Below are 72,089 nucleotides of genomic sequence, written 5' to 3'. Positions count from 1 at the left end.
ACATGTTCTTATCAAAAAGTATTTAAGTAGCCCTGCAACTTACTTAAGGCAACCATAAACATATTTGGAAATAGCTAACTACCAAGAAATTGTTTGCACATCCTAAACCACTATCATGGCATTAGGTACATTTCAAAGGCTTAAAACCATTTATAGCATTTTTTCAGGCTCTGCTGCAACACCCCTACCTGACACAGCACTAAGAATAACTTTGGCTCAGACTCGGTCCTTTTGACAATCATACAGAAACTCAATTTAACAAATTATTAAATCAACATATGATCTCATGAAATATTTACATCTACTTAAAGAACAAACAGCAAGAGCTACTGTGATCAACATGCTGATACTGAGGCTAGAATCATCATCTTCTTTCGGCTGTTCTCGTTAGGGGTTACCACAGCGGATCATCTGTTTCCATTTCTTCCTGTCCTCTGCATCTTGCTCTGTCACACCAACCACCTGCATGTCCTCTCTCACCACATCCATAAACCGTATCTTAGGCCTTCTTCTTTTCCTATTACCTGGTAGCTTCATCCTTAGCATATTTTTCCCAATATACTCAGCATCCCTCCTCAGCACATGTCCAAACCAACGTAACCTTGCCTCTCTGGCTTTGTCTCCAAACCTTCCAACCTGGGCTGACCCTCTAATATACTTATTCCTAATCCTGTCCACCCTCGTCACACCCAGTGCAAATCTTAACATCTTTAACTCTGCCAGATCCAGCTCTGACTCCTGCCTTTTCATCAATGCCACCATCTCCAACCCATATAACATAGCTGGTCTCACTACCCTCTTGTAGACCTTCCCTTTCTCTCTTACTGGTACCCGTCTGTCACAAATCACTCCTGACACTCTTCTCCACCCATTCCACCCTGCCTGTACTCTCTTCTTCATCTCTCTTCCACACTCACCATTACTCTGAACTATTGATCCCAAGTATTTAAACTCATACACCTTCGCCACCTCTACTCCCTGCATCCTCACCATTCCTCTATCCTCCCTCTCATTCACACACATATATTCTGTCTTAGTCCTGCTGACCTTCATTCCTCTTCTCTCTAGAGCATATCTCCATCTCCTCAGGGTCTCCTCCACCTGTTCCCTACTCTCACTACAGATCACAATGTCACTCTTCACTGCCACCCAGTGCCTGTCTTAACTCTTCCCTGAAATCCACCTCACAATTACCCCTTTTCAGTTTCCACCATTTGATCCTTGGTGCTGCCCTTACATTCCTCCTCCTCTTCTTGCTCACCAATGTCATCCTACAAACCACCATCCTATGCTGTCTAACTACACTTTCCCCGGTCAACAATTTACAGTCTCCAATCTCCTTCAAACTGGCCCTCCTACATAAGATATAATCCACCTCTGTGCATCTTTCTCCAATCTTGTATGTCACCCTATGCTCCTCCCTCTTGTTAAAATATGTATTCACCACAGCCACGTCCATCCTTTTTGCAAAATCCATTACCATCTGACCTTCTGCATTCCTTTGCTTAACACCATACCTACCCATCACTTCCTCATCCCCTCTGTTCCCTTCACCAGCATGCCCATTGAAATCTGCTCCAATCACCACTCTCTCACCCTTGGGTACAGTCATCACCACTTCATCCAACTCACTCCAAAATTTTTCTTTCTCATCCATCGCACATCCAACTTATGGAGCATATGCACTAACAACATTCATCATTACACCATCAATTTCCAGCTTCATAAACATCACTCTATCCGACACTCTTTTCACCTCCAAAACACTCTTAGCATACTGTTCCTTCAGGATAACTCCTACACCATTTCTCTTCCCATCCACACCATGATAAAACTATTTGAACCCACCTCAGATAAACCAAGCCTTACTCCCCTTCCATCTGATCTCTTGCACACACAATATACCAACCTTCCTTCTGTCCATCATATTGGCTAGCTCTCTCCCTATACCAGTCATACTGCCAACATTCAAAGTTCTGACCCTCACTACTACAGTCCTAGCCTTTCTCCTCTCTTCCAGCCTTCAGCCATGCCTTCCCCCTCTTCTCCTCCTTCGACCAACAATAGCCCAATTTCTGCCAGCACCCTGTTGGCTAACAGAACTGGTGGCAGTCGTTGTTAACCCGGGCTTCGACTGATCTGGTATGTAAATATTTACTGCTGTCCACATGAATGATTTGACAAAGCTTTATGCCGGATGCCCTTCCTGATGCAACCCTCCCCATGTATCAGGGCTTGGGACTGGCAAAAAGAAATGCACTGACTTGTGCATCCCCATTGGCTGGATTATACTGAGGCTAGAATATGGTTACTTTATTCCAGCACTGTTGCCAGCCCATAATACTTTCCTTTTTACAAGCCTCAGAAAATAGAATACTATAGATCATGTACCCTGCTAACAAGAGGAAGCATCACTACATAACACTGAGAAGAAAATGGTTTCAAGTTTCATAAAGGGCATCAGTACTTTTAAGCATTCTAACTGGTAAAATGCAAAATGGCAGCTACTTACCACATGTTATGAATTAACTCCTTGCCCTTAGACAAACATTCTGAGAAATACAGAAGGTATGCAGTTAGTCAATCAAACCACCATACAGAATTTCCATAAACTGAGAAGGCTTCTAAAAATAATACTGGCTACCTGGAGTACTATCCAACAAAATAGCTGTACAATCAGGGACCTAAACAGTTTCAAGAAAAATTGAGGCCACATCTGGAAATTGAGAACAATTGTAACCACTGTAGACATACAGACTAGCAAGGGTTATGAATACATTTTTTCAGGACATGATTATTATTATTTTTTTGTGTGTGTAGACTTATGATTGGTATAGCTGATAACAGAGGCATATCTGGCTGGGGCAAAGTGGCAGCCATCCAGGTATAAGAGTCAGGAGAAGCAATCGGCAGATATGGATTGGATAGTAGTGCATTTGTGGTCAGGACTGAAGAGCTTTAATGTTTCCCATGTTTGATAGTGGCAGTATCAGCATTCAGAAATGTATAATGCCAATATACTGCATTGCCATTTACGATTCCAGAAAAGCTAACTATGGCTCTGCCAGTTAATATGCACAAATATGCATATACACACACACACATATATATATATATATATATATATATATATATATATATATATATATATATATATATATATGTGTGTGTGTGTGTGTGTGTGTGTGTGTGTGTGTGTGTGTGTGTGTGTGTGCACGCACGTGTATCACTTCTTAGCCCCAGGATCATCACTTTAGCATTCTTAATAGAATACAAGTGGCAGGTATTAACCGTTGTATAGCAATCTGACTAGTTTGTATCTTTATATGAAAATGTTGTTTCAAGGGCACTTTGCTTTGTTATGTGGATATACAAACTGCACATACTATAGCAAGAGTCAGAATATGAATTCTGTATATAGATATTGCATAACTATGTGAAATGTGCTACATTACCAAACAGTAGAGTATAATAGTATTGTTGTTCATAGTTAATGTGAACTCCTATCATTGTGTCTGTTATGACAAAAGGAATATCAACTTCTTTTGCTGATGTTCTACTGTTTACTGAACAATATATATTGTATAAATGTACCTATCTTACCTGTTTTATATTGCCCTTCTGTGTTGTGGATAAAAAGGGTTATATAGCCAGTTTATTTACCAAGTTAATAAATAAATAATTTAAAAAGATGTTATGATTCTTGAGTACAATTTTCATTTGTTACCAGAAATGTGTTATCTGTGAATCTCCACATCTCTTTGACTGGATACTATTCCAAACAGAATTAAATATTCCCCCCAGCATGAGTATGAACATTTCTATTTTTGTCTGCCTATCTACCTGTCTGTCTATCTATCTATCTATCTATCTACCTATCTATCTATCTATCTATCTATCTATCTATCTATCTATCTATCTATCTATCTATCTATCATCTATCTGTCATCTCTCTGCATTTCCCTGTTAATAACTATTTTTGATAAGCATGTAAATAAACTATTTTAGATCTTTTTTAACCTTCCCCTTTGTCAGCAGAGCAAATATTACATACTCAGCATTGTGATATGATAATAAAGCATAAGCATCCCATAGTGAATATTAGGCATAAAAAAAACAATGAAACACAATCAGGTTCAGGAAATACTAGGAAAGTTAAGTAAAATTTTATAAAATGACAAGATGCATATATTTTCACACTGTGAATAGTACTTAGTCAGATGTTTAAAAAAATGTCTCTAGTATAACAGGCACTCTTGTAACAACATACTTACTGACTTGTTTGCCTCTCTTTCAGATTAATTTGACACATGCTGGGCACCAGTCTCTACTAACAACTACCATATTAGCTGCCACCCGTATGTAATCCTCTAATTCTAGCAGAACCCTCTAACAGATAAGATAATTGCAAGGCAAAAGATTTACAACCCTACATCTTTATACGTCTGTAACTTGGAGTTATCTGTGCTGTCAACACTAAATGTTTTTCAGACATATTTCTGGATTATCCATCTCCTGAACTCCTGACATCTTGCATCTCTGTACCTGTGAAGTTTCTAGAGAGGATTACTAATTCCTCATGGTTATTTTTCTTTGGAATCTTACAGCATCTAAAATCCAGTGATTACTTATTCAGTATTCTTTTGATTGTATCATTAGCTAATAGGCAGTGAATGGTGACCTTAGCTACATCTGTCTTTACAGTTCTCCAACAAGATATGTGTAACTGATTTACTGTCAGACCTCCTTACCAAACTCCAAATCACACATGAGCTATCTGTCACAAGTCAGGTAATATAGCTAGCTACAAATACAGTTTGAATGATTCAGCTAATTGCAACTGCACTACTTTCTTTTGTTTTGTGTAACCTACCTTTTGTTTCTGATAAGTGTCATTGGCTAACACAGCTGTAATCTCAAACCTTGCAAATGCCACGGTCACAGGAACTCACTGTAATCTTAAGTCATTCTTATTTTTGTAATTACTTTGTAACTGCAATGCCTTCTTCTTCTGCCCTTTTCTACAGATATTATTTTGGTTAATTCATTTCATAGCATCTGCAGTGCTCTCTCGTTTTACCCTATCATTTACATGACTAACCTTCAACATTCCAGTTACCCAAACATGTATGCCAAAGCAGACATTATCAACAGTATATCAGCCAATGTTATTCTTATGACCATTTTTAAGACCACATCCCTGTTATGCAGTTGCCTACTTTTCTCAGCTACCATTCTCGCACAACCACATAGAAGACTACCACACACATACATTGGAGATGACTGTACTCCCCTTACCATATCATCTCTTAACTTCAATAATCATAAATACTACCTCATGTTCCTTATCCATCAACAGCTAAAAATGCACATGCCACTTTTCTAAGCTAATCTGAGATGTCCATTAAGTTTTAAAAAAAATATTTAACAAAACTATCTATTAACTGTTGGCAACATATATCAGAAACTGGGCCCACAGTCAGAGCAATTCACCACTAAGACAAATCAGCAAGTGATGTCTTTGTGACATCATTCAAAACATTCCTCCCAGTGCATGCTGCTCTGCTAAACTAACAAGCAATGTAGGCATTCAACTGTATTCTGTTAAAGACCCAAACATTGCACCAATCATCATTTGCAGTATAAGCAGCAATTCGATTTTACTAGGTGACTGGACAATGCAAGAACAGCAATATATACAGATTATCTTAAAGACATGACTAAAGAACTAATTTTCCCATCTACCTACATTACAAAAAAATGTGCAGTATACGCTAATACCAGGCTTTGGCACCAGGGCAGGAAGTAGGCTAATGCTCTTTATAAATTACAATTCATGTCTTATACTAGACATCTCAGTAGTCATCACATACATTGATATGGCTCACAAAAGGAGCAAAGCCCATGTAAGTACTGACAGTCAGACACATTTACAAATCAGCACTACCTATACTCCCTCAGCCTCATTTATAACAAACTACAAATAATAATGAGATGTATCCCAATGGCATTCTTAAAAAGGCTATATTAATAGTCCTTTTCTACAACTTTTATCACAACGTGCTGAATAACTTCAGTTCTGATCCCAAAAGCAGTACTGGCATTCACTTCCTACCCGTACAAAAATGAATGCCAGTACAGAAATGAAATCCAGTATTGCACTACTGATGGATTGGAAATTGCCAGTCACATCCCCTAACAACTGCACCCAAGGCTAACCAGACCTGGCCCTAATAATAATAATATATATCAATTTGTTCTAGAGCTCATAGTAACTGATATTAGACAGATTTAAAACACAACACATACCCTATGGTAATACTCCTTGTGACTGCTGCCCTCTTATTACCACCTTGTACATCTAAGGGTGTAAACTGACAAAGGCGAAATGGCCTCATAACTCCATTGCCCTTTAGGTTCTATGATCTTGCTATTACTAATCTCTTCTACTGGCCACGTCTTATAAGCTTACCATTAGAAAATACACATATATTCTGAAACACTCTCTGAATACAGACTTTTTATTACTCAGACTAGTTTTGGAAATGCAGCTGGCAACAAAACACTTAGTAGAGTAGAACCGGCAGCCTGGGTTCACCTTCCATCTGGTATTGGAAACTAAAGTACTGCAAGTGGTTTTAAAACAAACCTGAAGCAACACCTAATCAATATTAACTCTTACTGCAGATACAATGGATTATACAAAAACATATTAAAATTATTCAACATAAATGAAATAAGTGCTTGCAATATTTGTTATACTAAGGCTAATCATTGTCATTTTTGTTTTTCTATATGCACTTATCAATTGATGACTGCTCTTCTATGTGTAGTTGCAATAAATTTGTGATAAATATGTTTGTGTGTGTGTGTGTGTGTGTGTGTGTGTGTGTGTGTGTGTGTGTGTGTGTGTGTGTCTCTGTATACATTTTTGTACATTTTTGTCTATGGTTTTATTATGCCAGGGGCATGGCTTAAATGGTTCAACTTGACTAGCCCAGCTACCTGCTTAACAAAATGAATAAATAAATACATACATACATAAATAAATGCATACATACATGCATAAGTAAATAAATAAATAAACAAAACACATCAACTTACACTTTGAAGAAGTTAAAACATTCATTGCTACCTCTCCTAAAGTATATAGCATTAACTTGGCATGCTAGTTTCAAAAGAATGGTTGCAGGAAGCTTGCAGCTAACATTTTTACAAGTACAGCTAACAAAATCACACTTAACATGTCTGTATGGTGGTAGTTCATCTAGCTTGTGGGTAACCTATCACGTTTGCATTTATTATTTCCTTTATTTATACTACTGATGAAATTACTGTACTTTGAATTACAAAACAGAAGCATAATATGAGAAGAACAGTGGGAGTGGCTGTACATCATTATCTAAATGGTGAATAACATTGGCTGTAGCTGTGCCGCTGAAATGGATAGATATTTCCCATGGCACAATATTCAAACCTTTGTTGTCTAGCAGATTACTGGCATTTAATAAAATACCTTTTTCATTTTAAAGGTGACAGAATACTGCTGTCTCCCACACCAAGCCAATAAACTACACATGATAGCCGTTGCAACCAATTTATTATAAAGTTCAAAGCAAGTCACATATCATAATAACATTGTGTGTAATACGTAAAGATTGCATGACATTAAATTCATTAAGACATTCATATATATTATGCTGGTTGACATTAACCCAACCATGCTGGCCCCCATCTGCTGTACAAGTGGTGCACATCATGCATGCTTGGATGTTTAAACTTCAGTCCCTACCAGAATCCCCAAATGAGACAGTCAAGTCCATAATGCCACAACATCTACCCCATTCTGGCCCTAGGAGGAGGACAATGAAGCCAAAAGTGGAGATGCAAGGGAGGAAAGGTGGCACAATGCAACCATCCACTAGTATGCCTCCACATGCTGTGCCCTGTCTCACTGGCCACTCATTATGAAACATCAGAGGGTCCCAAGATGGTTGCCAGCCAGTGAGCATGCATTCTGAGTAGCTCCTAACACAAATCTGCTGAACTAACCAATTTAAAAGACTATCAGTCCAAAAAATAGCATACATCAAAAGATTTGAAAAAGAAAAACAAAAGACAACTAACAGTTCATCCCATTTCTGCTCTGTTCCATGTAGTTTATACATAATGGGAGTGAGTCTGATTAGCTGGATTGCAACTCCGCCATGTGTCTCCAGGCCACAGTATTCCAAAGGTGTAATGGTAATTTATAGAAGTTTAAGGTGACTAAAAAAGTAATGCCGAATAAACGTGAACAAATGGAAGTGCAAACTTCTAAAACTAGACTATTTCAAATTGCCTCACCAGAAAAGGACATATGTACCAAAAGGCAAAAAACATCAAGACAACAACCTGGCTCCCAAAGGTTGTCCCAGAAACCCAAACCGGATCAACCTCACTCCATGGATGAGCTTAAATCAGCACTTTTACTGCTACAATCTGAAATTCAAAACTTTTCAATAAAACTATCGTCCTTTGGTAATAATCTGGATCAAATATTACCCAGAATGGAACAAAATGAAGCCAAAATACTAAGTAATGAGACCAAGATTAAAGAGATCCAGAAATCTGCTACTAACACTGCAAACTCTGTGAAGGAAATTCAACAGAAATTAATTGATCTGGAGGTCAGATCAAGATGAAACAATGTCCTGATTAGAGGTGTCCCAAAGAAGTATGACCAAACACAACTACCATCCATTATGATTAAGATGTACAAATCAAAATATGCACCTTTTCTTATATTACCATACTAAATGTCTATTGATATTTGACTCATTCTTTACTTTCAAATGGAGAATTATTAGTATACAAAAAGATATGTGGTTAGTAGAACTCAGGTAATCATAATATTTATAGGAGTGACATGCTAGGAAATGCGTCCTGTGAGTGAATGTTCGGTTGTAGTCTGTTGATACTTGGGATGTTATATTGAAGTTTTCTATAGTTTAGATAACAATTTTGTAATTAAGATTATATATATATATATATATATATATATATATATATATATATATATGTTATATTCAAAACCATTCCTTTTTACTTTTCTCTTTCAGACCAGAGGATTAAGTGGTTAGGCACAGGGGGAGCTCTGAAGCAGTCTGATTTCACCCTACTAGTTATAAATTTGTTAGTCAATCTCAATTTACCTACCAAGTTTAAAACACTACTTTATCAAATACTAACTGCTACTATTTAATAGTAAACTGAAGTATTCTAAATGATATGCATGGATTCGTGGAATATAAATGGCCTTCAAAACAAAAAAAAAAAAAAGAAAAATTTAATCAAGCAAAAGCAATGGTCATTTTCCTTCAAGAAACTCATATGGAAAAGGAACAATGGAACAATGACACAAATAAAATTTGGATACAACAAATCATAGTGGCAGGGGACAATGCAGTTTCAAAAGGTACTGCTATTATAGTTAAAAAATCCTTTCAAGGTACTATTCTGGACTGTAACACAGATCCAAATGGAAGATGGTGTTATTTCACCTGCTATTATCCTTCATACAATAAACCACTACTCTTACTTAATCTTTATGATCCATGTATGAATCAACACATCTTTATATATGATATTTACAACCTGCTAATGATTCCCAGAACACCTGCATATAGTAGGCGGAGACTGGAATATGTTAACTAACCCAAAAAAATGATAAATCCAACAAAAATAGCAAACAACCATCTCAAGTCACCTCAACCTTAGCAGAATTAATAGTAGACTTTAGCCTGATAGATCCTTATGACTTGCATCGAGCTGACAAAACAATTAGTAAATCTACATATTACTCAGCATACCATAAATCATTGTCAAGAATTGTTTTTTTTTTTTTTGTGTGTTTCTGAATGCCTAGCAAGATACAAAATCCTATATAATAGTGAACCCAGATCTATTTCTGACCCCTCAAAAATCTCCATTACAATAAATAAATGCATATCCAACTATGATAATCAAAATTTTTCAAAATGGTCCCTAAATCTCAATTTAATTGAAAAAAAAGAAGTTATACATGAGATTTCAAACACCCTCCCTCTCTCAGTTAGAAAAAAATCACAAAATCTAATATACCCTACGATATTCAATGGGAAGCAACAAAAGCCATGATTAGAGGCATATTGATTCAAAAGGCAGCACTATACAAAAAACAAAACAATGAAAAAATAAGAAATCTAGAAAATAAATTAAAGCTGGTGGAAGTGGAACTTCAATCAAAATATTCCATAGAATTAGAAAAATCCACGGTCAACTTACAGAAACAAATGTATTCACTACAAGCACAGTATTACTTAATTACTGATCTAAAATTATTGTATACATATGCAGAATGGACCCAAACATCCTCAAAAATCCTAGCAAGACTTATAAATGTAAAAAGTGCTCCCCACAAAAAAAGTGAAATAAAATACAAAGATAAAATTCTAAATTCAGATCTTGACATCATCAAGGGCTTTGAAGAGATCTACAAAAATCTGTATGGCCCACAAGAACAACTTCAATCAATATGATGTTCTACCAATTCTAAAGGAATTTGTGGTAAAATCTGAAGGGGAAATACCTTGGCATGTTAGGGCCTATGAAGAATTTAATTATCTTCTCTCAGTAAAATTATATGACCTGAAGTGAGCTTAAAAACATTTAAGGGGGGAGACTTCCATGGAAAGCCTGTGCAGTGCCATAGCTTAGTGCACAGGACAATGAAAATAAACTTCTGACTTGCCTAGACAAATTTCTGAATACAGAAAGTTTGATCAGCAAAGACTGAAGTGACTCACTAACCATAAAGGTGCCTGTGTATGACCATGAAAACAGGGGTACAACACTACAGAGGTATGGAAATCCTGGATATCTGCACTGCAAGCATCCTGGTACCCAAAGGAAATTAAACTGTGGACATCTTTGGTCTTAAACTACCCCTTTGAGATTGCCCAAGCCTTTTGCTACTCTGGAAACACCCAATGGTTAGTGACATCAGGAAGCTTAAGAGATTGTGTTTGCTAACCAAGCATGTCTATGTGAGTACAGATTGTACTGACAGCTTCATTTAATTGACATTTTTGAAGGGAAAATGTACACTAGTTGAAATGGACCAATGTCTGTCTTGTGCAGGCAATAGAAGATAAAATACTCTAAATGCAATGAGTGATGCAGAGTATGATTACCTGGTACTTGCAACTCTTGAGCTGAACAAAAGGCTGAATGCTAGCCCTCTACACTTAAGTAAATTTCTACTGGTCTACTGGCACTGGTGTAGTGAAATGTTGTGTTTCTGGGGACAGCTTTCAATATCTGGAAGTCTGAAAGTATGACAGACTGCCAGCAATGTCATTACATTTCTTTGGGATGTATCTGACTGGAAAAAGTTAAATTAATTTGCAAACTTAGCAAAACCAAAAGCCTCAAAACTGAATGAACACATTTGGAATGGGAAAACCACTTCAATAAAGCTTGGACATGATCTGATTGTCAGAACAGAAGATCACCTTGCTATTAGCAAAGTGCTCCCTCTACATCCCAGTCACAAACCAGATAGTGAAACCTCCAGAAGGTTATAACTCATCTTCTTTCCTCTTATCAGGCTGAAGGTCATGGTGCTGAAAACCACTGTCCTTAAAAATAGCTAAAGAAAGAGCAAACCAATCTTCCACAAATGCAAGTAGTTTAATGTTAAGCAAAGCTTTCAGACAAAACAGTCCTTCGTCAGGAAGACACTGATGAAGGACTGTTATGTCTGAAAGCTTTGCTCAACATTAAACCACTTGTGTTTGTGGAAGATTGGTCTGTTCTTTCTTTCGTTTTTGGACTTTTACCATTCTACACTTCACCAACGTGCTTGCCTTGGACTTGTTCTTAAAAATAGCTACCCATACATGGTCCTGCAGCTATTTCAGGAAATAATTGAAGAGACTCAGATGTTATCCAAGGGCTCTGCCAGAGGGCTACCACATTATTATTTACCAAAAAAAGCCTCCCATAAGCCAATATTATATATATTATATAATATTATAATATTATGGCTATGATCCACACCCCATAAGGCATGAATTTCACTTTCTTCAATATGTTCAAAAATGTTCTCATAGAAGTAATGCTGGGTGATATGGCTCAACAAGCAGAATTTAGGAAGCCATGTAATTGCATCACCTCATTAATTTTGATATTTTAGCTCTCAAAATCCTTTCAGCTTTAAGGTATTGTAACTTGTCCTAAGGCCACCTGAAGCCTATTGCTGGGGCATAAATGTCTAGACTCAAATTGGTAATAATCTGGCAGGGTCTTTCTACCTTGTCCATAGCCAAAGGAACATCCAGGTTATGGCATGAACTAATAAAAGTTTGCATTCTTCCTCTGGCCCCTATTCCTTTTCACCCACTATAATGTACTCATCCTGGTAATGCATTGCTACTTGCTTTGGGGATCTGCTCTATCAGAACCAATGGAACTCTGTACTAAAGGTTTTAAGAAATCACGGGCAAAAGAGCATCCCATAGTCATAGCGCTGTCAACGTAGTATTTCAAGTTCAAAAGAAAAATTCAAGAGGAACCAGTCTTGCTTCCTGATTGGAAAAAGCCTGTGAGCTGAATGAATATAAAGTTTGCAAGCAATGACTCAGAAAATTGCTTAATAACATGACCTAAACAGTCTAGGGAAGCATGGCATACTTGGGTATGCTCATTATCAATGAAGTCATTAATTGATGCTCCTGCTGCATGGGATAATTGATGAATAAGATGGAACTTACCTCTCTTTTTCATTGGAACCAACTCAATGGTAGAAATTTTAAAGGAATCCCAAGAAGGATAGACAAATGAGCCTGTCAATCTACTTTCAGCTACTTTGGCTTTAATGAGTTTCTTAATGTGTCCCTGCCTCCCTTTCACTAAGCATCAGTTATTAACCCCTTTAGAATCACCAGAGATGGAAAACCCAAAGGGAAATCCTAGTATAAAACCATGAGCTAAAAAAAGACCGTTTGCCTTTGTGGGTAGTATCTTACCACTTTGTGTGTGTGTGGTTGCCTATGAAAGAAACTACTCCCTTTTTGGCCATGAAACTAAAAAGGCAACTAAGAGGACTAGTTAAGTCCAACAAAGCCATATTCATGGTCAAGACATCCCCCAGGGAAGACAGCCACAAGGTCTTCTGCGACTATGTCCAAAAACTCAAAGTCAGCACACAACACTCTGCCAAAGTAGTGGTTAATGGTGCCACTTTCACTGATCTAAACAATATAGGTAACCAGCTGTATGAGAAATTCAAATCAAATTTTACCCCCATTCACCCCAAGCCAACCTACAAGAAATACCTACAAAGATAGCCCTCCTAACTATTAACAGGGAGCAGATCCTGGTGGTGCTCAGTAAGGCCAAAAGCACAGCATCAATGGACCCCAACAGTATCCCAGGATGTCTCCTGAGTAGTGTGAAGCATGACCTATCTGGGGTGCTGGAGTCACTATTTAACTATAATTTCAAAACAGGCTTGTGCCATGAGAATGGAAAAATGCAATGGTCATCCTTCTTCATACAGGTGGACTACAAACAGATCCCAGAAACTACATTGCATAGTCTTATATGCAAAGCCATTGAACAAGACATAATAGAAATGATCAACAAAGACATAGGTAACCTTCAGGCACTGGACCCAGCCCAGTTTGGCTTTGTCAATGGTAAGTCATGCCTAGTGCATACTAGAAAATAGTGTATACTACCTAAATTGACCTGGCTAAGGCATATGATACAATACTTCACTAGGATATTGTTAACAAATCCACTGAATTAGGCATAAACCCCTATATAACATGTTGGATTGCCAGGTGGCTCACAGATAGAACCAAGAAGTTAGGATAGGTGAGACCACCTCCAAAAGTGGTTGGTCACTATCAGAGTCCCTCAGGACTCAATGCTTCTCACAGCCCTCTGTGGCATTTACTTCTTGGAAGTCAAGGTTAAAGTCAAAGGCCTATGACTGACCAAGTTCACAGATGATGGCAAACTAGGACTAATTATAGATTCCACCCCAAAATAATAACATATTTAGGAGTGTTTAACTCAGACAAATAACTGGTGTCAAAGTTGTGGCTTAAAACTCAATGCCAAGAAATGCATAATAGTACCTTTTGAGAATACAGCCACTCAGGGAAATTAGGTCATTCACAAAACACACCTAAAAGTTGACCTGGTAGTCAGGGATTTCGGACCACATGTAGATATGCAGTATTCATAATCTCAGCCTATGCTCACAGCAGTGTTGTGATACTGAGGAAAAGAGTGCATTCAGACAGCAGTTGCAGGACTTTCTCAATAAAGCAGGACAACATGAATTGGAGGTAATAATGGGTGACTTGAATACAGATATGAGGACAGAGAGGGTTCACATGGGTGGGCCAACAGGAATAAAGGAGACACTATTCTAGACTTCTGTGTGGCAAATTGCTTGATAGTGGCCAACACATGGTTCAGAAAGAGAGATACAGTGACAGGATCACATACAAGAGTGGCCAACATGCAACTTAGGTAGACTTCCTCCTAGTAAGGAAATTATACTTTAGCAGAATCAATGATTGCAAAGTCATCCCCAGTGAAACAGTCAGCCCACAGCATAAACCATTGATTGCCAAAACCAGATGCAAGTAATGGTCTGAGAAGGATATAACGTCAACAGAAAGCATGCTGAAGACCTGGAAATTGACTGGAGGGAAAGCACAGCATTTCAAGGAATTACTCATAGCTCTGGCACCTCAAGAAGAAGAGGAGATATGTGAAGCTGAAAAAGAATGGCAGAGACGCAAAACAAAATATTTGAGGACTATAGAACAGACATGTAACTGACCTATGTAGGGAAATAAGGTGCATAAGGAAAGCTGGTGATGGAATGCAGAAGTCCTGGCAGTCATCAAAAGAAAAAGAGGAGTGCAGGGAAAAGTGTGTGATAGAAAAGATGGACCAGACAAGAAAGGAATCTTGGTTAGCTAACAAAGAAGCTAAGAAAGGAGTTGCAGTAGCAAAGAACAAGGCATCATATGCACTCTACTAGCTTCTAAAAAGTAAGTCAGTAGATGGCACAAATACACTATATCAGGTTGCAATGCAAAGAAAGAATGAAAGATAAAGAAGATGGTCAGACAACCTTTATAAGGGATGCCAGCAACAACCTGTTCACCATTACACAGTACATCAAAGCTACTGCCTCAGCTTCTGAATAAAAAAAACACAGAAACTATGCTCTCCAAGCGCAGCCTATGATGAAAGAAGAGGAGGAGCCCATCTTAGAAGAAGTAAGAACAGCACTAAGGAAAGTGAAGTCAAGTAAAGCAACAGACTCAGATTAGGTCACAGCAAATATGATAAAGATGCTGAATGACATAGGAGAGAAATGGCTCCTGAGGGTACTCATAGCAGTGTGGGGAAAAGATTAAACAAATGACTGGAGAAGGAGCATACTAGTGCCAGTGCTCAAGAACAAAGGGGACATTCACAACCATGAGCAGTACAGAGGTATGAGACTCCTGCCTGGAAGTTCTGGAAAGGGTGATGGATAAATACGAAGAGTAGTAGAAAGTAAGATAAGAGATGAGCAGTTCAGACTCAGATCAGAAAGAAACACAACTGACCCAGTGTTTGCAATAAAACAGATACTTGAGAAGAAGCTAGAGATGAGGAAAAAATCCAACTGGGCATTGTTAGACATGGGGAAAACATATGACAAGGTCTCAAGAAAGCTGATCTGGGCAGTCCTGTGGTGGTTTGACGTCCAAGAAACATTGGTAGAATTAGGTAAAGCTATGTAACGACTCTAGTTACATACAGCATTTAGTCTGACAGAGGGGTTCCCAGTGGGAGTAGGTTTGCACCAGGGTTCAGCTCTGAGTCCACTGCTATTCATATTGGTGATGGATTACACTAATAAACAGGTCAGGGTGGACAGATCAACAAAGTTGTAGTATGCAGACAATGTGGCATTACAGGCCAACTCTGAGCAAGAACTTCAGCAAAGGATAGATGAATGGAGTGCAAAACCGAAGGCATATGTAATGAAAGTGAATGCAGAATATACAGTTGTAATGGCTGCAAATGGTGTTCAGAAGAAGCTGAGAATTGAAATAGAAGGAAACTAGTGGAGCAGATTAACAGTTTGAAGTATCTGAGAGGGGTGGTTGAAGAAAAGGACAGTTTGAATGAGGAGTTTAAAGCTAGAATGAGAGGAGCTGCAGCCAACTAGCACAGAATGCTAGTTGTAGTATATGACAGAAGAATGCCAAAGAAGCTGAAAAATAAGGCAGATAAAACAATGGTTTGACCAGTACTAATGTATGGTATGGAAACCTGGGCAGTAAAGGCAGAGCAATTGAGGAAGTTAGAGGTGATGGAGATGGAGTGCCTGATATGGGTAGTAGGATGCACACTATGGGACAGCCAACAAAATTGGATAATTGGGCTGGTTTATGTGTCTTTTCCTTTAAAAGCCAGTGTTTTAAACCAGTTGTACTTATGTTGCTCAAGCTGTTCAAAGCTGCAGTGCTCTGCAGTGATATTGGAAAAAAGATAAGTGCTTAATTTCAACTGTTTATGCACTTCTGTTTTACTGTATATCTGTGTAATCTGTACAACTGTTTTTAGACTCCTTTTTGTCTGTTAGAGCTCAATGTATGTTACTGTTTGTGACCTTTAGAGCCTGCAGTTTTCTTTTTGGTAGAAAGAATCAGTCTAGTATGATCTAGCTAAAGGCATTCCTGCAACACTGTTATTTTTAATTGGATAATTGGGCTGGTTTCTGTTTCCCTGTCTTTAATAGCCAGTGTTTTAAACCAGTTGAACTTATTTGCTCAAACTGTTCAAAGTTGCAATGCTCTGCTGTGATATTGAAAAAAAGATAAGTGCTCATTTTCAACTGTTTCTGCACTTCTGTTTTACTGTATATCTGTGTAACTGTTTTTTTTGTCCCACCCACTTGCCCAGCTGTTGTGGTGGTCTTAAGTCTCAGTGGCTTTGAGTTGCCCGTCTCTTGTATGAAGTTGATACTGGACACTCCACCATTCACATTACATCAGTTCATTCTACTGTTTATAGTGAAAACGTAATAAAGGCCCACCCCTTTAGCTTCTGAACCTTGAATTATCTCAGTATCTTCTGTCTTTTCACTTTCTACTAAGAAAAAATAAATAAATAAAAAAAAATACCTGTACCTCTTACTGCTTCATTTTGCTGCCTGTGCTTAGGAGTTCAACTGTATTTGGTTTGCCATATTTATTACTGCTTGTTGATAGCCTCACTGAATTGATAAGAGTATTCTACTGAATCGCTGCTTTATTTGTGATGTCTGTTACTGCTGTGATTTGGGAGCTACTGTTTCAAAGCAATCTACTGATTAACTATATTTCTTTACTATCTATTGTAATTCATTACTGTTTAACTGCATTTTACTGCATTTTGTTGTTGTTTAACTGTATTTTTTCATATTGCGAATTGTATTCTTTTGAATAGAAGTGATTAATCTGTGCTTCATTGTGAGATTTTTCTTACCGAGTTCTTAACCTTAAAATTGAATAGCATGGTCTAGATACAGATCTGCAGCATCCAGAGCTTTAGCTGCACAGTTTTTAACACTTTTTTAAGTATTCCAGCTACAAGTTTTCCCTTAGTAGCACTTGTGTTATCATCTAGTGGTACTACTTGTAGACCTTTCTCCCTTTACCCTCTTAGCTCTTTCAGTTTCTGACAAATATGGATGGACAGTTTCCGACATTTTCTCCTACCAGTCTGGTCGATATGGCATCCTGAGCCAGTGTGGTAACTGCCTCATGTACACGGACTACCCTCTACTACTAGCACCTAGGAACACAATTTGTGAGAGATGCAGACAGAAGGTTGGCAACATGAACACTACACCCCAAACACCACCCACGCCTACACAACACTCCCACATATGTGGAGGTCCTCAGCAAAAGCATACCCAAACAAAAGAGACCTCTGAGGCATAAATGCACACAAACTCCACTGCCCATCACACCACACATAGTCCACACACCTGTGTCTTACAGACACTAAGGCCTAAACACAAACCCAACTTATTAGTCATAGGATACTCCACTGTAAGACACACAGATGTACCCCTCACCAGGCTTGATAAGGAGAAATTCACGGTTAGTCATTTGTTGGATGCCAGAATCCACCATATCACCAATGCATTCAAGTCTCTCAGAAGGTACTGTTATGATTCTGTCGTAGCCCATGTTGCAGTGAATAACTTGAGACATACCTTTCAGGACACTATGAAGAGTAACATGATCGAGCTAGCTGAGTATGTGTTTCAGGCAGGTATGTACCGTATGTACCTAGCCTTAAGCAGCATTCTTCCGTCACCCAGAATGATGCCTCAATATAAACAGAAAATAATTGACTTTAACAACTGGCTTAGTTTTTGGTGTCATTCAAAGGGGATCCAGTACCTGATAGCCTGGGATGACATGATTGACAAACCACGATGCTTTGCCAGAGATGGCCTGCATCTGTCTCCCTTGGGCTTCAGGCTCCTGGCAAAGGCTCTTGCCTCCCCCATAGTGCCTTTTTTGGGCAATGCCATGAGGTCAAAACTACCAATATGAAAATTTCATCAAAATGTAAATGAAAGGTCATGCTGCTATATGCTAGGAGTCTAAACATGAAACTGCACTAATTGCAAGCATTCTTAAACCTGGAAGAAGCTGACATTTGTGCAATCACAGAAACTTGGTTCAAAGCTGTGGAGAGACCCCAGCCATACCAGGTTACTCATCCTATCATTCATTCAGACCCCAAGACTTGGGCAGCAAAACAAAAGGAGGTGAAATTGCAATATATATATATATATATATATATATATATATATATATATATATATATATATATATTTATATATATATATATGTATATATACACATATATATATATATATATATATATATATATATATATATATATGACATGCACACTTCTAGGCTGGTCAAACAGTAGGATGCACAGGCAATACTCTAGGGGCAGTTAACAGTTGACAAGACCCCTATTCAAATCATAGCTAGCTGTAGGCCTCCAGCTCTGACTCAAGATGCCTACTCCACCTATCTGGACCTCTTCAAATATATCAAGATTCAACCCTTTACCCTGATCCTGGTCACTTTTAACTATTCAACCATAGATTGGAAGAAATACTCATGCTAAAACACAACTGTTCAGGGATTCCTTGATTTCTTCAATGCAAATGCCTTGGACCAGTTGGTTGACACCCCCACAAAAGGTGAAAATATCTTGGACTTAATATTAATCAACATGAGTAACCATTCCCTACAGTGTCATCATCCCTGGTAAGATCCGACTACAAAGCAGTCACTTTCGAAGTCACTATCTTCCCCGACCCCCTACTAGCTAGGATCAAACAAAAAACTTTCTCCAAAGCTGATTATAACCTCCTGAGGTAAGGTATAAACAGCTTCACAGCCCCCTCCCCCTCCACAGAAACTTGCACATATATCCAAACTTACACCAAAGTACTATATGAGCATTTATATAACTGCATGGAATCAGGAATACCAGACAGGACAAAATCCTCCTCAAGGAAGAATAAACCTGTCTGGTGGACATCTACAAAAAATAAACTCTATAATAAAAGGAAATTCTTGCTGTCCAGGACCACGAAGGAGCAGGTGTCTAATTGGAAGCAATAGCTCCTTAGCCTGAACAAGCAAATAAGAGCACTAGTGAAATCCTCCAAAGCAAACATCGAATCCAAACTGGACACATCTATTAAAGACAGTCATAAGGCTTTCTTCACATATGTCCGCAATCTCAAGGGAGGCACCCAGATCGGCTCAGAACTGGTGGTCAAGGACACCACATACACAAACTCTGTAGATTTAGCCAACCTGCTGGCAGACAGGTTCAGTGAAAACTTCACTCGTCTGTCCCCTACATCAGCATAACAGGACATTTCCAGTGCCTGTTCCCCTCCCCTTATCTCTAGGGAGAAAGTCATCACTGCCCTCTCAAAGACAAAAAATACAGCCTCCATGGGACCCGAAAACATCCCAGGCTGCATCCTACATGAACTCAGGCAGGAACTTGCAGCACCATTAGGCACACTATTCAACCAAAGCCTGAGTACCGTCTTTATCCCAGCTGAGTGGAGGACAGCTACTGTCATCCCTTTGTACAAAGGTGGAGCGTCCACCGATCCAGGAAATTGTAGACCCATCAGCCTAACTAGTCTGATCTGCACGGCCATAGAGTGGATTATCATGGACCTCATTAACAAGGACATTGGCAACCTCCAGACACTTGATCAGATGCAGTTTGTTTTTATCAAGGGGAGGTCATGCCTGTTAAATTTAGTTGACTTCTTTGAGACAGTCACCAAGGCCTCAGACAAGGGGAAGATTGTGCACACTGACTACCTTGACCTGGCCAAGGCCTTTGATACTATTCCCCACTCAGGTATAATAGATAAACTCTTTCAACTAGGCATCAATCCATATGTCACCAGATGGGTAGCAAACTGGCTTACTGACAGAACCCACCTAGTCAAACTAGGGAAAGCCACCTCAAGCAGTAGACTCATAACAAGCAGTGTACTCCAGCGATTGGTCTCGGGGATTCTGCTGTTGGTGTATACTTCTCTGAGGTGTTGGCCAAATCAAGTGGACTATGGCTGACCAAGTTTGCAGATGACTGCAAGCTGGGTGCTGTCATCAATTCCCCTAGTAATGTGGACATCCTCTAAGAAGGTCTCACCCAAACAAATGACTGGTGCCAGAAACATGGCTTCAAACTGAATGCCAAAAAATGCATCTTCATCCCTTTTGGGGAGAATGACATCCCCAGAAATGTATTTATTTTATTTATTTATTTTACATTTGTTGACCAGAATAGTCTGACTTGATATATGTCCATTTTCAATGGAGGCCCAGTGAGAAAAGCTCCAAGATAATAATACACATTGAACATTTAGTAAATACTAGTTTCAAGCAGATAACAGTCATATGCAATACCAGCCTTTAGCACATATAGTACTACCTTATTATAAAATACTTTACAAAACATAACATTATTTTCAAAGTCATATATACATAACATTACATTCAGGTTTAACACACATTGAGCAGCAATTATACAATTGACTCTTCCTGAAATGGTGTGGTTGAAAAAAGTTAGAAGTAGTTGAAGGTAAGGCACCTAAGTGATAGAGAGATTACTAGTTGGGATTAGTGCAAGGACATAACCAATGAGTTTTGAAGTATTTCTTGAGTTTGTTTTTGAATTGAGGGTCAAGTCAGCTGGGAGTCTGTTCCATGTTTTTCCAACAGAGTTGGCAAACAGAGAGTCCACAGCTGAATAGTTGGATTTGTATGTTTGAACTAGGAGTCTAGTCGATGATCGCAGTGGCTGGGTGCTGGTGTAGGGGCTGATAATATTTTTTAGTGCAGGTGTATTTTCTGGTTGGTAAAGGACTTTATGTGCCACTATTAGCTGGTTGAACTGCAGTAGGCTAGGCAGTTCAAGCCATCCTAGGTGATTTAGGTTGTGACAGTGGTGTGTCCGGTAGGCTGTGCCAGTAGCAAATCTGGGAATGTGGTTATAGCAGGATGATACTTTATTAAGTTCTGTTTTGTTTAAGTTGGAGAATAGAGGTGAGGCATAGAGAAGAGTTGATAGTAAATGGGAACGAGCAATTGCAGTTCTAGCAAGTGGGATAAGGAAAGGTTTGATTCTGTAAAAAAGCGAAGTTTTTTATTAATGGTTTTGATAGTTTGATTGATATGTGCATCAAACTTCAGGTTGTTATCAACTATGACACCCAGTAGTTTAGTTTTGGCTTCTGGGGAGATGGTAGTGCCATTGTTAGCAGTTATGTTGAAGGATGGCAGGGGGGTCCTGCATGTGGGGAGAAGAGGAGCATCTTAGTTTTGTTGGGGTTTAGGATTCAATGTTTTGAGAGACATTTTTTCACTGTATTACAGGTATTTTGGGTTAATGTGAATACAGTAGCTGGTGAGGTGTCAGAACAAATCAAGATGGAGTCATCTGCATATTGAATGCAGGTAGCATCTGGGGTGACTGAATGAAGTTCGTTGATAAAGATGGAGAAAAGAAGGGGTCCTAGTATCGAGCTCTGGGAGACTCCTATTGTGATGGGTAGGCGAGATGATAGCTTGTCCTGCCATAGGACTGCCTGTTGCCTGCCCTGCAAATAGGATTGAAACTACTGAAGTGCATGGTTGTTTAAGGAGAAGGCCTTCAAGGTATTTATAAGCATTTTGTGGTCAACCATGTCAAAAGCCTTAGATAGATCTAAAAAGAGTGCTGAGGATAGTTTGTTATTATTGTGGTTGTGATTAATGATGTTAGAGAAAGATAGGAGGGCAGAAGCAGTACTGTGGTGTGGCTTAAAGCTATTCTGAAAGTTGGACAACAGCTTGTAGTATGTGAGGTAGTGCATGAGCTGTATGTGTACACACTTCTCCATAATTTTATCTAAAAGTGACAGAATAGATATGGGTCTAAAGTGTGACAGTTCAGTGAAACTGCCTCCTTTTTCCTGGAGAGGTATGACATGGGAGATTTTCCATATAGTGGGTACAGTAGCTTCAGACATAGCTCTGTTGATCAAGATTGAAATGGGGTATGCTATGGTATCAGCAGCCTTTTGCAGATAGTCTGCTGGGAGGAGGTCGGCAGCCAGGGTGGTGGGTCTTAGTTTCTTAGGTAGGGCATGTATAAGTTGAGTTGGAACAGGTTGGAAGGTAAAGTATGGCTGGGTACTGGGTGTGGCTGCATTAGAATTAGAGCTATCGGGAGAGAGTTGGCTGGCTAGAGACTGGATAGTATTTGTGAAGAAGCTGTTGAAGTTATTAGCAATGTCCACTGAGGATTTTTGTTGGGAAGCTGAGGGGTGTAAAGTGGCGGTTTGGCCTGGTTGGAGTAGTTTGTTTATTCCTGCCCAGAACGTTTGAGGTTTGTTTTGGTGTTTTTGCAGTAGATGGTAGTAGTGGGTTTTTTTGTCTAAGGTTATGGATTTTCTGGTGTCATTCCTTAGCTATCTGAATCTTAGTTGATCAAGTGGGGCTTTTGTTTTTTGTTAGGTGGCCCATGCTTTGTTTCTGAGTGAAATTTTGGTTTTGGTATCTTTAGAAAGCCATGGTGCAATATTAACTTTGGTTCTAATAGAGTTAAGAATAGCATGGAATTTGTTGTTAAAGTATGCTACTGCTTCATCTAGGGGGAGACTTTTTAGTACTGACCAATTGCATACCTTAAGTTTATTTTGAAACTTGGTGAGAATAAATTTCTTGTTCTTTCTTAATGTTCTATAGGTGGGTTGGTAGGAGCAGTCTACTTTGAGCTTGATTACATAGGTGAGAAAGTGGTCACTTAGGTCATCAGGCAAAGTGCCTGATTTATAGGACTGAAGATGGGTATTGATGAGTATCCAGTCTAGGGTACTTTCCTTGTTATTGGGTTTTCCTGTTGTGGTGGGGGAGGTTATGATTTGAGTAAATCCATAGAGGTTTATGTGGGTTGTGGGGGTTTCACAAGAGAAAGTGTTCCAGTCAATATTGAAATCCCCAAGAACAATTATTTCTTGGGAGTAGTTATTGGATAACCAATATAAGACATCTTCTATTCCTCCCTGGGGGAATGTAGACACAGACAATGTTTACATTTTTGTTTTTATTAATTTGTAGTTTTGGGCACAACCAAACAGCAACATGTGTTGAAAAAAGTACTGAAGCTGGAATGTGTGTCCCAAAATCTGGATATGTTACTCTCAGTTTGCAATATGCAGATAGTATGGTTGTATGAAATACCAAACATCCACAGTTGTCTAGAGCCATATAAAGCAAATGTAGCAGGATCATGTAGCTGAACAGAGCCAGATATGAATGTGTATGAATAAAAATGAAATGTATATTGATGTAGCAGTAACATTCCTATCACCAACATGCATAAGTTTACACATAGGAAACTGTAGTCAGACCTGTAGTATGTATATATCTGCAGCTAGTAGAAATGTACAGCATATGTATAGGGATTTGAAGTTGTTAATGAAATATTTCTTCACCCTACCCTATAACCACAAATAATCCATTCCACGTGAAATGGGTATGTGTATTCACAATTAACTCCCCTGGACAATTGTCCTGTTGGTTCATACATATTTGCATGTACGTTGATGCATGTGCCCTGTTCATACATCCAAACCTGATGGCCTGTTGCCATCACTCAACCCTGCATGTTGTTGGAACGTGTACTGTTGTTCAAATTATGAATGTGTTATGCTTGCTGTTCAATGGCTTAAATTTATGGGTGTTTGGTTAATGAGAATACTAATGCATGCTGTTACAACTAATTGTGAATGGTATTGCACGTTACTAACCCAAACTGTCACTAAATAATGCAAAACATAGGACGACATGGAAGGCGGGTTCCAGCGGACCCACCTCTCCCACCTCAACTGGCGAGTGCACCTGGCAGTAGTGCCCAGGCTGGACCCTCCTCCGGTGGCCCTGTGCCACCTGCGGGTGGAAGTGCTGCAGGGGATGGGGCTAGTCTCCCCTCTGCAAGTGTGGCTGGAGGAGAACATCCACTCACCTTCTGTAGTGTCCGGACTGTGGTGTGTAGGGAGATCCGGCATGCTGTGCTTGGGCCCCTACGCCAGCTTGAGTCACAGGTGGCACAACTCATGGGCGTGCCTGCTGCCCATCCTACACAGCCCCCAGCACAGCCCCATCCTGGGCAGTGAAGGCACAGTGGCAACTGCCCGTTGGTGGGGATCTCAGTTCCACTGTTGCCATCTGTGGGCTCATGGGCTCGAGATATCCAAACATCCATCCCTGTCAATTGTGTAACCCCCCCATATGTGTCATACACCACCCCTGTATGCGTCTTGTTTGTCCTGTCTGTTAACCTCCCCTACCTACCTCCCCAGCTATACCGACTTCCTGTACCTGACATACCACTCTCATCTGAAAAAAAAAGGGCACTCTGTACCCACAAAAAAATTATGCCCCATACATAGCTGCCCATTTTGCACACATGTCTGCTGGACATGTAAACTGGTAATTACAATTTGCTATACAACAAATATTATTGTTGTCCTCACACCTCTCTCAGGGGTGGAAGGTTTCAAATTTCACACCAAATTACAAACATATGCACAGCTGTTGCTGACGAAGAAATGGGCAGCTATGGGCCTTTCCTATATCCCTCCTGCAAAACCCGAGCTTGTTTTCCTACTGTCCTACCCTCTTTGTGCCCTCTTTTTCACCACTTTCCTATCTCCCCATTTTCTTTTCTTTAAAAGAAAATAGCGCAGGTGTGCGCGAGAGTAAGCGCTTTTAAGCAGTAGTAAGCGGGAGTGCGATTCTGTGCACTTAGCTAAGCATGTGTGCGCGAAGCTAAGTGGCAGTGCGCATGCGTGACCTCTGCGCAAACCAGCGCTAACCCGCTTACAACTGCTTAAAAGTGCCTTGTCACTCTGAATGACAAGGCCTGTAGTTTTCTCAGCAGCAAAATAAAATACCTCCGTCAGTCTCGAACCCAGGAAACACTAGTCTGCATGACTTACCACTAAGCCATGACTGCTATACAAAAACATTTTGCTGAAAGAAATATATCATAAAATAGTAGGAATTAATGTAAAGGGAATATAGCAAGTCTAGTACACAAAGCATGTCATGTATATTTACTGTCAAATCTAGTGGATTTGTAAAATAGTACTGTGTGATGAGAAACAGTCATGCTAGTTGGTAGCTACTAGGTAATAATGTCACAGTAGCATCTAGCAAGCCACACACATACTCAGAGCAGGATAAACACTGCCATAGTTGAATAGTTAAGAGATCAGACATAGAAACTGTGACTGAGTTACAGGGATGTCCCTGATGTGAAAACAAATGTCAACTGTGCCCCACTGACACTCTGTCAAATGTACCTACAGTAGGCAGAAAGGTGTAACTACTCATGCAATGATAACTATGAATGACTGAAGGCATGCACCACCTGCACGCCACAAATGGTGTACTAATACATATGCTTGAAATAACCCACAGTCACAACTGCAGAATATCAGAATATTTCATTGGAGTATCCCACTGATATGTACCATTCCATGAGGCTGATAAAAGATGCACCTGAGTATCTGAGGCCTGCTCAGCAGCATGATCAAATACCCTTGTAAGTGTCAAGGCCCACATCATGGCCAGACCACACTGCATGCAATAACACCCTACCACAACAAACATATAGGGAATTGCTGCCCAAACAGATTTAGCAAGCATTACAAGCTGTGAATGTAAATGGAAAATAGGAAAGCCATAGCAACACATTACAGGAAAGACACCTAGCAGGCATACAAGGAGTGAATGTAAAGGCCAAATATTGAAGCCATAGCAACAGATTGCAAGAGCCACTGCTATATACCAGTTACACCACAATCCCCACAGGAAAGCACACACACCCATATACACAGTATTACTAGTCATAGGTGTCAGTTTACATACACACGGTGAAGAGGACACTGGAGGAAGGAATACTCAGCTTACAGAACAACATGCATTGCAGTGTCTATAACACAGCCTGAAATATGAGAGACATACCAACCCTTACACTCACAGAACAGTGTCCACAGCAAACCAGCATGGTCCCCACCCTGATAATCTGAAAGGGCTATGCCTACCTAACAGACCTTTTTATAGCACTGTCCTGTAATCACAGTGAGAACTGCAATCACTACACAACAGGCTGCATGCAATTAGTAAATGCTGGCTAACAACTGGTGCAGAGGCCATCACATGGACATGTGCAGATACCTACAAAAGCATCCTGTACTTCCAGTCCACACATGCAATACTTTCATTGCACCCTCTGGAGGTAGAGACAGAGAGAGAGAGAGAGAGACAGAGAAATAAAAAAAAAAAAAAAAAAACAGTAACAACAAAACAAAGAGGCTGACAGCAGGCCAAGTAACTGCAAGCCTACGCAGACAGCTGCAACAAACACAGGTAATGTAAAGTACTACTATAATAGTCTACATACCATGAACCCTCCAGATGGGTTATCAATCTGTATCTATGTATATGAAGATATGCATAGGGCCGGGGACATACTGCAACTGTCACTGAAGGCTCTACATACATATGTATGTTAAGGTAGCTATGTGCACATAGCAATGTAGGTTGTAATGCAATGTACAAGTAGGTTGTACAGTAATGGATGTTCATCAGTACGTTACTGTGTGTATACATATGTGGAACTAAAAAGGAGTATATATATATATATATATATATATATATATATATATATCTATCATGTGTATACGTATGTATATCGACATATGTATATATATATATATATATATATATATATATAATATGCATATGTGTATACATAGATAGAGAGGGATGTAGAAATACATAGACATATATAGTATCACAGTGTCATAGTTTAGTACTAGGCTATCTGCAGACAGTGTATAGAATAGATTTAGAAAATTGCGCCTCTGTATAGTAGTGACACAGTGAAGACCCCCGTACATAATAGCATTAGTTTACTGTGCCTCTGTCTAGTAGTGACACAGAGATGACTCCTGGTGTAAACCTATGATCTCCCATCCACTCGTCAAGAATTCACATGAAGAGTGTCAGTGAGGGTCTCTGCCTAACATGAACTGGGACCCTGTTCCACAGTATGGGAAGCCTCTGAGTTATGGATCTGTCCCTACAGCATGTCCTATTCATATGTGTACTGAGGTTTAAATCTGTAGCTGTTGTGGTTCTGATGGATTTGGATTGTATGAGGTGGAACATGTCCATCAATACCTGATTGGACATGGCCTTGTACATCAGGCACAGATCAACCCTAAGTAGGCAGTATGCCATGGAATAGAGCATGAGTTACTTTAGTCTGGCAGCATATGAAAGTTGTTGGAGACCCTTGATCCTCCTGGTGATGTACTTATGGGGTCCCCCTAGCTGTTGCAAGTGCCAGGTGAGGTACATACCAAATGGGGCATAGTACACAGTCATGGGCCTGATAAGGGAGGAGTATAGGGGTACAATGACCTCTTTTGATCTGGATGTGAATCCCTTCATGATAAGGTGGGCAAGGTAGGAAGTCTATCCAACCACTTTGGCAACATGAGTGTCAAATGAGAGGTCAGTATCAATTAGTGTCCCCAGGTCTCCGATTACTTTGTCTGTACTCAGTGGGTTACTGTCTATGTGATAATATATGGGTACCTTGTCCGTCCGAAAGGGTATGACTATACATTATGTGGCATGCAGTTTAAGGCCATGACTCCAGCACCATTTGTTGGTTTCCATGAGGCCTTTCTGTAGGATGTATGTGTCAGCTGGTGTATCGACTATGGCGCCTAGTATGCAGTCATCTTTGAACATTGTCAGCCACTACTCTCCCATGTCTGCTTCCACATCTGAGAAATATATGCTGAACATGAGCGGTCCCAGGACAGAGCCCTGTGGGACAGCACTTGTGACTGGCTCTGAGTCTGACAGGGCACCAGTGAGTTTGACTGTAGGGTTTCTATCTGTTAGCCGGTTTGCAACCAATCTTGTGACATATGGATTTACATTTAAACTGTTGATCATGTCTATGATGCCAGAGTGGGGTATTGTGTCGAAAGCCGTAGGCAAGTCCAGGTAGGCTGTATGGACTGCTGTGCCCTCGTCAATGGCTCTAGTGACTGCTTTGAAAAGGTCAACCAGGTTCATAAGGCAGGGTCTGCCCTCTACAAAGCCGAACTGGGTGGGATCAAGTGTCTAAGTCCCCAATGTCTCTGTGTGTGAGTTCCATAATGATTCTTTCCATAGCGTTGCAGACCAGGCTAGTTAAGCTTATGGGGCGGTAGTTACCAGGGTCTGTAGAGGTGCCTCCTTTGTGGAGTGGGACTACTGTTGCTGTATGCCAGTGTCCAGGTACATATGCTGTAGTAAGGCTACGGTTGAATAGCATTTTATGTGCGTAGCATGCAACCTGCGATACCGTCGGGTCCCATTGATGCTGTGTTTACAGCTTTGCTGAGGGCGGTTCTCAGCTGGAAATCTGAGATGACAGGGAAGTTACAGTCAGCTGGGATAAGTAATTCCTCATGTGGGGGTGAGGGAGGGGAGAAATCTGCACTGAACCTGTCTGCCAGAATGTTGGCAATATCTGTGTGTTCAGTGTAGCTTTTGTCACTGTGAACTAACTTTGAACATATCTGAGGGTTTCCACCCAGGTGTCTAACATAGCAGAAGAAGGCCTTGTGGTTATCTGCAGTGTACATAGCGATTTCCCTCTCATTGTTGGCCTTGCATGTTTGTATGACAGAACGTATCTTTCTACTAGTGCTGTTCAGAGATGCCTTATCTTTATGGAATTCTGTTGTGCCGTAAAGTAGCTACCTTCTGTTGTTATACAATTTGTTCATGGCTGGGGTCCACCAGACAGGACGCCTGCCCTTGGTGGAGAGGGTCTTGGTTTTATTTTGGGATTGCATGATCCATGCATTCTTGGAGATGTCCGTAGAAAGCATATGTGAAGGAGTCTGCATTGCGGGATGTGGTTTCCACTGGCCCAGTGGGCTTAAAGGATACCAACTCAGTTTTAAGAAGTGTAAAGTCGGCATGTGAGAGGTTTCCCACTGTAGTCTTTTCTGTTGTGGGGAAGGTGGGATATGTATATCCAGGGTGATTAGTCTGTGGTCAGATGTGACTAGTGAGGGGTATACTTCTGGTGTGTAGCACATTGTCCTCATGTTTGTGATGATCAGGTCTAGAATATTATCTTCCCTTGTGTGATAGGTGACTAGCTGTTCCACCGCATTTGACTTAGTGAATTCCGGGAACCTTTGGACTAAGGTGTTTGGGCTAGAATAATGCACCAAGTGTATGTTAGGGTAGTTTAAGTCTCACAATATGATGGTGTGTGGTGGGACATTCATATCCTCCAATGTCTTCAGGAAGGCTGACTGTGGTTCCTGAGATTGGGAGGGTGGTCTGTAACATGCTACCAGTTGTATAGCAGGTTTGCCTACGGTTATTTGCACCTGGATGGTCTCTGATGCTTCATGTGTTGCCAGTAACCTGGAGGTGTGGGTGTCCTTCATGAATATGGACACTCCCCCTCCCTTTTTGTTTTGTCCCGAGTCCTGGGGCCAAAAAGCATGATACGAGGTATAGCCTGGTACTGCTGGTGTGCTCTCAGGAGCCTTGAACCAAGTTTCACTTACTGCACAGACATCGAGATTGGTAGAATATGTACGTACAGATATATGTAATACACACATACATATATAGATATATGTAGATACATATACATATACAGATAGATCTGACTGACAACAGATATGTCTGTATATGACTATCTCTCTCTCTCTCTGTCCCACCCCCTCTCACTCTCACTCTCCTTTTGTCTCTCTCTCACTCTCTCCCCCTCTCTCCCCACATCTATATGTATATATCTACATCTATATATGCATATATACAAACATATATATATATATATATATATATATATATATATATACAGATATAAATATATCAATATATATAAATATATACATATATATATATGTATATATATATATATATATATATATATATATATATATATATATATATATATATATATATATATATATATATATATATATATATATATATATATATATATACTGTGTGAGGAACATGTGTGCAGATGTCTTGCAACAGGTGCCTGGCCTCAAAGGCATGGAGTGAACACCAGTGTGGATTCTGCAGTACCATACCCCATTCAAAAACACTGACACCAGTAACCACCACATATGTGCATGCCTGCCCACCACTGCATGTGTCAGGGGGGAACAGGGGCAACAAGTGTACAATAGGCTCCCCATTGATATACACAGTGTTACACTAGTCCTGTAATACCTGTACATGGAATGTGTCAGCAGACATGGTGTGTCAGCTATGGACATATAGGTCACTGTACCCCTCCACACCCCCCAATGTCCTACACGGTATGCACCTCCCATGACAGCTACAGATATGGAGAAGGACACAGACATATGCAAATAACTGTGTCAATGCCCTCAAACACAATACCTATGCAGAGTGACTGACAAGACCACAGAACTCACACAGACTACCTACATAGAGGTTACCACTGCTGGATATACATAGTTCGGTCACACCCATGACAGTTGTCTAACAACCATAGTAACACCTCCAACATCCACAACACAAATTACCTATGTCTGTTGTCCTTGTCACTGCAGTATAGAGCACATGGTGGAGGTACAGGACCCTACCCACAGATACAACATACCCTGTACTAAACCACACAGAATTAAGAAGCAAGGCTCCCCATGAGTAGATGTCAGACATACCCCTGCTGAATGTTATGCAGATAGGTAATATGCCATATGAGTCACCCTGTGTAACTGTTTGTAAAGAGCAGGTACGATCATAACACGTGTCACAAGGGGTAGGGTAGCATAACAGTATGTTGCTGTAGGCCCAGGGCTAAAAGCACACTACCTACCTAAGACACAATGCACACCCATGAACACATTGCAAATGAAATATGTGAGGTGGAATGAGTGTGCCAGTGACTGGGTGCATGTTGTGTACTGGTGTGATTGCTCACCATGACTGTCTGTCTGTCATGGTAGTGTGTGTCCTTGGTGTGAGGCCAGAGACAGATGTGTTAGGTATTGTGATCAACACATCCTACATTGCCATATGTTGTGCTGTGTTACCCTGTATGTCACTGTGGTGTAGGTAGGGTTATGGCAAGTAAGAGTAGTGTGCATTACCAGTGAAATATGTAACATGCATTGTGTGCAGTGCATGGGCTGATAATGTTCCCCATACAGTACCTTGATACAAACCCCCAGTGTGAGGTTGTGCATTGTACCTGAACCAGTGTGTTGACTGCTGCAGTATACTAGTCTGTCGTATGGAGTGTGCCAGGTACTGTTGCACAGTTGTCAGATGAGCACTGATATCTGGTCATTTACATGTGTATCCCCTAATAGACAGACAGATGCTATATATGATGGTTAAGTTATATCATTGCAGTTGAGTATTATGTGTATTATGTGTGCCATAGTTTGCTGACAGATATTGCTGACATATTTTCCTTCTCCTTTTCAGGGCTATGGTTCACCAGCGAAACCCTGTCTACTTCGCTGCAGAGGAGGAAGAGATACACCAGAGCCTGGTGCGGGATTTCACAGTACTCTTTTCCCGCACTAGCCAGACCAGCAGGAGAGGGCTGCACTGTGGCAAGACCTGGTCCATCGGGTAAATGACATAGGCACACATAACTGGACATATGAGCAGGTACGCCATCACTGCAGTGATTTAATTAGAAATGTCCGTCAGCGTGCATCGGTTATCCACAGGCAGCAGCTTGCCACAGGTGGTGGGGTGTCTAGACATCCCCCCCTCACCAGACTGGAGGGACTACTCCTAAGTGTTGTGGCTCCAGTTCAACAGCAACAGCAGCAGCATACATGTGTAATAGTGGAGACTGGAGCCACACAGCAGCAGGACACGGAGAGTGCAGGTAACATGCCATGTGTATAGTTGACCATTCTGTACACTGTTAGGTTATGCATGTGTGAGGTGTGTCCTCATTTTGTAGCTGTAATCTTGGTAATTATTGTGCAAGAGTGATATTCTCAATATCAGCAGTACACCTGTGGAAGCTAACTGTTGCACTACTGAACTGTATCATGCCCACAGTATCATTGGCACAGTTGTGCCCACTGACAATAAATGTCTCTTTTTTGCAGGTCCCTCTGGTGTAACAGCAAGGCAGCCTATCCATGCTGGTGAGCGTGTAATACCATTACCTTCAATACTCTTGATACTAACAGTAATAATAGGCTGAAGCAGTAGTGCTATGTGTCTGATTGCAGGTGTGTTTGTGTTTGTGTGTTGATATCTCATATACTGAGGTGTGTGCATGTGTGCATGTGTGCATGTGCCCATGTGTGCATGTGCCCATGTGTGCATGTGCACATGTGTGCATGTGTGAATGTGTGCATGTGCGCATGTGCGCATGTGTGCATGTGCGCATGTGTGCATGTGTGCATGTGTGCATGTGTGTATCAGTGGTGACATTGTGTACACATTGTAAACTGTGTTTCCTGTCTTACTCCCACAGGTTCTGGTGCTGCTCTGGTGTTGTGCAGCAGGGAACCTGAATCAGCTGCTGTGGATAGTGATAATGATGATACCTGTGTAATGGCACAGGTAGGTGTGCCAGGGTCTGTCATTGGTCAGCCAATTGACACTACACAGCTGTCGACCCCATCAATGCACACAGTCATCCTGCCAATACATCCTTTGTCACCAATGTCCCTAGGTGATGGACAGGATACAGTGGGCATTGACCAGGGTAATGTGGTATCGGTGGCACATGCATTCCCACACAGCAGCCATGGCCAGGGTCCTGACATGGTACCACACAGGCAGATGTCCAGGGGTTCTCGTGGGAGCATCCGTGGGCGTACCGCCCCTGTCAGATGTGCCCACAGAGGTCTTTCAACCTCAGCTATGTTTCGGACTGTAATGCAGGCACAGTCACGTATGGAACGGTACACCAGACAGGGTCTGAGGGAGCTGAGAGCATGTCACACAGCTATGAGTGACAGTATGCGTGATGTTGTGGCTGCCATCCGTAACTTCACCGATGTCATTGACAGACGTTGGGGGGACACATTAGATCTGTTCCACAACTACATGTCCATGAGCCAGGGCAATGCTGGATGGTTGAGGCATTGACGTGGCCATATGCCAGCAACAGCAGCCACTGACAGCCGAAATGGATGACAACAGACCCACGGCCGCTAACATAGTGCCAGCAGCAGCCCCAGCAATGCTGGGTCTGTGCTGTCATCAGACCGCCCCAGGAGACCACGTGCACGTGGCACTGGACAGTCCCAACAGGGACCTGTCTCCAGTCACCAACCACCTGCTTCTGATGACAGTACCCAGTCTGGCTTAGTACCTGATATGGTCCGTAGCACCCCTGCCAGGCACAGGTACCGTGTCCGTGGCCACAGACAGTGATCTGTATGACCTGGCAGGTACAGTCTGTGGCTGTCCACAAACACCTGTATATGGCAGCCATGAGGTGGGACTGTGTGCATGCATACACACATGCAAAGTGATAACACCTAGGGCTACCGCATACACGCACACACTGCTTCAACATTGCCCCATCTTGTACTGCTGTCCCTCACCAACACACACACACACACAGACATGCCAATTGGTTGTATCAGTGGCAGACTCAGGCATACCAGGTACACACCCTGTGCATATGATGAGACTGTGCCACCTCCTGCAATCTGTAAAATCGGTGCAGGAACAGGTTAGCATGGTGCTGATGCACAGGGTGACTAATTAGAAGTGTTGTAATAGTATGATGTTGACAACAGTACAGTGTAATGATATCATTGTGGGAATATACCAGCATGCCTGATGCAGTTACAGTATGAATGTCATTGTATTGTTTTGTACACCCATAGTAATTACCACAGTGTACTGTCTGCACATCTTTGCATATTGGTGGTGAGGCTGTCAAGGGATGGCCACCTACATTGGTAGCACAGGGGATACGACAATGTACATACTGATACTCAATGATGGTCATGTCAACTGCGAGTTGCATGCTGTCCACACTCGACTCTGCAATGAGGATGTTTGAGGATGTTGATATCTGTGCAGTACTACACAACAGGGTCAAGGCTCACAAGAGCACACTAGCACTACAAGGTCACACCTCATACCATGCATGACAGCACCAAAAAACAGAACTAACTATGACAGGAGGGAGAGTGTCCATACATGTCAAGGATACTGTGGTGCCAGGACAGGTAGCATACATCATACTAAGTCGGGAACTGCTGAGTGAGGGCTCAGTGTCTGTTATTTGACATGTGTATTATTCAGGTATGAGCACTTGGGTATCAGGCCAGTTATTCAACATTACAAAGGTACGTGGTCTATACACTTGTGGGGGTTGTGGCTGGACCCAGCCCGTCTGACCTGTGCATGTCTGGGTACAGGCTTATAGTGCCTGCATATATGCACTGTTACCTACTGGAAGTCGTACACCTTGTTTGTTGTAGCATAGTCTACATACAGGCCTGCTGACTGTAGTTTTGTTTGTATGCATGTTTGCTTGTTATGTTCCTGAAACACTGATTCCACCTGCAGTGCAGATTTACAGTGCCTCTGTGGATCCCTAGTGACATCTGTATTGCTTACTGTACTGATGTCCATGTCTCACTTGACAGAACGTCACTGTTTGTCCTGTTTGCATGTAGCTTGCCTGTAACACATTGCATATGACTTACCTCGAATTTGCTCAAGACAGCATTCATATATGCCAGCACTAACAAATCAGGAGCACTACACCCTCACATAGTCACCTTGAGTACCTTGTTCCCCATTGGCCCTATGTGTCGTTACTTAGTATGGGATTCACAACGCTATGGTAGCATGTGCAAAGGTCACCTGTCAATCTACTCTCAGGTCCAGTTGGTGAATCTGTGAGTCATGTGGCAATGTTACAGCTGCCTCATGTACACAGACAACCCTCTCCCCTTCCCATACACTTACAACACATGTGAGAGATGCAACCACATAGCCAAACTGGGGGCTAAGATCTCTTAACTCAGCACTGGCATTCCCTGTCAGGTGGAGTGGGATACTACAGTGAATACAGTACCAGTCTCCCATAGACCTGCCACGACCGCAATCCAAACACAGCAACACACAGGTACATTATTGGACTCTCAAAATAGCATCCTGCCTGAGCAGCTGACACCTGCAAATCAGACACACAAGCAAACGTTAAGCCAGAGCAGAGCACGTGCAACACATAGCTCACAAAGCCTGTGTGTCAAAATGTCACAGGCCATACGGCTTGACAACACACCTGCTACAGTTGTATGAGGTACCTCTATCGTCAGGTACACTGAGGTCCTGCTCACCAGGCTGAACAAGGTGAAGGTCACGCTGAGCTGCCCGTCGGGCACTATGATCCACCACATAACACAAGCATACCGGTCACTCCAAGGCATGTAGAAGTATGACTCAGTCATTGTCTGTGCCAGTGTGTATGACCTCTGACGCACCTCCCTGGACTACATGTTAGGGGACATAGAGGGGCTCTCTGAGCTTGTGGCACAGGCTGGTATGACCCTGACCTTGAGTAGCATCTTACCCTCACCGAGAATGCTGCCACAATATGTAGACAGGATGATCAGTTTCTGCAATTAACGTATGTTTCGGTGACATTCAAAGGGGATCCAATGCCTGTCAGTGTGGGATTACATGCTGGACAAGCCACATTGCTTTGCTTAGGACAGCTTGCACCTGCCACCCATGGGCTGTTGTATATTGGCAGAGGCTGTTGCTACACACATAGTGCCTTTGTATGCCAGGCTGACATTACATAGCCACCTACACAGGTATCACATGGGATAGGACACTAATAGAAATGCTACTCAACAGCAGCAGTGTAAACCTCAAGATGCATGCAGTGGAAACTGTCCTTAGCATGGGGTACAGCAATATCCATGCAGTAACAGACTCCTGGTACAAGGCTCCCAGGTGCACACCATCACTGCCAGGTCATTCCTCATACCATGCTTGTCGTCCCCTACACATGCACCAAACCAGAACAGGGGTGATGTATCCAAAGGCACCTCAGATACACACACCCCAGGTTGGTGGCACAGCACAAAGCATCAGAGCCTATCCATGTGCAACTAACAGTGGGTTAGACTGCCTTCAGGTTCATAGCCTGACACACACCACCCTCCCATATCCAGGAAACCCACTTGGCCTTCCTGCCAACACTGAGAATATGACGGTCTCTACAGACACCATTATATGGGTGGACTGTGACTACCCAAACATAGAGTGTGAGCATTACTCTAGCTCCAAGACCCTATCTGAAGGGTTCTTAGCATTCATTCCCTGCATTGCTATGGAACAACTTGTTACCACTCCCACAAGAGGTGACAACATGCTGCACCTGTTCATCACCAACATGTGGACAATATGCTCCAGACCAGTCATGTATCCCTCACTGGTGGGATGACACCATCTACAACCCACACTGTATAGTCACATACCACATGCAGCCCCTGCACAGAACACCACAGTCATACAGTTGTCTGATGCATATTCCATGTATTCACATGAGGCAGGCTTCGGACATGGGAACGATTGCAGTTCACAGGTACATATGTGCAGGTGGCACACACATACATCATGTGTGCATTGACATTACTGATATAATGTATGTCGTGCAATATTGGGAACAACACCCCACACACATGGACAAACTGTGTGACAAAAATACACATGGCATTTGTAGGATACAAACCCCTACCTAACTATGTCAGATCATTTGTGAGAAACACAGTAGCAGAGTGTGCTATTTGCATTACTGGGAGGATTGCTTTCTCCTGCTGTACTTATAGGGTGCTGATATAATCAGTGTTTAGACAGTGGAATATGCAGCATGTGTTGTGTAGTAATAGTTGCCAAAAGGGACATTTCTCTTACACATGGAATTGCATACACTGCTCCCCCACGCAGGCACTGAGCACTTGCAGGATTCAAACCCCTATCTAACTACGTTATGACATTTGTGAAAGACGCAGTAGCAGAGCGCGCTATTTGCATTACTGGGAGGACTAGTTTCTCCTGCTGTACTTATAGGGTGCTGACATCATCTGTGTTTAGACAGTGGAATATGCAGCATGTATTGTGTAGTAATAGTTGCCAAAAGGGACATTTCTCTTACACATGGAATTGCACACACTACTCCCCTACACTGAGCATTTGCAGGATTCAACCCCCTACCTAGCTATGTTATGACACTTGTGAGAGACGCAGTAGCAGAGTGCGCTATTTGCATTATTGAGAGGATTGCTTTCTCCTGCTGTACTTATAGGGTGCTGACATCATCTGTGTTTAGACAGTGGAATATGCAGCATGTGTTGTGTAGTAATAGTTGCCAAAAGGGAAGTTTCTTTTACATGTGGAATTGCACACACTACTCCCCCACACACACACTGAGCACTTGCAGGATTCAAACCCCTATCTGTCTATGTTATAACACTTGTGAGAGATGCAGTAGCAGAGTGCACTATTTGCATTACTGGAAAGATTGCTTTCTCCTGCTGTACTTATAGGGTGCTGACATCATCTGTGTTTAGACAGTGGAATATGCAGCATGCGTGGTGTAGTAATAGTTGCCAAAAAGGACATTTCTCTTATATATGGAATTGCACACACTTCTCCCCCACACACATTCACACACACACTAAGCACTTGCAGGATTCAAACACCTACCTAACTATGTTATGACACTTGTGAGAAGCACAGTAGCAGAGCATGCTATTTGCATTATTGGGAGGATTGTTTTCTCCTGCTGTACTTATAGGGTGCTGACATCATCTGTGTTTAGACAGTGGAATATGCAGCATGTGTTGTGTAGTAATAGTTGCCAAAAGGGACATTTTTCTTACGCATGGAATTGCACACACTACTCCCCCACACTGAGCACTTGAAGGATTTAACCCCCTACCTAGCTATGTTATGACACTTGTGAGAGATGCAGTAGCAGAGCACGCTATTTGCATTATTGGGATGAGTGCTTTCTCCTGCTGTACTTATAGGGTGCTGACATCATCTGTGTTTAGACAGTGGAATATGCAGCATGTGTTGTGTAGTAATAGTTGCTAAAAGGGACATTTTTCTTACACATGGAATTGCACACACTACCCCCCACGCACATTTACTGAGCACTTGCAGGATTCAAACCCCTATCTAACTATGTTATGACACTTGTGAGAAGCACAGTAGCAGAGCATGCTATTTGCATTATTGGGAGGATTGTTTTCTCCTGCTGTACTTATAGGGTGCTGACATCATCTGTGTTTAGACAGTGGAATATGCAACATGTGTTGTGTAGTAATAGTTGCCAAAAGGGACATTTTTCTTACGCATGGAATTGTACACACTACTCCCCCACACATATTCACACACACACTGAGCGCTTGCAGGATTCAAATCTCTACCTAACTATATTATGACACTTGTGAGAGACACAGTAGCAGAGCACGCTGCTTGCATTATTGGGAGGATTGCTTTCTCCTGCTGTACTTATAGGGTGCTGACATCATCTATGTTTAGACAGTGGAATATGCAGCATATGTTGTGTAGTAATAGTTGCCAAATGGGACATTTCTCTTACATATGGAATTGCACACACTACTCTCCAACACCCACACACTGAGCACTTGCAGGATTCAAGCCCCTACCTAACTATTTTATGACACTTGCGAGAGACGCAGTAGCAGAGCGCGCTATTTGCATTACTGGGAGGATTGCTTTCTCCTGCTGTACTTATAGGGTGCTGACATCATCTGTGTTAGACTGTGGAATATGCAGCATGTGTTGTGTAGTAATAGTTGCCAAAAGGGACATTTCTCTTACACATGGAATTGCACACACTACTTCCCCACACACATTCGCACACACACTGGGCACTTGCAGGATTTAAACCCCTATCTAACTATGTTATGACACTTCCGAGAGACGCAGTAGCAGAGCGCGCTATTCACATTAGTGGGTATACCTTCTGCTCCTGACATATGTATAGTGTGCTGACATCATTATGTATGAAGAGGTATGTACATCTGTTACTATCCATCAGTACAGGGGAGAGCATATCTATGCATTAACTTTGAACAGGCACAGTGGCCTACTGTACTGTGGAGGCAGACGCCAAATACACTGTGGATAGCCTTCTGTATTCCCTAGGGACAACAGTCTAGTATTGCACTCTACGGCCATATGCTTACCTGTCAGATGCAAGTATCTGTTGCTCATATACTGTTTGAGGGTCTTTATTGCCATAGCCTTCCCTATCTCTATAAACAACTTGTGTACTGTGGAAGATGTTTGCATATGAGTGGGATCCAGTACTTTACTTATGTCTCTGTTGTAACTTCACTGTGTGCACTGGGCAGATGTCTGTATTGTGGGAGGTTCCTGTGTTAACACATACAAATGCCAGATATGTGTGTGCAACTGCTGAACTGTGACATGGCCTAAGTGTGTGAGCATGCCCAGTTCGCAGTTTGTATGACTTCTTGACTGACACGTCTCATTTATCTAAGTGTGAGAGCATGCCCAGTGTGACCTTTCCTTATGTTGGGATCTGTGGACTACCACATTTGTGTTTGTGTGTGGACACCATCTATATTTCACATGTACAGTTGAGTGTTGGACATCAGGTTGTGTTCTTACTGCCCAACTGCTTTGTGTCTGAACCTAACAGGCATTATGCTGTGCCTGCAGGGTCGCCATGGGATAGTTTGCATACAGTTGTCAACATCCTTTCCTACTGACCAAACAGATGTATTGTCGTATAGTGTACTGGTGCAGTACTTTCACTGTGGTGGATAGTATAATTGGTTTCAGTCCTATCACTGCTTGTAATATTTATAGTGAGCACACCAGACTGGTTGAGGGCCAGTTGTGTAGATATGACCATGTTGCATTTTGTTCAGATATGGACAGCATAGTACATGATTGTCCGACATTGTTAATGTATTCCACAACTTGTGTGGACAGTGACAAACAATGGCCATGTGCCCTAGTCCATTTGTAATGCTAGTCAGAGAGTGTTTGTCCTTCAACACACATTTACTGGTGTGTGCCATGACATATGTCACGGTTAGTGTGCTGTGCCTCTGTCTACCCATGACATACAGGTGATATCCAGGGTACACCTACCATCTCCCATCCAGTCATCATGATTCCTCTGGATGACAGTCAATGAGGGACTCCCTGGATAACCTGTTGTGGGAGTTTAGTCGTGAGTGGAGTGAGCTGCTGGGTTATGGATCAGTCGGTACAGCATGTACCGTTTATGTCTGTGCTGGGGTTCAGGCCTGTCAGCTGCATAGGTCACCAGCATTCAGAGTTTACATGGTGCCAAATGTACATTGATACCAGCTTGGTTATGGTTCTACACATCAGGCACAGTTCAATTCCAGCCAGGTGGTATGGCACTGTGTGGAGCTGCAGTTTGTTTAATTAGGTGACACATGACATCTGTTACAGCTCTGCGATCCTCCTGGTGGGGTATTTGTGGGGTCTTTCCAGTTGATGCAGGTGTCTGCTAAGGTACATCCCTGAAGGGCCATTGTACACAATTGTGAGGCTGCTGATGGATGACTGGAGAGGCACATTGACCTACCCTAACCAAGCTGTGCTTACCTTCATGATTAGGTGGGTATATGGTATGTTTCTGTAACCACTACAGACACATGGTTGTCACATGCAGGATATCTATCGCCTTGTGTCCCTAGGTCTCTTATTGCTCCTGATGTACTTACTGGGTTAACACCTATGTGGTAATTACTGGCCATGTACTGTGTTTCCACAGGGGTTGACTATACACTATTCTGCATTTAGCTTGTTGACATAGCTGTGGCACCACTTGTCTGTTTCTATGTGTGCCTTTTGTAGGTTGCTTGTGTCAGCTGGGGGGTCCGATATTGTGGGCAGTTTGTAGTCCTCTGCGAACCTGTTCAGACAGAGTCCTTCCATGTTGGCCTGTACCTATGTGACATATATAGCATACAAGAGAGGTCCCAGGACCATGCCTTGTGGGATGCTAGTTGTACCTGGTTTGCAGTCTGTCATGGCTGCAGCATGTCTGACCAGGTCAGTTCTGTCCTTGAGCTGGTTTGCAACCCATCTACTTACATAGGGGTTTATAGTTAGGTTGGTGAGCTTATCTGTACCGCCAACCAGGGTATTGTATGGAAGGGTTTAGCAAGGTCCAGATAGGCTGTGTGATCAACATTCCCCACATCAATGGCCTTGGTGCACATTTCACATGAGTCAGACATGTGTAAGGGGCAGGATCTGCCCTATGACAGCCACAATGGGTAGGGTCCAATGTCTGTAGGTATCCAATCTCGTTATTCATGGGATCCATGATCATCCTCTCCATTACTTTGCCAACCTAGATAGTCGGGGTTGAGGGGTGATAGTTTGCAGTATCCATTCAGGCACCCCCTTTGTGGTGAGGGACCACTGTTGCTGTACACTGCTCTTTGGGTACATATCCTGTGGTAGGACTGATAGTGCACAGTACTGCTATTTTCTGTTCCATTCTTCTTACAGTACTTGTTGGACACAACCCAGGACACCATCTGGTACCATTGATGCTGTGTGCTGTGCTTTGTGGATGCTGGCTGTTACCTCAGCATCTACAATGTCAGGGGGCCAGCAGTCTGCTGGGATAGATATTTGGCAGTTAGGTGCTGGTGGGGAGTTTGCAAGGAATCTGTTAGGTAGGATGTTGGCAATGTGTGTGGGTTTGGTGTATTGTTTGCGATATTAGAGTGCTGCAGAGCATATCTGTGGATTATCACCATGGTTCCTACCATCAGGTAGGACAGCTTTGTGATAATCCTTTGTGTCCTGCACAATTTGTATCATCATAGGTTCATGCTAGGCTATCTGCCCTGGCCTTGTTTGAGCACGGACAGACTGTGTGTGAGTTTTGACACCCCTTGCAATGTGCATATTATGCCCATGTAGGGTTTACTTTACTAGATGTGACACAGGGATGGCCCCCAGTGTACACCTACTATCTCTCATGCACTTCACCAGATTTCTCTTGTTGAGTTTGAGTGTGGAGCTCAGCCTATCATGTACTGGGATTCTGTTCCAGAGTGTAAGGAGCCTCTGGGTTATGGATCTGTCCCTCCAGCACATCCTATTTATCTATGTGTGGAGGTTCAGATATCTCACTGTGGTGTCTCTGCTGGATTTTGGGATTCTGCAGTGGTGCATGTCCATTCATTCTGGATTGGACATGGCCTTGTACATCAGGCATACATCACCTCTGACTGGGCAGTATGCTTCTGAATTGGGCTGTGGTTTCTTCAGCCAGGCTGCAGATGTCCAATGTTTGGACCCTTTATCCTGTTGGTGGATACATTTGGGGTCTTTCTAACTGCTGCAGGTGTAAGGTAAGGTACATCCGAACTGGAGCATTGTTGTCACGTATGGGCCTGATAAGGGAAGAGTATGGGGGCACAGTGACCTCTCTTGCTCTACATGTGCATCCTTTCATATTAAGGTGGGCAATATAGCAGGTCTTCCTGGCCTCCTTGGCAATGTGAGTGTCACATGACAGGTTACCATCCACTTGTGTCCCTAGGTCCCTGATTACTTCTTCCATACATAATGGATTGCCACCTATGTCATACTTTGTGTGTGCCTAGTTTGGTATTTGTTGAGACATTCATAATCTGCAGTGTCTTCAGGAAGGCTGGCTGGGGTACCTGGGTTTGTGAGTGTGGTCTGCAGCAGGATTCAAATAGGGACACAGTTTGAGCCAGTGTTACTTGCCCGTGGATAGTCCATGCTGCTTCTTGCTGTGGTACCAACCTGGGGGTGTGGTTATCCTTGATAATTACTAATAGCCACACTCCTATTGTCATGTGTTCCATGTTTTGGAGCTGTAGAGCATGGTATGAGGCATAACCTGGTAGTATTAGGGTGCTCTTCTGGGCCTTGACCCAGGTTTCTGTTACAGAACACATATTACCATTCTCCATGCTGTGGTGGGATTGGTCTGCATGCACCTTGCAGGTTAGACTTCTGGCGTTGGGTAGCATTATGTCCAGGTTGTTATCCCTTGTGCTACCTGTGGTGGTGGGTTTGTGTTTCCAGCCTTACCTATTCAAGGCACAGTGGGGGTGACAACAGCCTTTGCCAGTATCCACACAGCCAGGTGTGCTGGGTGCGTGCCATCCCTAGCAGGTGGGGCATCATGTCTTGCTCGGCGTGTCAGCCCAGGCTGTCAGTCATGTGTTCCCCCTTGCTAACAGCAATACCTCAGCCAATTATTGCACTTGATCTTGTTGTCTTCATAGTGTGGCATCATGCTTGGTGAAGGTGAGATGTTAGGCAGGGTCTTCATGTTTGCATATACTAGATGGTGTTACATTGCTTAACACATGGCAATCATGCCTCAGGTGGTGCTGCAGGGCTGCCTCTGTTGGATGCACATACTACACTCCCTGTACATGTTTGAGAGCAGGTTGTGTCATGTTAGGCGTCCCTGTTACTATATGAGTGAGCCAGAGAGGGGTATCATTCCCAGGGTTCCTACTGAGCCAGTGTATGTGCTATGCGTTGCCTCTTTGCCAAGGCCAGGGCATACTGGGCACGCTTCCTTCTGCCTACTGGGGCAGGCTCAGGTTGTTCCTCCTCCGAGTCATGCTCTGCCTGTGATGGCCTTGGCAATGGTGGGGGGCTGTTTGTCCCGGCCCTATGCTGGTCCTGCTGCAGCTGTTTTTGCAGAATAATATTATGTAGCATAGCACATACCATGACAATTTGGGTACATGTAGTTGGTGAGCACTGCAAGGCTCCACCAGATGTGTCCAGGCACCAGAACCGTGACTTGAGCAGCCCAAACACACGCTCTATTACATTACGTGTTTGTGCGTGTGCCTCATTATGGCGTCCCTGTTCAGGTGTGTGTGCATTTCTGATGGGTGTCATTAGCCACGGCTCCAGTGCATATCCTGCATCCCCCACTAGGTGACCATGTGGGATGCCCCCATTGGCAAATGTCTGGTACAGCTGCGTCAAATGCCAGATATGGGAATCATGGTAGCTCCCAGGGCAGCCAGCACACACATTCATTATTATGCCCTGGGCATCACACACAACGTGGCGGTTGATGGAGGGGAAGCCCTTGCGGTTAATGTAGGCCCTACCCCGCTCACCGGCTGGTGCTTTGATGCATATGTGCATGCAGTCTATTGCACCCACTACCTCAGGGTATTCCGCTATTTGCTGGAAGAGATGCATATTGCTGGCCAATACCTCATGGGCATTGGGGAAATATACATGCTCACTGACATGTGCTGACATGGCATCCAGGAACTGGTGCAGTACCCTGGAGGCTGATGCCTATGATATCCCCATCATATCACCAGTTGGTCTCTGGAAGGTACCTGTTGCTAGTATTCTTGGGCCAACACATACCTTGGTTTCCACTGGGATGGGTTCCCCTCTGTTGGTTCTGTGTGTGAGGCATGGCCTGCACAGCTCAACAATTTGCTGCAGGAGGTCTCTGTCCACTCTATAGTGCTCCACTATCTACAGCTCATGTAACCCCTGGTAGGTGACCCTGTGTCTGTACACTCTTCTCCGTCTCCTCACTGTGGGTTGTCTGGCAGCATTTGCATTGTCACCACCCTCAGCAAGTCTCCTATGTCTCCTTATAACAGCTATGGCAGCCCCTAGCATGTTTGGTCTGAGTGCAGCTTTTTCAGTTTTCACTTCTACTAGCTTACTCCTGTCTTGCAGTGTCTCTTGAGAGAAGCATACTGCAATGCTGTTTGCAGTGTTTTAAGTGTTGGGCTGGGCTAGTATTCTGCCTGTGTAATTGCCTGCTTCTAATTGTTTTCACCTGCTAGCTCTACCAGTATTCCCTGCTAGCTTCCTACTATTTCTTCTGCTTCCTTTTTCCTCTCTGTTTCCTCAGGGGGGACCAGCGCGCATACCAATGAAAACACGCTCACAGTGGCTACCACGCATGCACACATGCTTACACAGACTAGAATCTGCTTATTCGGGTTAAAATGCACGCACACCAGCGCAAACAGGTTAATAGATCTTTACACAAGCTCCTACATGCTTACTCTGCCTTACACGCATGCACTCTGTCTTACTCGTGCCTCCCAGTGCGCACACACGCGCATGCACTCACAGCAAGAAACTTTGGTATTGGCCACAGTGTACACCTTCCATTTCTTGACTTTCCCATGCTTATCTGTTGACACTCCTCTTTTTATGCTGTGTGATTGACATCTTTCACATACCACTTTGCTCCAATGAGCTTGATTTCTTCCTGACATTCCCCCCTGTGATGTCACCTATCTCCTACTCTGTTACTCCCCCTTATCTAACTCTTACACTACATGGAATGTGCTCATTTGCTATGTGACAGTGTGATTCACTATCGTACCACTCATTTACATAGGATTGCCTACTAATGCTTAGTTACATGTCTTACACTCAGCTTCCCCCCTTAGCAACCACTAGACGGTGGCCATGTTATTTTCGGTCTGCTAGTCCCTGCATTGCATATCCATGCATTACATAAAACCCACATTTGTGGGTTTCAAACCTTTATTTTTATGTTTTATATAGAGCAGCCCGTTTGCGCGGGGCTGCGCTGCGTTTAAACCTCGCCGATCGCAGAAAAAAAAAGTATTTTATTTCATGTTTGCATCGGGTTACCATGCCAATGGCCACATATTTGGCCATTGGCATGCTGACTGCAACATATGCACACTTTATTTGGAGCTGTCATGGCTCCATTGTGTTATTTGCAGTAACATACTCAGTTGTCAACTGAGTACAATTCTGCACCAAAAACGACTCTTACACGGGCTGGTTTCAGCTTTGTGGATAGCTAATCTACCTCATTTGAATGCCTTTCGGCTGCAAGTGAGGTGATTAGCATATCCACGCCCTGCCCGTGTAAGAGTCATTTTAGCTGGTCTCTTACATGGGATTTCGGGCTGTTCCTGGATCGCGATGGCTGCATGGAGTCTTACACAACTCTTAGACTCCGTGCAAGCCATCGTGAATCCTGCCCTGTGTCATTTCTAGAGGTGTTAAGAAGTCATTTCTAGAGGTGTTAAGTAGTAGGCAAAGGGGAAGTAGGGAAAATATGATTTAAAGTGAGGAGTGAAGAAGGCTAGGTGGGTAAAGTGCAACTGCACTTCCAGTTAGAGAAAAAGTAGGAATGGAGATGTGATTTGAAGTTGGTAGTGGTTTCAATAGTTCATAGAGAAGGAGGGAGAGAGTTCCATTTTTTGGCTAAGGAGAAAGACAGGAGGTGCCGTCCAGCAGGGCGAGTTGGTTTGTAGACTGTGAGAAGGTTTAGATGGGAAGAACTAAGTGGCCTGTTAGGGGTGTAAGGTTGTAGGATGTTGTAAAGAGCAGGGCATATGGTAGGGTTAAAGAATAGCTTCTGGACAGTAGTAAGTCGGAGGTAGTGGAGATGGTTGGGAAGTTCTAACCAGTTAAGTAAGTGGAGGGTAGAGCAATGGTGGGAGGAGTGTTTAGCTTTTATGGCAAACTTGGAGATTTTATTGTAACAACTTTCCATTTTGGAAGAGATGGAGGCAGATAGGTTAGTTAGTATGGGTGCACCATACATTAGAGAGGGGAAAAGGTAGGTGGTGGCAAGGGTTTGTCTAGTAGATGGAGTGAGATGGTGGATGTTTCTATATAGTAGGCTGAGTTTTTGATGGGTTTTCTTGATGTTTAGTTGCATATGCAAACTGCCGCTACAATGTTAAATATTACTTAGACTTGTTATGTGTTCTAAACGAAGCTAACTGCCGTGTAAATGCATATATCTGCTTTTCCTAAGATTTATAGACGTCTACCTTATTGTGACTGTGCTAGTTCAGTAGTTGCGACTAATGCAACGTAAGTTTAGATACTTAGTCCTACTTTTAGGCACAAAGGTTTAATTACCTGTAATGTTCTGAATTACGCAAATAATAACTAACCCCTAATTCCACATAACTGGTAATGTCTTTAAGCATTGTCACTGTCTTAATCTCAGTTTTACTCCTACTACTTTTGGTTATATGTATTTAAAGATCTCGGCACTGCTCTGCCCTTTTAAATAGCCTTTATGCATAACGGAGCAACAGTACATTGTTTTAGCTTTTAAACAGGTTTTGGAATCATAACACTGTTTTTTATTTACTGCTGTATATATTGCAATTTTTACCTGCCATTTAGTTGAACTGCTGTACATATTGCAATTTTTACCCGCCATTTAGTTGAACCCACGTGTAAAACGGAGTGCCCTTACATGCTCAGACTTGGCCTCAATCCAGTCAGCCAAAGGCAACCCAAATTTGTAGCTCATACAAGCTTACCCTCCAATTTGTTTAAATGCTTACTCTAAGGGCTGACTAGACCACTTTAAGCGGTAACCTATACTAATAGAATTTCAGGTAGTGCTCCCCACTGTGGAAGCGAAACTTACAAGAGTGTCCTACGCTACTTAACACTAGCAAATTGATTTATGTGTGTAGCCCAAACTCATGTATTTGTTCTACTCAATATAATTGTTCATGCCTGACTGCAACTACTACTTTATGTGATTCATTTTAAGTTATGTACTATTACTATCTGTTTATCCTTACTGCTCTATGTATATAGTGTTATTTACTGCTTTAATATAACTTACTTTCTCATTTTATCTTCTGTTCCTCAGCTTTCACCTGGACTTACCCTTGAGTTTTCGCCTCGGTGGAATCTCACACCTATATTTTTGTCTGCATTCTCAGCCAACTGCTCTAAGACACTTTATCAAACCCTGCTATCTCCTGCAAGCTGCTAATACAAAAAATCAAGAAAGTATGTTTATTTATGACATAGCCTTGAAATTAAATACCCAGTAAACCCTTCTAGGTGTTTTGTTTGCTCCCAGCCAAGTTAGCCAGCAGCAAACCCCTTGTTCCCCTATCCCCATTTCCCCCCTTACCTAGACCCCTACTTCTCTTGCTCTCATCTCCCCTCAGTCCAGCGTAGTCCCATGGAGCCCTGGTGTATTTAAGTGCATTTCCACTTTTGTCCACTAGATGTCACCCTTTCCCCAACAATATCTACTTCACTGATATCTACTTCTATTTTCACTTTCCCTTACATTTTCTTTAATTCCCATTGTTTCTTTTTCTCTTCTTTATTTCACTCTATTCCTACCCACTATTCCTAGGCCGCCTCCACTTACCTTTGTGCTAGTCAGTGTTCACTGATACTTTTTCCATCCTCTACTGGCCACTTTGTGTATCTCGCTCCGTTTGCCCTACGGGCTCACACCGCTCCCCTACCCTGCCCCCAATTCCCAACCGCCCCCAGTACCTCTAACCTTCTACCCTCATAACCACACCCCCTTTACCAATCAACCACTCATTGAATCACTACTAGCCACACCCCATATCTATAACTCTACTCCCCTTATTTCTAATTCCCCTCCCTTCCACCTACTCTATCTTCCTAAACTAACACCTACTCTTCTCCCTACATACATACTACACTTTCTACTACCATGCCTTACAAATACCAATGTCTTCGTACACTCTTACTCCTGATTACTCTTACCACGGCTTACCTCTTAACCTCCTATGAACAGCCACTCTTATCTCCTGTTATCATCCCTTCCAAACAAACCCTAACACCTTTTCCTGCTTTATCTACAACCTTCATAAATGCCACCATTAAGCCTAATTTCTTTCATGCTAAATATCACCGACTACATCATATTAAATACTCCATCTTAGGCAATAAAAAATTTCTTTACCACTATTACAAGCCTCTCCAATGTTACAATTTCATATCACTCCACTTATTAAAAGATGGAGACATCCACCCCAACCCTGGCCCAAGCCTTACCCCACCCCCCCCATTCACCACAGTCTCTACCATATGATCCCATTACCAACTACCAATCCCTCCAAATCACTCTCAATAGCCCATCTCAACATACGTAGTATATGTAACAAAATACCACAAGTTCATGCCCTTCTGGATGTCCAGCAATTCAATATTCTCTGTTTAACAGAAACATGGCTTAAACCCACAATAAAAGATACAGAAATCATCCCCCCAGGCTATAGCATCATTCGACATGACCGTTTGAACAAAAAAGGCGGAGGGGTTGCAATTATCTATAAAACAGGGCTACAAATCAGCAAAATGAATTATAACTTACCTTCTGATAACAACATAGAAATAATTATTTCTAAACTGTTGCTTAACTCCCATAAATCAGTTTACATCATCTGCACCTACCTTCCCCCAGGTAAAAATCTAACTATATTAGAGGACCTCCTAAATTGGCTTTCTACCAATCTCCCTCAAGAAACAATTGTACTAGGAGACTTTAATATTGATTGGAATTTATGTAACAACACCAGTCCTTCATCCCTTATTAACCTGCATGGCTTTTCACAAGCTATAAACTCTCCAACCAGAACAAACAAACATAACAACAAAAAAAAAATCTTAGACTGGATTCTAACAAATTGTTCACAACAAAACTATACAACAGGTACCCTCCCAGATGACCTTAGTGACCACTCTCTCATATATATTATTAGACATAAAACAACCTTAAATATCCCCTCTTCAGTCAGAACCATCCACAGCAAAAAACACCTTGACCATGAACTGTTTCTAACCGAACTTAAACAATGTAACTGGTCTCCCCTTAAGTCTCTCCCTATAGATGAAGTGGTTAATTACTTTAATACCACCTTCCTAGCAATCCTAGACCAACATGCCCCTATCCGTTCCATAAGAATGAAAAATAAACCAGCTCCATGGCTCTCAAATCATACTAGGAAACTAATCCTCAATAGAAATAAATCTTGGGCTAAATGGCGGTCCACAAAGGACACAACTGATCACCAAACCTTTAAACAACAAAGAAATATTACAAAAAAAGCTATCCTACAGGACAAAAAGAACTTTTACATACAACTACAACAAACATCCCTTCATCAACCACATAAATTTTGGTCTACTATTAACACACTACTATCCCCAGGCAGAGTGGAATCACCTAACCCACTAGGCTCCAAACCAGACTGTCCAATGCAAACAGCTAATGCCTTAAATTCTTTCTTCACCACCACTATACTAAAACTAGCAAATCAGCAAAACCCAGACATATCTAACTTGCCCAGTCCAAGCTCTACTCCTCCCCCTTTTCACCTTGAACCTATACCCACCTTCTGTATCTCTTCCCTACTTCAAAAACTAAAACCTAATACCCCCTCAGCTGACCAACTACCAGCAGAATACCTCAAAATAGGAGCCAAAGCCATTGCCTACCCAATCTCCATATTAATCAACAGAACCTTAAAAGAAGGTTTAATCCCATCAATCTGGAAAATCTCATATATTATTCCTCTTCATAAAGGTGGCAACTCCACTGATTTCTCTAACTTTCGTCCCATTGCACTACTCTCCCCACTTGCTAAAATCATGGAGAAATGTATCCATAAACAACTTATAACCCACCTACTCTGCCATCAGCTCCTAGCTAACTGTCAACACGGTTTTCGACCATTTCATAGTACCACCACAGCCTTACTATCCTTTACTAACTGTATCAACAAAAATCGTAACAATAATACTCTATCCTCTGCTTTCTTTGTAGACCTATCTAAAGCCTTCGACATGGTTAATCATCAACTTCTCCTCCACCTACTGAAGTCCCTCTCCTTCAACTATTCTGCCATTAACTGGTTCAAATCCTATCTGGATAACCGAAAACAAGCTGTTCTCTGGCAAAACCATCTTTCTGACCTTCTTCCTACCTCTCTAGGTGTCCCACAAGGCTCAATTTTAGGTCCACTACTGTTTTCCATTTTCATAAATGACCTTCACCTCTCTATTCCACAGTTTACCTGTATTCAATATGCTGATGACTCCACTATCATTTGTTCTGCCTCATCACAAACTGATCTTCATTCTCACACACAAAAAGCCTTCTCTACTATTGAAAAATGGTTCTCTAACCACTGTCTTCTTCTTAACCCTAAAAAAACCAAACTACTGCTCTTTACCCCATCTCATCTATCTCCCCCTCTCTATTTCACACTTACATCCAACGATGGCACCGTTATCTCACCTGACCCCACCACCAAACTCCTTGGAATTACTATTGACAATCAACTAAAGTTTGACACTGACATAAATTCTACAATTAAATCTATTAACAAAAAACTTGGATCCCTTTATCGCATTAAACCTTTCCTGACACCAGTAGCCAGAGCCACAATAGCTAGAACCCATTTAATCTCTACCCTGTTATATGCTTCCCCCATATATACCAATCTTTCTAAAAATAATCTTAACAATCTTACTAGATCATACAATAATATTGCTAGATTTGCTACCAACTCTCTTTACAGGACCCACCATTGTCAGAATCTAAAACAGCTAAGATGGCTTGAATTACCGCTACTACTACAATTTAACCAACTTATAATCGCCCACAAAGCCCTACACCAACCCAATAACACCCCAATTCTCTCTACCTTTATAAGACCTTATAATAATTTGAAGAATCTGCGCTCTGCCAAAAAAATGTTGATACACACTTCCTTCTCTAATAACTTAGCAGGTGATTCCTTATTCTCAAACTCAGTTGGTAAAATATGGAATCAATTGCCAAATGACCTCACTACCCTTACCTCTTTCCCACTATTTAAAACTAACCTAAAACTTTTCCTCTCCAATCACTGGTTATGCTCTTGTAACAACCCTGACTAGCCATTTGTTTTTTTTCTCTAACTACCTGTCACCAATCAAAATATAATTTTCTACCATAAATCTCTACTTCTAACCATTCCTTATAACTAACCATCCTCATTCTTCTTTGCACTCTCCTCCCTGAGTATTACTTCTTATCTGTAACTCTATTAGCCATTTATTTCTGTCTTATTCTAATTTTTGGTAACTGCAGAGGTATTACGCCATATTAATATTATCATCTATGGTGACCCCAAGTAGTTTAGCATAGGGAACAATTTCTATAGTAGAATTGTTGTGGCTTCTGATTTGGAAATAATTTTTTTCAAGTGGGCAGGATTTTGATGGAGTGAAGAGTAGTATTTTGGATTTGTTAGCATTTAGAGATAGATGGTTTTGCAACATCCAGTCCTCAGTGGCAGAGATGGTGGTTTGTGGGTAAGAGTGAAGTTCTGGAAGGTTGGTGGCACTGTAGATTAAAGTGGAGTCATCAGCATATTGTACAATTTTAGTATTTGGGATGGCTGAGTGGAAGTCATTGACAAAGATGTTGAACAGCATAGGGCCAAGAATAGATCCTTGGGGAACTCCAGTAGGGGTGGGAAGGAAGTCAGAGTTGCCTTCCTTCCATTTTACAGCTTGAGATCTATCAGATAGATAACTTGAAAACCAGGACAGGGAGTAGTGAGAAAGGTTAAGATTAGCAAGATGGCTGAGATGATGGGTATGGGAGAAAGTGTTGATATATTGATTCACACTCAGGTAATCTTCAGCCATAGCACTGATTGATTTAGAAGAGTTTTGCAAATTGTCACCAACAAATACATTTAACAACTTTTTCAGTTTTCCAAACTTATTGAATTTCTTTGACACGCTTGCAACTTCTTCATATTGAGAATGTGGTACTGCCTTTTCTATCTCAGAGCTTTAAGATAACAATTAAATGAGCAACTGAACTTCTTCCAGACCAGATTATTAAAAAAAAATGAATTCTGGTTCTGTTACATTGTTGTATATCAGGGCCGTGCAACTATACACCCTTTACATTCTATTTAACGTATCACTGTGACAGATAAAACAGGATTTGGTGCATTAAGGCCAAAATACATATTCTGTTGTATTTCTCCCTCATTAAGCAAATCAGTAAGATTTTTCATGTATCTGTCATAGTAGAATTTCTGTCTACACTACTTTTCTTTCAGTAGGGGAGATAAAGTAGATGTCTTAGTTTTAAAACAGCCACTCAGTAGCTGAGCTAATGAAAGTTATATGTATTGGAAATGTGTTTTCTATATTTCAGAAAAGAAAGATTCATTATGAGTTTTTAGAGGTACCACACTTTATTATCACAATCTTTATAATCTGTACAATATGGCATACATGTTTATTGCTTAACACATATGTGGGAATTCAAGTAATATGTTTACACTCCTGCTGTTTCACAAATGTATAGCATTTATTGGCTAACAAATTGTAGATTTTTATATGAAATTATGCCCTTTGCTATACCATGCATAGCAAACAGATTTCAGTATCATGCTAACACTGCAAATAGTTGGTTCATGCAATTGTACTACTTTTTCATGTTTTGAATAATAATCTATACAGAGAAGGTAATGAAATACTTTATAAGAGATCTATTGCCATTTTCATCACATGAATACATTGTTTTTTCATGTGGTATTATTTTCTCCTTTAGTGTTTGATTTCTAAACATAGTACAAATTTCACAATTATGAATCATTTTTTGAATATGTTCAAATATCTTAGGTCAGTTTGGAATATCACACAATCTTGTTATGTATTTGGCCATTGATTTTTGTGACTCGTGGATATTTTTCAATACATCATAATGCAAATGAGCTGAAATCATAACTCAGTCACCCCGACAAAACATTTTCACAGTATGTAAAGTAACATCATGAATGAATTTATACTTTGTGGCCATTCAGTCATAACTGCATATCACAACAGTTGCATTTAAGAGTATTCTCTTCTATAAATTCTTCAAGGTTACTGCTAACTTAGGCAGTTTTGAAATAACCCAGAGAACTAACAGTATTCCATAGGTTCATAGGTTCATAATAATGGGCTATTGACCCAAAGGTCTTTATAAGCCTAGCCATGTTTGCTCAATATAATGCTAGGAAAACCCAATATAAACAATCTTTCTAAAACCCGAGATCTTAGTTAGCAATGACTGTCCATATCTAGGAGGGTCATAGGTGAAATCTCTGCAGAAATTTATGGTTTCCCATCCAGACATCCAGGCTACATTTAAACAGAGCCATAGAGGGGCTTTGTTTGAGGTGAACTGGTACCTATTCCAGAGGAGTGTCAACCTCTGAGTGACATATCTGTCTCTCCAGTGGATTCCATTTCTGTTGCAGGGCAGGTTAAGGTCCCTGGAGCAGGTGGCCCTTGTCCCATTTTACTTGCAGATGTGCAGTATTTCCATTAGGTTTGGTTCTGAAATTGCTCTGCTGGCCAGGCAACAAGTCTCCTCTAATTGGTCTGTATGATACTGAGTACAGTGACATTGACTTCAGTCTGTCAAAGCATGACATGTGCTGGAGATCCTGAATTTTCTTAGTTAGAAAACTCTGAGGTCTCTCAAGTTGTTGCAGGTGCCTAGTAAGGTACATACCAAAGGGAGCATTGTACTCAATTATTGGTCCCACTGCTGACAGGTCTGCTGGTTGAGGTAAAGTCCCCAAATTTAATTGCGATCTGTCAGTAAGCAAGTTAGCAACCCACCTGTTGACATAAGGGTTGATATCCATCTGGGATAGTTTATCAATGATGCCTGAATGTGGGATTGTGTTGAAGATCTTGGCTAACTCACAGAAGGCTGTATGCACAGATTTGCCCTCTTTAATTTCTCCAAATCTTTTAGGTTTCTAATACCATGATGGAAATGGACCCCATTTCTAAGTCAATGTATGATTAGAGTTCATGAAATTACTATTGTTTCGCTCTTTGATGTCAGCCAAATGTGCTCTTCAAAGCACCCGCAATGTGCCCAGTAATGACTCCTTCTGCAATTCATATGGAGTTACATGTATTGGTAACATATTCAAATAGGATTGTAGACTCTTTTTTATAAGACCTGTTGCTCCTAGTACTAGTGGAACTATCTGGGTATCTTTCTTCCACATTGCTCATACTTCTGCCTGCAAATCATGATATTTTATGACTTTATGTCTCTCTGTACGCAGGACACTGTAGTCAATGGGTGTGGCGATTTCACTGACCAATGTTACTTTTGTCTTCTTTTCTTGGACCACTATATCTGGTATTCTACCATCTATCTTTTGAACAGTTGGTAATGGGTGATCCCATGTGATGCAGACTTCTTCATTTTCTATGATGCTTTGTGGCTCATATTTCCAGTGTTTTTCAGCCACTTCAGTTCCATAATGTTTGCATAATTCCCCAGTGCAACAGTCTTTCCACATTATTATGACTTTCAGTATACAGTCCTTCTGCCATTAGTATGTCACAACCAGCAATGAGGTGTGCAACTGTTCCCAATTTTGTTTTACAAAACCTACATTTGTCTGTTTTTCCCACATGTTCAATGGACTTTGTAAACCAACGTGTATGTAGCCCACTGTCTTGGGCCTCCAATATTAACCTTTCATCCCTTGGTTTGAATTCACCACTCCTTAAACATTCTTGTGTTCATTCCTGATCAATATGAGGTTCTTCCACAAGTTATTTATACGTGCAACTATATTTATGCCCTCATCTATGGCTCTGGTGATGGTTTTGAGGAAGTCCACCAGTTTAACGGGCATGACCTGCCTTTGACATAACTAAACTGTGTTGGATCAAGGGTTTGGAGATCACCTATATCTTTATTTATAAGTTCCATGATGAATTCTTTCCATGACCTTACAGATAAGGCTGGTTAAGCCTATGAGTTTTTAGTTGCCAGAGTCTGTTGCTGTACCCCCTTTATGGAGGGGGGTGATGGTTGCTGTTTTCCATTCAACAGGGACAAAATCAGTACTCAGGATGTGGTTAAAAAGAGTACCTAATGAAGTTGCTACCTCATGTTTTAGACCATAAAATGCAACCTGGGATGCCATCTCATCTAATAGAGGCTGTGTTTTTGCCTTGGAGAGAGCATGCAAGACTTGATCTTTGGTGATGTAAGGTGGGGGAGATGTAGTGGGAATGCTTTGTGGAATGACTGGAGGAGACAGGGGGATGAACTTTTTATCAAACCTGTCAGCTAATAGGTTTTCTATTTTCACAGTGATGCCATCCACAGTTAGCTCAGCACACATCTGGGTCCTACCTTTTAGGTTATGGATATAGCTGATATATGCCTTATGGTTATTCTTAGCTGTGGTTGCTAAATTTTTATTGAAGTTGCTCTTAGAGGATTTTACAAGTTGTCGTTTGTTTGTTCAAGCAGAGGAAGGTGTTCTTACAGTGCTGGGACATCTTTGAGAATCATCCAAACCCCCTATCTATGTGGATCTGCTTTCCTGTAGTAGTGCTACTACAGGTTCTTTTTGGCTAACATCTACTTGAAACATATCTGGTTGTGATGCATTATACAATTTCATTTTAAGTGTTAGGGCCATTAGATTTTTAGTATCAATAGAATCCTATATTGCTTCTTCAAGGAGAGAAAAACAATGTCTTACTTTATCAGCTTCCCGAATAGCACTGTTATACAACACGTTTTAAATCAATATGACAAGATACTGCACCTTATCGAGGAAATACATAAGCAATAACTTGCGATTTTTTTTAATATTCACTATGTCACTCACGTTACAAAGGTATGGGTTAAGATCTTCAGAAGTCATAAACAATGAATTGTTAACTTAACAATATATTCACATATTAGACAATGACATCTTTTAGTTTCATGCTATTTTCCACAATCTGTCCAGTCTCTTCATAGGTCACAAATCAGATTCATATTTAGTAGTTCCCTTTATTTAAAGATCAGTCATACTGCATATTTATTTTAGCTTTTCAATCATTTCTATTGCAGATTTTTGAAACATTATTGTGGCTGATGATATTTCAAGAGACGGATTTTGAAACCTGTACTGCAAGACAGGTATGTTGAATTTGCAAAGATACTGAGTAATGTTGTTGAATCTAATTTGTCAAAATCTTTGAGTAGCATTAAACAACAAGAAGAGCTTAGTATTAATCACAGTCACGGAAGTTTCTTCTACTGTTTGAAGTAGATGATGCTCTGTTTTAAAATGTACACACACACATATATGTATGTGTATATGTATATATATATATATATATATATATATATATATATATATATATATGTGTGTGTGTGTGTGTGTGTGTACATACATATATATTTCTCAAGGATATATGTATATTCCAAGCTTGTCTTGCATCACACTTCAAGAATGTTACCATGGTTATTCAACCATTCAGTCATTTCTCCTTGTTTAAACATTTACACTCATAGCTTCCATATACCTTTTCACCTGCAAAGTTCTGCTTTTGAAAATTATAGAGATTTTTCTTGGTGCACAAAAAAATTGGAATTGAGGTATTGCTTTTATTGACTGTGATAGTCTGACTGGGCCCGGAATAAAAGTCTCTAGTAACAAAATAGGCAATGTAATACAAGATAGAAAAATGTAAAGCTACAAGTTACAATATGGGCATACAATAACTAAAAGGTAGCTATTCTAGAATAAATAAGTGTTCAGTACAATATAGAGCTATCACATATTAAAATAAGAGAATTTGTCATATACTATGAGGTTTAAAATGTTAGATTACAATTTTACATTTATGGGTAGGATAAATAAGACAGCATTTGGTATATGAGTAGCAAGCAGAGTGGAGGTGATAAGAGCTAAAAGCGGAGTGTAGGAGAGGAAATGTGGATAGTGTGTACATTTGTTGGGTGACAGAGAGAAAATGAAAAGTAGTAAAGTTGGAGTATGTGTAGAATGTAATGAGTTTGAGATGAATCATTTGATAGGTGGTATGTATTAACAATAGAAGTGGCAGTATAGGAAATAAGATGGGAAGAAATTTACACTGGGAATTTGTTTTGTTGAGGTATGTAAGGATATATGAAAGGGTGAGAGTAGTCTAGCCTGGGGATGTGCAATGTGTTGTTTTAGCAAGTGTTTGAGTGTGGACAGGTTGGGTTGTCTGATGGTGGCAGGAAGAGAATTCCAGATTTTGAAGACAAGCTTGAAAAACAAGGGCAGACCAGCAAAGCTGAAGGTTTTAATTATCCATGGAGTATAGTGAAGATACTGTCCATGGAGTATAGTGATCATACAGTAGTGTAAGGTTCCAATAAGGCAAGGAGTGCAGGACAGTTGTGAGGTTTGTTGATTAAATTAGGAACAGTTGCTAACAAGATGACAGAGAGATTGTGTGGAAGCTCTGGCCAACCTTACTGTCTTAAAGCTAGATAGTAATGGGATTTAGCACAATGGTTAGTGCTGAATGTAACTATTGTATTATAGTATTGTTCAGTTTTTGTTAGCAGAGATTGCTGAAGGATTGTTTAGAATGGGGTACTGTATAGTACAGAACATAGTAATATGCAAATACTAATGTTTTTGGCTTTGTTAGTTAAAAAGTGTTCTGCTGTGATATAGGAGTCCATTTTTTTCTATGGGTTTTCTTAATAACTTGTTGAATTTGAATATCAGACTGTAGATGGCTATATACAATGACACCAAGTAACTTTATATGGGATACAAGTTCAATATCAGTGCTATTTCATGAGGTGATTCAGAAGTTAAATTTTATATTGAACACAGACTTTGGTGTGAAAAGCAATAACTTGGCATTCCTAGCATTCAGAAGGAGTTAAAACCATACCTGTTAACCTTCTAGAGCAAGAAATCTGGACAATGCCATCAATAAAAGTGGAACAAAGGCCCAAAAATAGGGACACTTTTTAAATATTGCTCTTACAAACTTAGAAAGTTGATAGAATAACGTTTTACATTAGGATAACTTTTCTGAATGGTATGAAGTCTGAAACTCAAATGTCTGTCATTATTTCTTAACTTCAGTCTTTAATGATTTGGCACTAATTTGCCAGAAAACCACAATTTTATGAAAAACTGATCAAAAATATGAGGCAAAAATCTGAACATTCTCTGAAAATCTGTATAGTTGAGAAGTATGGTTGAAACATTTTAAGACATGTTTCTATAGAAGAAAAATATTTTCAAAATTTTCCATGAAATTCTTGGAGGGATTTAGCTGTGGTTATAAGTGTAGCATCATCAGAATACTGAATGTCAGTTGTGTCATTAGTTGCAATGCAAAGGTCATTAATAAAACTGTTAAAGAGTAAGGGACCCAAGAATAAGCTTTGTGGCATTCTGAGACTGGCAAGAATAGTGATTGTTCTTTCTGCCATTTTACTGTCTGTACCATATTAGAAAGGTAGCTATTGGACCAGGATAGGGAGGGGCTGTCAAGGCCTAGTGAGTATAGTCTATGGAGAAGAATATGATTGGATACAATGGGGTCTATATTATAATCTCAAAGGTTAAAACTTTGAATCACTAAAGATCGAACTTCAGTGATCAAAGTCTTAAACCATCGAAACCAAAAAAAAAAAAACTTAATAGAGTGTAGGCAGGAGGGCAATCCCTATTGCACCCCCCACACTCCCCTACTTAACTATACCAACTCTGAGAATGCACTACATTGAAGTAAATGGACATTTTTCCCTACAGAGATTTTCCGTTTAAACATTCGATGTAGTGCACTTTTGGTATTCTTGTGTCGACAATATCGTATTCGATATTGTCAGACTTTGAGATTTTAATATAGACCCAATACAATGTCAAACCTCTTAGATATGTCAAGAAATAAATAGAAAAAAAAAGTTTCCAGTGTCCTATGTCCTACTGAAGGTTGATGTGACAGATGAAAATAAAGAGAGCTGTGGCAGTGCCTGAAGCCGCAATGGGCATAGGAGTGAAGGGTATTATCTAGTAAGTGTCTGCGAAGGTGGAACGGAATACACCTTTTAAGGATTTTTGATAATAGAGAAAAAATTGTTATATGACAGTAATTGCAGAATTAAGTGGTGTCCCTTCCTTTGAGTAAGAGAATAATTACTAACTTTTTCTAGGTAGTAGATATATAGCTTTCTTGGATATATATATCCTTTTATGAAGATTGAAACAGGGAATATTAAATGGTCAGAGACCATGCTAATGCATTTTGAGAGAAGATTACCAACAGTGAGTGCAGTGAGTTTTAACTTTTGAAGCCATTTTTTGATAGTGGAGATACGAATTGGGTGGTTGAGGATGATAGGGATTTTAGAGGACAGCTCTTCTGGGATAGAGAGGGGATAAACAATGTGGACATTTGTTAGGTGACATAGATTAAAAGAAGGTTGTAAAGTAGTTGAGGCAGATGCAGAAGGTATCAAGCATGAGTTGGAATCTTGCTGGAGAGAAGCACTTTTTGGGTGGTAAGGGGAAACAACTGAAGTTTGGAAGGTGATTGAATGAAGTCTGAGATGAGTTGGTTAGAAATAGGATAGGTATGGTTGGTGGAAGTATTGGTTGGTTGAACTGGAGGGTGGAGGGCTGAATTTAACAAATTATTAATATTATTAATGGAGGACAAAAGTTATTTTGAGTTCTTCATGTATGTATCTAGGACTTCGGTGTAGTGAGTTTTTTTTAATCAGATCTGATTGATTTTATGGTGTGACTGCTGAGCTCTCAGAAGTTTGGGACATTGTATATACATATATATATATATATATATATATATATATATATATATATATATATATATATATATGCACACATACACACTCCCTACTAATTGATTTTTGACTTTAGGGAATGAATGAGATAATTGGGCTACTTATGTTAATATAAATGGTCAGTAGCATTCTTACGTACATGCTGTTATGCCTGTCACCTCCTGAGCAAATGTATGGGCTGAGTAGAGATGGAGTCATTGAGCTGACATTGAGCTGATTCTTGTAGGGGTGGGTTATGTAATCTATTTATACCTCTGCAACAATCAGTAGAATTAGGGCAAACACCAGGAAATGCTGGATAAACTATTTTGTTCAAAACAATATTCTTATCCATATGATGTTAATGCTATTATCTTTAATACTAAGGAATCACAGTAGGGAACTGGTCACCATTTTTGGGAATATGTTTACATTTAACTGAAATGTAACTATTAATACATGGTTGTATTTCTCAACTGCAAATAATATTCTACATTCCATTGCACCAGGCATCGGTAGGCATTATTATAGATGTCAGTAAAGTTTTATTTTCCATTTATTCATTAAAAGAGCGAAAAAGGATTAAGACATTCTTTCTAAATCAGTCCTGTTGTCTCAAGTTCCCTTGTTACGTTGAAGTGTTACATTACAGTTTTACTCTGTTTATTACTCTCTCTTTAAGTGTGATATGCTTAACATCTGAAAACAAAACTTGCCCTGGACTTGTTTTTAATGACCGTATTTTATTGACTTGGCAATGGAGAATGTTTCTCAGTCTAAAGCATGTTGGCAATGATACCAACCTTAATGTTGAGGTAGTACCATGCATATCATTTATGATATTTTATTTCTGTATCCCTTCTTCTAGCCAGTTTACATTTATCTTTAAAACCCTTTTGGATGACTTACCCAATTATCACATGCCGAAGCCTAAAGTATAAAGATTCAAGCATTTGTCAACCTGGTCATGAGGAATACAGCCTGAGGTCTGTTAAATGCCCTAACACTTCAGTCATTCTTCCCTATGTCACCTAAAGAGAATTAACAATATGGTTACAAACATTAGAGCATCATGCCTGCAAACATACACATCCTCTAGCTATCTGCAGGTCTTGTGGTACAGTATTTTTAAACTAGAAATACTTTTTCAGACTACTCTTTCCTCTAATATGTCAGTTTGTGTTTCCAGCATCCTGGAAAAACATCTGAGCTGGCCATATTAGTCTGATTATTTCTGGAATGCAAAATATATATTTTTCAGTCATTACCCATTGTTTTCATACTATAATAATAAGAATGGATACATGGCGGACAGTATTAGGACTCAATTATAAGCTGTCTCCCTAAAAGCTTTAGGTCTCATGCATTTGTTTGTTCTGTCTGACAGGGGTAACTTTATGGGGGATGGTGCACATTGGGATAAGGTCCACAGCTCCCCAATGCCCCCTCCCATAAGTCTCCATGTCCCTCCATTTAACCCAATCATGAAATCTCCACATAATCTAGTTTGCTTTTTCGTACATTTTCACCCATTTTATCTTGTTCTTCAGCTTTTCCTGTACCCTTTCATTATATGCACTTACTAGGCTAGTCTGTTCTGTAATAACTATGGAAAAGAAAACTGATTTAACTGGGAAGTCTGGGCACCTAGTGGTCCCCAGGAAAACATGTTTTTTTTCTAGATGATCTGAGATATATTTTAGAGTAATTTCCACCCATTAGATCCAAAAATGTCCTGAACAAAAATCATGACCAAGGAAAGAAATATGCAATTTATAGCTATTTTCAAACTTTTTGATCCAATGAGGGCGGAACAAAAGCATTACCAGGGAAGGAAACATACAGTTCTCTCTGACAAAATCACAATTCACAACAAACTGAGAAGACAGCAAATGTAAGCAATTATGCATAAATCCCATCTGGAAATAGTACCTGCCTCCCTATCCCCTCAAAAAAAGAATGAAAGCCATTGTCTGTGTATCCCTTAGGTATTATGCTGGTAAGAAGGCAGAAAAGGCTACAGTAATATATTCAGAGTAGCTGCTATCCAACATATACAGCGTGCCTGCTGACCCCTAACACCCAGATACCACAACATTTTGTTTGCCACTCTGATGTCAGAGTGAGACAAGCCTGAAAGAATAAATAGACAACAGTACCAGATTCCTGTCTACTGCTGCTGGACGTATATAACAGCATGCTTCTACTCCCTAGAAACACCCACCTGTAGATGCCTCCAATTTGCGATTGTCAGAAAAGTGAAGAAAATTAAAATTATAGTAATGTATTCTACTTTGTTTTTCCTAAGCACTCCACTGCCACTAGATAAGTGATAGTGACCTTCAGTGCACACTTCTGAGGTTTGTCATGCATGTTAATTAAATAATGACCACATTCTCCACAGCCCTCATATAAGCTATAAAGCCATGCTGTGCACACCTCTGATGTTTGATTGCAATAAAACTAAAGTTGCAATACGCACACAATCATCAGCCCTCTACACTCCAAAGGTACAATGACCTTCTGTGAACACCTCAGATCAGGGATGTTTTTAGACTATATGGTGTTCAGAGTTGAGCCTGCTAACCTACCTACCTCACCCTTTCATTCCTAGGCACATAAAAATTCTGGGATCTAGCTATCCTGGCTATAGTTGTTATCCATTTCTTACTTTTACTTTTTGGAAGATAATTATTCATTAACTTTTTTTGTACTAATACCCAGAACAGAGTTATGTTTGTGCAAAGCAATATTGTGTGGACCCTCAGAAGAAGAAAATATGAGATATTATTTTTTAACATACATACACTGACAATACCACTGAAGCCAGTTCTATCACACAAGCTATACTGATTTTTCATACACGTATGCACATACTGCCATTGACTTTGACAAACTAGGTACATGACTAGATGCACACACACATACACAAAACAGACAGGGTTTATAGTTTGGCTACCAAATACTATAAAACTCTAACCACGAAACATCAAAAGTAAAACAGTGAAAGGGACAATTATTGAACAATGGCAGCTTCAAAAAAATACATCAATTGGCCATAGTTGGCCAACATCACACACACACACAACCAACCAAGGTGGGGGTCTGTACCCCCACACCACTCAAACTATATATACTGACTCCAAGATTGCACTGCAGTGGGGAATAAGACCAATTTAAAAGGTTTCCCTTCATTTACCTTATGCATCGCATTACTACCTGGTTGTTAGCCAACTAGGGCAATTCAATGTATTTTTTTTTTAAATTGCCATTGTTCGATAATTGTCCCTTTCACTGTTTTATGTTTGTTATTTCATGGCTCAAGTTTTTTAGTATTCAGTAGCTAAACATGGACCCAAACAGACACACACACACACACACACACACACACACACACACACACACACACACACACACACACGCACACACACACACACACACACACACACACACACACACACACACACACACACACACACACATTGCACATTTAGCTTTAGGCAGATTCTTTTGGTTGTTGGAGAAAATCATGTTGATTCAGGGAAGCCATGCAGACTCCACGTACTAGAAGCCACAGCCAAGAACTCAAACAGTGCTATACAGAGTGAAATGGAAACAATATTAATCAAGGAGCAGATATTTTTACACACATCCTTCTTCTGCTAGACCAACAAAGACAGGCATAAGGAGATTAGGTACAAACCCATATGCCACCCGATAAATAGCCATCTTGCTCAAAGATAGGACCCAGGAAGTTAGAATCGGGGAGTCCACCTCTACAAACAGGCCAGTTACATGTGGAGTCCCTCAGGGATCAGTCATTGAACTGCCCCTTTTTGGTATTTACTTCTCAGAAGTCAAGGCCAATGTCAGTGGTCGCTAGCTGATTACATTTGCAGATAATTGCAAATTAGGAGCTGTCATTGAATCTCACACTGACACAGATGTTCTCGAGGAGGGGCTAACACAGACAAACAACTGGTGTCAGAACCACAGACTAAAACTAAATGCCAAAAAATGCATAATAGTATCCTTTGGGAAGTCATCCATCCCTGGTAGCTATCATATAGACAACATACCCCTTAGAGTTGACCCAGTAGTCAGGGACTTAGGGACACACACAGATTGTAATCTAGCCTTTGATCATCATGTGTCTACAGTGGTGAGGAAATCATTCTATGTTGTGCAACTTATAAACAAAGGTGGCATCTAAGTCCAAGGAAGTCATTGTTCCACTGCATTCGGCATTCATCAGACCTATCATTGAGTGCAATGCCCCTTTTTGTATGTACCTAACCAGGCATATCCAACAATTGGAATGTCCACAGAGGTTCCTCATTAAAAGAATACAGAGCGTAAGTAATATGTCCTATGCAGACTGCCTCAAGGCCCTATCCCTCTATTCTGTCTCCTACAAGCTTTTTGAGGAGAGATCTATGCCTGGCATATGAGGTATTGTCAGACCCCACTCTGACGCACCTCCTGCATATCCACGAAGCAAACAGCACCAGAATTATGCATTCTAAAGACTTAATCCTTGCCTGTGATATAAATAGGACCTACTAGAGAGATAGGTATGTATCCCAGAGACTACCGCATCTATGGAACAGGCTCCCCATCCATGTGAAGCAGAGTTTCTCCTTAACCTAATTCAAGTGCAACTTGGACAATTCAATGGGAAACCAGAAATTCATCCCTGGTTTGGCACCTATGTCTCTAATGGACAGAGGGAACCTGTAAATGGTTCATCTCTTCGGCCCATGCTTACACTTATGAATGGTATCAGAACTTGTCAGAGATTTGGGATGCACGGCTAGGCTTAAAAAGGCCCTTGTGGTTGCTAGCCTAGTAAACACCTATGAACCTATAAACATATTGGGAGCAATGCCTGTTCTTATGATGGAAAGTGAGAGAAATTATGGTCAACTTCATAGAATTAAACATAATATAAATATAAAATACCCAGTTTCTCCAACTTGTGTCTTCATTATGACACTAACCACCCACACTTAAAAAAAAGAAGCTTGATGATGGGCCGATATGTTTGACTGGCACTTATGACTTCCGATTATGACACCTTTATCAAAGAAAATAATAATATATATGGTATGTTTTTAGACTGTAGTTATCCTACAAACCTTTTATAAATCATTCAAGGTGAAATAAATGGCTTGGTCTCAAAATATATATCAGTCTTGTTACAAAGACGGGAATGAACTGTTCCTAAGAAGGCCGTGTGTGTAGACTATTAGAAGGCAATGACATTAAAATACAACAGTGAATATGGAGGGGGAAAAAAAGATTTGGAATAAAAACTGGAACATATCTACTGGCTTTCCAGAAGTAGTAGAACATTTGGGCAATTGAACACTTATAATTTACAAAAAAGGCAACAAATTTAGAAGAGGGGTTTTGAAAGAGAGGTAGAAAGCATCAATTTGATTAACCAAAAGTAGGGAGCATATAAGTGTGGATTTTGCCACCACTGCAAGTATATTTTGGAAGGCAGCAAAATTACTATTACTGCCCATAGCAAAACATACACATCTAATAAACATTTTAATTGAAGAAGGACTGACGTTATATATATGGCCACATTTTTATAATGTGGCTGTTTTAAAATAGGAAAAATAAAAGAACACTAAGATGGTAAATTTACCAGCATATGCATAAAATTGCTATAAAAAAGATAAAAATGCACTTTACAAGCATCCCCTTGTATGTAACACCTCAGGTTTTAGTTTTTTTTGTAATGGACAATGTTCCCATTATTACCAGTGGTGGTTCCTGGGAAACCAGTATAGAGTATAGGGAACTAACATGACAGCTTAATGCAGAAGCTGGTTCCCCTTAGAACTAAATGACAGTATATATTGAAACTGAGAGCCGCAAAATTATAACTTTTAATACTGTACATGACATAAAGTATAATATTCATATACTTTTACTGTTTTTAGCCTTCATTTTCTTTATTTATGCATTTTTGACACACACACTCACACACACACACACACACACACACACACGTGTGTGTGTGTGTGTGTGTGTGTGTGTGTGTGTGTGTAGGCAAACTTTTTTGAGCAATGCCACATGACTTTGATCATATGACTTCTTCAATGCTATATAATGATGGATTGCAAGTTTCTTGTTAATTCTGATGAAGTCCTGATTGCTCCAAGAATGAAAGTGCTTAACTGTGATATCATTACAGAATTTTATGTTATTTCTGAGTGTTTAGACTTATTTAGTACAGTATTTCTCTGGTTATTAGAGTTAAATATACTACAGTCCCTCATAGCTGATACTACTCCTTCCACCTAAGATCAGTCACTAATGTTTGACAGCAATGAAACAACAGCAGTCTTAATTCACTTCTGTTAAAAGATAACATTCATGCCCATCAGCTATGTTCACTTTACTATGTACAATTTAGATAAATAAATAAATAATGGCCACAGTAATAAAGTATTCTACCTTAATTCACACATACAGCCACCAGTCATGCAAAGCCAGATCAGTAACTGTTTAAAAAGAACAAAACTACAAGAGGGAAATTGCTTTCAACCACAACTAGCTTCAACCCTAACACAGCAGTTAAAATCATTTATGTGTCCAATTCAGACATCTGATTATGTCATACAAATGATGGCTACATCATGAATTTCAACCTTGTAATGTCTTTTGGTAGTTGCTCCATAAAGTATTCCTAGCTGCTTCAAACGAATCACTATAATGCTAAAAAACATGAATAAAGAGCAAACAGCGGTCCGCCATTTTCCTCCATAGATAGCTACCATAATTGAAGATAATTTGTATATATCATACATGTCCAACTGAATGGTCTCTCAGCTTCTCACTGAAAGAATCAGTAAAAGAGACAAAATATTGAGGAAAAAAGGCCCTCAAAAAGGGATAGGTTGTACACAGTACTTCTACATACCTGGGGAATTGATTGAACACTATATTTACATAACATTGTTTGTTTGTGTCTTTTGGCTTTTCCCGGTTAGGGGTCGCCACAGCGGAACTCCGGTCCGCTAATGATTGGCAGTTAATTTTTACATACCGGCTTGCCAGGCCTGATGCACAACCTTCAACGAAGGTACGCCCATTCACGCATGTCTCCACGCAGAAGACGCTCTTGCTGAGAATCGAACTGGACAGAGTCTTACTGTGTGGTGACAACGCTACCACAGCACCACCACCGCCTATTTACATAACATTCATTTGTTTAAAAGACAAAATGGCATAAACTTGACTGCCTGTCATTATTAGTAACTGTAATTCTCTACAATTTACCAAAAAAACACAATTTTTTACAATGGACAAACTAAAATAGAGACAACCACTTTAAAATCTTAAATGTTAATTCATAGAAACCTAAATTTTGAATCAACATGCATTTTCTGAATAAGAAGGACAAAGCTTTAATGTCTATCACTTACTGACTGACTGCATGTCATGTGAAAGTTAACAGCAGGCTTTTCATTATCATGTATTTTCTGAACAATATGCAATACAAAACTCTAATGTCTGGCATTATGACTGTAATGTTTGGCAATTCACCGGAGAAATTAATGTTTTTAAGAGGGACTGGGCAGAAATATACAGCAATATTAGAAACATTCTACAGAATCAGAAATAGCCAAGAGGCATAGATTCATTGTGAAATATGGCATCGTTGGCAGTGAACACATTTGCAGGGTGAACCAAGTATGTGTTTGCACTACAAATATATCCACTATTTTTATGCAGTTGCCTTCTAGGAATTAAAAAAAAAATCTTAAAGCACACTGCTGCTCACTGCTTCTACTGTTATCACCCAAAGTTATTGCCTACATCTCTTTACTGTTTAATATGCATGGGCTTTGCAGTAGTTGCACTATGATGGCCTTAATTTGACTTTGACTTTGCCATTACAGAGTAACAACTAGAAAGTCAACACTTTCCCCATAGCATGTCATTTATTTAGAGGTGCCTTCTGGCTATGTCAACAATGTTGAAAAAAACACCTCCAGCAAAAAAGGAACACTAACCAGACACCTAATTCTCCAGTAAGATCAGCCATGCTACTTTCACCAGTTAAAGATTTAGTGTTTTTACTCCAGCTTTTTTCCACCCCAGGTAGGCCACTTTACTTCTCAGGTTAGCAACTAAATAAATACAGATTTTAAATGCAAATGCACTAAATGATGCTACAATTCTCTTGAGATCATATGTGTCTGAAACAAGTGTTTTTAGTATGGAGCCAGGAAATACAATCACTTTCATACATTGCAATCACATTTTCAGTTGACAGTAGTTAGAGAAACTGCTAATCCTTCTTAATTCACACACACACGCGCACACACACACACGCACACACACACACACACACACACACACATATACACCACATGCACGCACGTGAGCACGCAAACATACTCAAACACAGACGCACATGTAAACATGGGCAGGGCAGACATGTTTTTTCTTGTGTCCTTTCTTTGGTTAATTGAAAATGGGAAAACTAGAGTTTCAAAATAGTATGCTTCACCTCCACTGATTCAAGTAATTATGTCTGAGAAAAGAATTGCTGCAATTTCTACTAACAATATGTCAGATTAATGCATGAGGAATCAGAAACTCCTGCAGTGATCTTAGCTAATTCAAACACTTAATTAACATTCATTGTACAAAATGAAGACATATTTTAGGGCTGCAACTCCCCTGCACCTCACACAAACAAAGCAAGCTACCACCTCAGCAACCTCTAAACATATTACATAACAGCTCCTTGTTTGCACAACACTGAGTTATGGAGAAACTTTCAAATTCAGTACAGAGTATTCTCCAGCAATCACTGCTATCATTCTTACTTAATCAATGAGAACTTTATACTATTTTATTTTTTTTTTTGACACGGCTTTGATATACATGCAAACTCTATGCATGGTAAACTCCTTGGACCACCTCACTTTGAATAAACTTCAGAGGCAACAGAATTTAGAATAAGTCACTGTTGGAAAGAATTCAGAAGTTTTTATTGGATGGCTTATCAAATTCAGTAGTCTTTGACAAACTGGTAATCTATGAAACAAACAGTACCCTGTTCCATGTTTTTGCCAGACTATGCAAAACCTGAAGCATACATGTGCCATATTGTAACATGCATCTCTAAATCAATTGAATGGAAGAGAGAATAAAGTAAAATAAATAAAGGAAAGTTGATACTTCTCTTTTCTGTCCACTAATGAGGATCTTTGTTCAACCCTGTAAAAAATACTCCAGTGTTTCTGCCACACAGAAAAAAAAGTACAGCTTTGTGGAGTAGTGGCACTAGATTATGAACATTTTTTATTATTATTAAATCTTCTTACCAGTTCAGTGGATTATGTTGTATTCAGTCTGCGAATATTTTAAAATTATCTTCACAATGTTTGTTGTCTTTTCCTGGTTAGGGGTCACCACAGTGGATCACCTGTTTGCTCATGATTGGCAGTGGAGTTTTTCACACCTAGAGCCAATTTGGAGTGTCCAATCCACCTACAGCATGTCTTTGGGATGTGGGAGAAAACCCACATGACTACATGCAGACTCTGCACAGAAGGCACCCCAGCTGAGGATTGAACCAGAGAACCTCTTGATGTAAGGTGACAATGCTTACCACTGCACCACCATGGCCGCCCATTATTGCCAAAATTACCTTCACAATATTAGACATTAACATATTCAACATAATCTTGCCTTCATTATGACAATACATACAGAAAATTAAAAATGCACTAAGTTATATATGAGTTCTCAGTGAAAGCAGCTTGACTACACAATGTCGTCTGAATGAAGGTTGTAGTTACACACTTTCTTAATAGTCTGGTAAGTGCATTCAATCAGAATGGAGATTTCAGCATTCTGTTATACCTGGTTCAGGTGTGATCAGCCCCTGCTCTCTTTCCCTTATTCTCTTATTCTGTTATGGTGAATCTTCTAAGCTGGCTAGTGGTGTCAGTACTTACTAATGGCATCCTGCCTATCAAAGTCTCAAGAGCTGGGATATGATGGGGGCTTTAGTGTCCAAATACAAATTATATCACACTGCAGAAAATATCCAAGCTTTATTTATTTATTTATTTAAATTTGTTGACCGGGAGTGTCCGACTGGACATAGGTCCATTTTCAGCAGAGGCCCGGGGAGAAAAGCTCCACAGTAAAATAAACAGACAGTAGTTACATTGGATTACATAGCGATTAACAATTTAACATAGCAATTACTTACAACATATTTACAGATGAAGAACATAGTACATCAGTAGACAACCAGAATCTTTATCTGTGTGGTACATAACAGACATTAACAAATGTTACAATGAGATGTTCCTGCTGTATAATAAGTACTAGGCTTATGAGCATCTGAGCTTGCTATAATCAAGGTAGTTAGTGGAGTGGAAAGAAAGGTAGTGGTTGGATGAGGTGGATGATATTAGAGTGGGCAGTGCAAATACTCAGTCCACTCCTTATAGGAAATCAAATCAATCGGGTTGGGAGGGTGGCCTAACGGTTAAGGTGTTTGCCTTACAAACACAAGGTGCAAGGTTTGAGTCTCACAAGGGGTAATTGGCTAGGCTTAAAATGGTTCACAAGGGCAATTAGCTTAGTACTAACCTATGAACCATTTTAGAAGAATGCATTTCACTAGCAAGAAATACAATACTCATTCAAATGGCAAATCAAAAAGTATCTTATATGCACAACTATATTTTTTGTGTTTTGCTCTGTTACATTTACATAAAATGGTTCTTTAATGTGTCCCAGTGGATTCCACATTTACAGACTTCTGATTTCTGCCATTTATTACCTTT

The sequence above is a fragment of the Protopterus annectens genome, chromosome 5.part1, assembly GCF_019279795.1.
Source record: "Protopterus annectens isolate FY-2018-M chromosome 5.part1, PAN1.0, whole genome shotgun sequence".
Classification (NCBI taxonomy): domain Eukaryota; kingdom Metazoa; phylum Chordata; order Ceratodontiformes; family Protopteridae; genus Protopterus; species Protopterus annectens.
This window is presented reverse-complemented; position numbering follows the sequence as displayed.